The following is a 72,089-nucleotide window of genomic DNA, read 5'->3' as shown; positions in this document are numbered from 1 at the left end:
TGACTAGTCCAAACCATTTAAATGAGGCAACCCAGACAGAGTCTAACGAGACTGCAGATTGCTTCTTTGATATGTCTGGCATTTCACATAACAAATAGCTGCTCCTCTGAGCATGGTCTCAGGTATACTGCTCTGATTAGATTGTCCCAGAGTCAAGAATCAGTTCATAGTCCACAAAGTGGGGGAAAGACAGAGTGAACTGGTTTGTCTGCCTCCCTTATCCTTGATCAGACTTTGGTTTCTTCTGGCCAACAGTGTTTTATGAACTATTCAATCTGATATGACTGTAACTTTCTCGGGTCTGTTGTCGTTTGAATGCACCAGGGTGGATGATGGAGGTTTTGCATAAGACTTGATAATTTCAGACTTGTCTGCAATATGCCTTGCATTTTCCATTGATAAAATTCTGTCTCCGTTGTTCTGAGTGGCTGAGAGAGTTTGTGAATAGGAATGCGAGGGAAAGTCAAGTTCCACCTTTCGCATTATCCAAGTTCCACATTGCAGCATCCGATTCATTGATCACCTCCTGAAAATTTGACGTTACTGGTTATGTCACAGACCGGACGGGACTGTTCCGCCCGTTTGGGACAGGATGGAAGGAAGAGAAGGCTCCTGTGTTGCAGGACACTGTGGCTTATAGGACACAGTGCTGAAGAATATGAATGGAGGAGAATGGAGAGATGATAATTAATAAATTGATATTACAATGTGAACACATCGGCTGGAGATGTTGGGATCCTGGGAACAGTACAGCACGGGAACAAGCCCTTTGACTCACTACTTCTGCGCTGAATAACAACTCGAATGAGATTGAACTCTGATGACTGTATCTGACCCATCTCCCTTCATTCACTTCATATTCATGAGCTTTGGCTTAATACTTACCGTTATGGGAAGCTAGAGGATATAACTCAAAAGATGACAAACCAGTACCATCAGCGCCCATGTTGAAGTAAATATTTTAGGAGGGAAGTGGAAACACTTATGGATTAAACAAAAAGGTGAAGGCTCATTTACAGACGTCCCCGGAAGGAATCAAGAAGGCTGGTGAGTTCGCCAAACTAGAATCAATCTGGGTGCTGAAAGGGAATCCAGATGTAGAGGTAGGGATGACAGAGAAACCAGCAAACTGTACAGATATAGACTTAGTCATGACTCATTAACAGGGTCAGGAGTTAGCAAAGCTAGAAAGAGGCGAGGATTCTGAAGCGTTTGGGAAATATCCAGGGATACAGGCACGGAATCGGATTGTACTTAATAATGGTATTTTTTTGTGCCAGAATGTGAAGGAAACCAGGTGATGTATTGTCACCATTACATTTGTGTGTATCAAGGAGCAGTTGAAGAATCTGTGTTGGAGGTCGAAATTGAGAGAAGATGTACAATGTTATTGTAAGAACTGTCTGATTTGTAATTTATTTGTTATTGAAGTTCATCATTAAAAAAAAACCATTTCCATAAGATGTATTTCAGACATTGTACATATATACCAAATAATCATATATATCACAAATCTCCACAAAGTATTTATCTGCACGGTGCATCCGAAAAGGAAACAGCAATATGAATGGACAGTGCACCCCGCATACAATCTCTTCTCCCTCCGGCCGTCTGGGAAAAGGCTCCGAAGCATTCGGGCTCTCACGACCAGACTATATAACAGTTTCTTCCGCCAAGCTGTCAGACTCCTCAATAACCGAAGCCTGGATTGACACCTTTCCCTACTGTCCTGTTTATTATTTATTGTAATGCTGTTTTTGTGCACTTTATCCAGTCCAGTGTAGGTCTGTAATCTAGTATAGCTTTCTCGGTGATTTTTTTTTATTACGTAGTTCAATCTAGTTTTTTGTACTGTGTCATGTAAACCATGGTCCTGAAAAACGTTGTCTCATTTTTTCTATGCACTGTACCAGCAGTTATGGTCGAAATGACAATAAAAGTTGACTTGACTTGACCTGACTTGACTTGATTTAAGGTATACACTTATAGAAAAGAGTGGAAAGAAAAAAAAAATAAGCAAAAGGAACGAACTATGTACAAGTAGGGCGTCATTGTTTTTTTTTACAACAGATTCATTGATTTGTGAGAATAAAATCAGGACTATGAGGCATTATATAGTTAAGCCATTTTTCCCAGTATGAATCAAATTGTTCCAGCTTATGATTAACAGATGCTGTTCTTTTCTCCATTTTGTAAATGTCCATTGTAATTTCTATCCATGCATTTAAAGTTGGGCTCTCCTGTGATAATCATTTCCTAGCAAGTGTCTTTTTAACCAGCCACCAACAGTATGTTCATTAAATATTTATCTCTTTTCAACCATTCTTCCGCTATGTACAGAAAATATATGATCTTACTCTCTAAGGGTAATTCACATTTAAAGATGTCTTGTAGGGCATCGTGTATCCTCCTCCAGTAGTCTTTGATAACGGGGCAGTGCCAAAAAATATGATAATGATTTGCATTTTGATTTTCACAATTTCTTCAGCAAACAGGGAGGTGACTATCATAATGGTATTTCTGAGATGGTGTAATAAAATATCGTATCAAGTTTTTCCATCCGAACTCCCTCCATTTCTGTGAACTGGTACACTTCCATTGATACCTCCATATTGTTGTCCATTCTTCCTCAGATATAATTATCCCTCCTTCCTTCTCCCATGTTGTTTTAATGTATGAAGTCAAATGTGTTTTGAGATTTAACATCCCATTATACATACTTGAAATTATTCTACTACCATTATCTGAATTATATGCTGTTCTAAAGAGTTCAATCAAGCATGCAATTGCCTTGGCTACATTTTTAAGCGTCTTATTAACATTGTCGCATCCGTAAATACCGATAAAAATCTTGTTTTTTCTAAAAAGTGCTTCTCATTAAGCATTTCAAAACTGAACAGTGTTCCTTCTTTCATTATGTTGCAAAGAACTGTTATTCCTTTAGCGTCCAGTCCTTAAATCTAGCATACAGTTTATTCGGTGTAAAATCCAAGTCATAGGCACACCAGATAAGAATTGCAATATCTCCCTCTAGATTATATTCTTTTATAGTAGTTTTCCATATTTCAACAGTCAATTTCACCCATGGGTTAGCAATAGTATTTACGTACCTTTGCAGGTTGTTATCAGCCAAAATTGTTTGTATGGGGATGGGAGGTACCCGCTCCTCCATGGTTTTCCACTGAGCGTCAGATGATGGGTTGCACCAACATATCACAGCTCTCAACTGTGCTGCAAAATAATAACCTCTAAGCGAAGGCAAGCCCCATCCCCTCTTTTCCTTTGCTAATTGCAAAGTTTTTAGACGAATACTAGGCCGTTTGCCCTGCCAAATATACCTTGATAGCGTCTTGTTCCATTCATTGAACTGATTTTGATTAATCTCTATTTGTAGGGTCTGAAAGAGATATAACAGTCTCGGCAGTATATTCATTTGAATAGACTCAATCCTTGAACTGAGACTGAGAAAAGGAATCAGGCTCCATCTTGCCACATCTTCCTTATTTTTCTTTTTTTATATAAAGGCTGATAGTTACATTCTGATCATTTTGCCAAATCTTTTGGCATAATGATGGCTAAATATTTAAAAGACTTGTAAGGGGTATCGAATTTTACTTTCTCTTGGTGGGCGATAGTAATATGAAAGTGATTGGATTTTATCTATGTCGATCTAACCCAGATAAATCGGCTCGAGAAGCAGTTTTAAGACACGTCCCGTAGAATGACCACGTGTTGATTTGCAGGTTTATTTTGTTGGATATTCGCATCCATCCCCTGGAGGACTGAAATATATCCTCGAGATAGTGGATGCGGTCACCAAGTGGATAGAGGCTTCCACAACTAGACAATGAAAAGTGTTGACGTCACAGCCAGGATTTCCCCGTCTTTACCCGTTGGGGACTCCAGAATCAGATCACGGTCCCCGCTACACTGTACAGGTGATACAATATCTAATGAAACTGTTTGGGGGTAAAACACAGTTGGTATCGCTTATCGACCGCAATACAGTGCAATTGCTGAATGGATGAACACAACTTTAATGACAATTTTAGTTAGAATGAAAGTGTTAGAATCCTTGTTCCATATCCCCTATCGACCAGAATGCAGTGCGATTGTTGAACGGATGAACTGGACTTTAACAACAATGTTGTCCAAAATGACTAAACGGCTCATGGGTCACTGTCTTACTCTATGTTCTTATGATAGTGTTCACCACAAAAGCATTCTCTCCTGCATTTATACGTTTTAAGTTGACAATTGGGAGAAAAAAATGAGTGTGTTTGTATACTTTCTTGGCTAGATTTATCACAGGCCGAGTATGATGGCACTGAAAAGGACGAATGCAAGCAGCAATTAATTAACTCTATTAAGGAGGCCTATTATGATGCCGCCCATAGTACGTGACGGAAGAAGCGGCAGAGCGAAGCTTGTTCAGAGGTTCGAGCAAAACCGCGGGCGTTTAAAATAGGACTGAAGGCTATGATGTCACTACATCATCCGAGACCCTTTCCACCTTCCACCTTTGTCGGCACAGAGCCAGTCCAGCAGTATATCGAATTCAGACTGCTCCAAGCAAGTTGGGTTGGTATCATATTAATAAACTCAAACCCTTTAGAAATAGTCATTGTCCTTAGTAGCTGAGTTCCAGAAAATATATTGTCAATGGGATGCTCTGGACCGAGATGAGTGATCCTCTTAGATTTATGTTTCAGGCAATCGACGGTGATGGGGATGAAGGAGCAGTTGCCCCCTCAGTGACATGGGCAACTACTTGCAGTTTGCTCCCGTAGGATGAGGATAGGTCACATCTTTGCACTCGCCCGAGCTATGTTGGAGTCAATGGAAGAGAGAAACAGATGGGAGAACGTGTTTGTTGTGTGGTCTTCTGGAAATAAAGTGTGGGATAATTGATATGATATGAACGGATTTTAACAAGGCGTTAAGCTTAGTCATGGTAGGATCATCCATAATGGCAGACGGTTTCGTATCCATGGAAAATTAGCTGCTAGGTTCAGAAATGACGCCCACAGAAGGCAGGGGATAGTTGTGGATGGAGCGTTTTCTCTTTGGATGTTGGTGACAGTTGTCCTGAAGAGATCTGCCTGAGACCCAGGCTTCTTTTTGTGTTTTTATGTGGAAGGATGGTTTATTGTATTTCCAGTGATGTGGAGGTTGGTGGGATTATAGACAGTATAGAAGTTTGTCACAGATTACAACAGGACATTGACAGGATGCAGAGCAGCGCTGAGTAGTTACAGATGGAGTTCAACCCCGAAGGTTACGGAGTGATCTATTTTGGGAGGACGAATTTGAAGGGAGAGGTGATACTTTCTTGAGTCAATCGAGGGCCGCACATTAGTACGAGTTCAGCAAAGGAAACGGAGTGATGAAACTCTCTCCAATCAGTCGAGGGCCGCTCATTGCTACGTGTATCACAACCGGCACGGAGCGGTGCTCTGCAGTAGGAAGTGTGATTGACAGGTGAGCTTGACCACATCAGCTGCTCTGCACACACTCATAGTGACGCTCGGAAGGCAATATACCCTACAGTAAATCCGGAGCAAAAAATACAACTTCGTGGAAAATGACAGAACGGCCTGAAAACCTGCGGATTGTCCATAGATTTTACTTATAATATTTACTGAAACAGAGAATGGATGGAAAATTAGCGGTAGAATAGTGGCAGGTTTGAGAATATCTTTAAGGTTAAGTAGACTGCATGGCACGTCATGGGTATGAGGTCACGTCATTCACTGGCAGAGATCAGGTTCCTGCCAAACGGCCCATGTGTGCGCTGGAAAACATTGCTCTTCAAACTGTCCACAGCCCTCGCTAATCTCCCGAAGACACTCTTCCTGTTTGACGTCAGGTCTCTGGAATATCACTGTGTATCTTTTACAGTGTTTGCAGGAATACCTGCAGTGTATTTTATTTTATGTCAGCTGTAACTGTGATTTCCAACACACAAAAAGACCGAAATGACTGGACCGAACGAAAGAAAAGAACAAATGAATGTTCCCCTTTAATAAGGAAGTGTTGTTCATTTCACCCGCCAGAACACACTTTTTCAGTCAATTTCAGAAGCGAACGTGCACGGTCAAATATTACAAAACAAATCAACTTCAAGATGAATGCCTGTTTTAAAGCGATAATGATATAAATAATGCCATTTAAATAGCTGAAGCCAGGTATCATGCAAAATAACATGGAAAAAAGCACATTATATTTTGTTTTACAGTAATGGACTTTATTGAGGAGTCAAATTCATGACACGGGGAAAAAGTGAGGATAAATAGTTAAAGTGTTTGTAGAGTTGGTTGTCACTAATGTCTGTGACGTATTAGCCACGCTAATTGCCTCAGTGGAATTGTTCTCTGCTCAATAAAAGTCTGTTAACCGATCACCAGTCCATCTGAGCAGCTGAAACGCTCCGTATAACTGAACGCTGCTTCTGACGGAATATGGGATATTCGACAATTTACCACATCGCGGCCATTTTCTATCCCACACTTGTAGCGGTCGGTGTCCTCGGTAAGTTGCTGGAGCTGGTTACATTATGTCTGGTGCCGTCGTTAATCTGCTGCGGTATCTGCACTGCTACTACCCACAGATGCTACTTTCGGCTGAAAATGGAGGACTCAGGCATCTAATGGTTTTATTTCTATTGTCCGTACTTTGATCGCAGAGTTTTCTTCTTTTCTCAATTAAGTTGGTCCCGATATTGTCACTGTTTCATAATTTCACCTCGTTAGGCTTTCGGAAGTGATGATGGTCTCTGCTTTTCTGCACTCTATCAGTGCAGACACTTCGACTTGTAACAACGTGGCAGTTTATTTAAATGACGGTCCAGTCTATTTTCGGCACGTAGGTCTGTTCTTGAAATGATAACTTGTGCTTTGTATCATTTGATTCCACTTTGTCACGGCTGCAAACAATCCATTCAGATCTTTCACCACTAGTAATGGAAATGGTTTTGCTAACAGGAGTAATCGAGTGCCCACCGGTACGTGAGTCCTGGAACTCGGATGCCTTGTTCAAAACTGTCGGAAGTTCGCCAATCCACTGACACTCACATCCGTCATTGTCCTCCAGCCGGAGTGCAGCGACCGAGACCGCACACACTGGATTTCCTCTTTCCACTTCCCAATAGACCATACCCTGCATAGCATCGGTAGAATGGGGGCATTCAGGGAGTTGACCATATTTCTATTTTGGTTCCACATTTCTTGTAGTTAACTTAACGGCGATTGTGATCCTTTCTCGGGGAAAATGCGGACTCTCCAAATGCATCATCCGTTACCTGGTTGGAATGGCAACAGCGGATCTGCTGGTTGTCATCGTTGCTGCTTTAGTAGAACAGACCAACAATATCTACATTTATTCTAGATCCCTGCTCATCACTCCTGTCTGCGCTCTGACACTTGTATTTCGGGTCGTGACGATGGACTGTTCTGTTTGGTTCACGGTCAGTTTTACCTTCGATCGCTACATCGCCATATGTTGCCGAAAGCTGCGGGAGCGATATTGCACCGAGAGAACAGCAACGGTGGTTATCGTGACCGTGGTTATAGTGAGCTGCGGGAGAGGTGTCCCGTTTTACTTTGCCCTTGAACCTTACGTCATCATTGACAACATGCCCTGGCGGTGCACCGCCACATATGAATACGCTAATTCACCCGTGTGGAGAGGGTACCGATTACTGAACAGTATTTTAACACCATTGCTACCAATCGGCTTAATCCTGGTGTTTAACGGGTTAACCGTAAGACATATCGTTGTGGCAAATAGAGTCCGCAGAAAGCTTCGGTACAGGAGCGACGATCACAAAGATGCCGAGGTAGAAAAACGCAGAAAATCGATTATTTTGTTGTTTTCTATATCAGCTAATTTCATATTATTTTGGATGCCCTATGTTGCCCATTCCCTGAAATGGCAAGTGCAAAACTATTATTACCAGGACAGATATTTTAATTCCCCGGTATACATTCTACAACAATTTGGGTTCATGTTACAAATTCTCAGCATGTGCACCAATACTTGTATCTATACACTGACACAGAGGAAATTCAGAGAAGAGCTGAGGAATGGAATGAAGTATGTGTTGACATTAAATGGCCATCTGTGCAGATAACGCCCGTGTCCAATTGCAATTCTGCAGAGTTTTCAAATAAAGCCGATTTACAATGAACAGTTTTGACAAGTATGTCATAAATTCGAACAATCATATGCCTGGCCATCCGGAAATTGCAGAATTGGCAAAAGATTGCTGACTTCATACAGTTCAGGTAGTTAGCAATACAAACGCTCAATGCTGCTGGCGTGATTGTTACACTGATTGAAGTATGTTCCGAACTATCACAGACATTTGACTGTCACAAGGGCAGGGATGGCTTCAGAACTTTCCGTGATTTAGTTGTTTCAAAATGGACAGGGTCGGGTAACATAGTTTTAAGGGGGCGCAAAAGGAAACCACGGATAGTATCGCAGCTGCAGAAAGGGAGGACAACGTGGAGCGTTTGCTTTTTAATAGATAGTGTGACTAACACACAAACATGAAGCTGATCACTCCGTTTGGAGTATTCTATACAGCCGCCCACCAGATCAACCAAATAATTGCAAAGGGAACGGTAAAGATCCGATCGGGAAGCCGATATTTGACATCGGCCTTGTTATTGGCACGAGTAACTGAAACTTCCAAAATATTCCCTGGCACCTCCCCATGATAAAAGGTATGGCATAATTTCTCAGTTGTGTCCAGGAAGGATTCATCTCACTATATGAAGACAGGTGGACTGGCGAACAGTCCATACCGGATCTAATATTAGAAAAGGAAACGGATCAGGTGACAGATCTCTCGGTGGGTCAGCATTTCAGAGCAAGAGGGCAAATCTGCCCTCTATTTAACTTGCACATGGATAGGACCAGGGAGCAGTGAATGTGTTTAATTGGGGGGCTGCGGTGTATGGTGCTGCCTGTCAGGAACATGGGAACGTACATTAGGAAATGATGTACTCTGGGAAATGTGCAACAGATATGTGGAGATTGTTTAGGGAGCACTGACATGGGGTTCAGTAAGGGTTTGTCTCAATGACACAGGGCAAGGATGATAACATAAAGTAACCTTAGGTGGCAATAAAGTTGGAACAACTCGTCAAGAGGAAGAAAGAAAGGTACTTAAGGTTTCGGGAAAAAGGATCTGGCAGGGTTATGGAAGGTCACAATGCACACTGAAGAGAATTTAATAATGGGTTTAGAACATTTAGAAAGGGATTTGAGAAATCCTTGGCGAGTTGCACTGTGAAGAACAGGAGGAGACTGGAGACAGTGTGGACAGATCAAAGGCAAAAGAGGAAAACTTGTGTCTGGAACCCAAGTTCCTCACTGGATACATTAATGAATGTGAGCACAGGGTCAAAAGGTAGATATGCCAGAAGATGCTGACGCTGAGAAAGAGGATGCGCTGGAAACTTGGAAAACATTATGATAGATTATCCCCGGTGCCGGAATGTGTACAGTTCAGCTGATCTGGGAAGGGAAACGAAGACATTGCTGAGATTCCGGACAGGAAATTTTTGTTTTCTTTGACCACGGAAGTAGAACTAGAAGATTAGAAGGTGGCAAATGTTATGCAAATCGCTGCAATGCATTCATATCTTCAAAATATTTCAGAAAGCGACATGCTCTTAGTTGTTCAATGGGTAACAAACATCTGTAATTGCAATCATAAACACTTTAATGAGGCCTTTCGACTCCAAGGCAAAGAGGCGCAGAAGGTAACGTATCGTCCACGAGTTAATATTCAACACAATTAGAACATGACGTCTCCAAACCTCCAACGACTTGCAGGATTACTGACCTGCAATTTCTGACCAAGGATAGGATTCGGATCAAATGACCCTTTGTTGTATAGTATCGAGGCTAATCATCCATTTTACCTACTAGCACCTCTGAAGCAACAGATCTGTTCACCGTACTGAGACCACTGTCACACCCACCTCCAAATCGGAACTACAGTCTTCATTTGTTTTCTGTATTCTTTCAAACTTATTTACATCTTTCCTGCAGGTAGATGAGCCCAACAGCACACAATATTCCAAATGAGACAACAATGAAGTCTTAAACAGCATCAACATAACATCCTCACTCCTGTCCTCAGTACATTGGCCTATGAAGTCAAATGGAGTCAAAAGTTTCGTTTTTGTTTGCGACTCGGACCGTGGCCATCCAGAACTTCCAAAGCAAAAGGCCTCAACACGTATTCTAAAGAACTTAGGAGAGTGAGATGTGGGGAGCTGAGGTGAGCATACATCAGCACTTCAGAGATTTTCGGAAAGATATGCAGCCTTCGAATTTTACGTCAGTTCCTGCAAATCACTCTCATCCGTGTATTTCTCGAGTCATCTCTTAAACATTAACATCGGTATCTCAATTACCATTTGTGTTGTCAGCACTGTCTACACTCTGACCACCCTCTGGGTGAAGAAGTCTCCCCTCATGTTTCCATTAAACATTTCACATTTCACCCTTCACCCAAGAACTCCAGTGGTATTCTCGCCCAACGTCAGTGGAGAAAGCCCACTTGCGTTTACACTCTCTATTCGCCTCATAATGTTGTATACCTCTATCAAATCTCCCCTTAGTCTTCTACTCGCTCGGAGTAACCTTTCCTTTTAATTCAAAACATTCAGTCCCGGCAATGGCCGTGTAACTTGTTTTTCCTGCATTCTTTCAATCTTATTTGCATCTTTCCTGCAGGTAGTTGAGCCCAAGCATAAACAATATTCCAAATTAAGCCCCAATAAAGCCTTAAACGACAGCAACGTAACATCCAAACTCTTGTACTCTGTACTTTGGTTTAGGAAGGCCAATGTGCGAAAAGTTCACGACGCTCTCTAACTGTGCCGCAAATTTCATTGAATTAAGGACCTGCATTCCCTGATTCCTTTGTTCTATCGTACTCCTCAGAGCCCTATTTCTCATTGTGCCAGACCGACCCTGGCTTGCCCTCCCAAAGGGCAACATCTAACAGTTGTGTGCGTTAAATTCGATCTGACAGTTTTCAACACATATTCCCTGCTGGTCCAGATCCTGACTCATGCTCCGGTACTCTTTCCGCCGTCGACTACACCCGTAATGTTGTTGTCATCGGCAAACTTGCTAATCGAGTTGATGGCATTATTATCCAGATCGTTGATATAGATTACAAATAACAACGGACGCAGGAAGGATCACAATTTACTTCCTCATTGTGAAAGCCAAGCGACTGACCCATCCCGAGCATCCTCCCATCTAAAACCTTTCAAGTTCCTTCCATCCACTGCCTTGCCGTCAATACCATTGCTGGTCACTACCTCGTAAAGCTTTGTACGTTTCGTTAGACATGACCTACTACTCACTGGCCCATCCTGACTATCGCTAATGTTCCTGTTTGTCCATATACTTCCCTTCATACCCCATGACCAGATTTAACACCGAGGACAATTCCTCCTTACGTAGAATTTGACGAGTCCCTTCTCGGCAAAACTATCACTATCATCCTGTGGCTGTCACTGATAGTTATGGCCTATAGTTAAATGATCCTGCAATATTATCAGGCGCATTGAGAGTAGTCTGGAAACGAAGGTGTCGTAGCTTTAAATAAATAATCGACTGGACTTAAATAGTGAGATGCGGTACAGTATTTAGAGCACAGAACATAGAATATTACGGCATTGTACAACCCTTCGTCTCACGAGGTTGTGACATACTTTCAACTAATTCAGAATGACACATCCCCACTGTAAGTGAATCAGAAGTAGAAACAAATTTAATATCACAGGCATACGTCGTGAAATTTGTTAACTTCACGGTAGCGGTACAATTAATCTCCCTCCCGGTGGTAACACTGTGTCGAGGGCATGTCCTGTTGGTGGGCAACTTTAGTGATGGACGCCACTGTTACAAAAATCATCCCTGTAATAATGATAAGTGATGTACAGAGAATCTGCACTTATCAGCAAGTATATTTTATTATTTCAACTATAAAACACGAAGGTTCAGTCGCCATCTTCACTCCACGACACTCCATGAGCAGTCAATGAACAGAAAAGTCATTACCCGGGAACCGATTCGAGGCAGGCCAGAGAGAGGGACTCGGGAGAAAGAGACGGGGACAGAGACTGGTGAGGTAGCGAGAGAAAGACGAGGGCAGAGGAAGACCCTAGGGAGGGGGCCGGGGAGGTCGAGGTATCTGGTGTGGAGAGAGATCAGTGTTTCGACAGTGACATTAGATGTGGAGTGAAATCGGAGTCGGGAGCTTGGTGTCGGTAAAAAGCGGGAGAGAGATAGCCAGGAGAGAGAAACGCGACGGAGAGGGGGACGGAGCAGAGACCGGAGGTCGATAGATTGACTGGATGAGAAACAGACTGGCGGAGTTAAAGTCCAGAGGAGGGCGAAGGGTTGGGGCAGGTAGAGAGAGAGAGACAGAGAGAGAGAGAGGCAAGGAAAGAGAGGCCGAGGTTACGGAGAGATCAGATAGAGAGAATGTGAGAGACGGGTGGGGGGAGAAAGAGACTGGGGAATGTAGAGAGATGGCGGCGAGTGTCTGAGAATAGAAGGACGGTGTGGGGGGGGGGGAGAAGAGAGATGCAGCCGAGATTCTAGGAGAGGAGAACTGCAGAGGGAGAGGGAAACTGAGCGAGACAGAGTGGGGCGGGGTAAAGGGAGAATTCTATGACGGAGCTAGTGTAGAGAGATGAGGAGGAGACTTGGGAAGAAATGACTGAGGGGAGAGTCTGGGAGAGAGACCGGTGAAGTAGAGAGAGATCGACGGGGACGGGGCAGGGGAAGTCGAGAGTTCTGGGGTGAGGAGAGATATTTGGGAATCGGGGTTTGGAGGGAGATTGGAAGAGAACTCAGAAGGAGAGATTCCGAGACGCGGCTGTGTGATGGGTAGAGTAGGTGTGTCGGCATCTAAAGAGAGAAACTCGTGGGAGGGAGAGAAACCAGGTTTGGGGAGTCAATGGAGAGAGAGAGAGAGAGAGAGAGAGAGAGAGAGAGAGAGAGAGAGAGAGAGAGAGAGGCGGGTTTAGGTACTGCTGGCCAGAGGAGTTGGGGAGATGGGATGGGGTGAGTACAGGGTGACGGGAGATTATAAGAGCTTGGGGAGGGAAACAGACACTGTGGTTGAGAGAGAGAGAGAAAGAGAGAGAGAGAGAGAGAGAGAGAGAGAGAGAGAGAGAGAGAGAGAGAGAGAGAGAGAGAGAGAGAGAGAGAGAGAGACAGAGAGAGAGAGAGAGACAGAGAGAGAGAGATAGAGAGAGAGAGAGACTTGATGAGGTATAGAAGTGTGAGTCAGAGTATATTGACAATAAATACACTAAGCGATTTTGACTTTCCTGCCTGCGGGGTATTCTGGGATTACAGCGCTTACATTCTATAGTCCCTCTGAAACAAGCAACCCGTGCCATCTCTCTGACCTCTCCCACCCCGCCTGCTTGACCCGAGTCCTTCCCACACCGTATCCGCGATCTCACTTTCTTCAACCTGTCTTCGCGATATTCATCCTCCCTCCCCGTCTCTGTGACCACAAAACCCTGCTGTTGTAACGAAAGCGCAGAGTGTATGATGAAACTCTCATACAGAGTCCTGTTTGTAACGGAACACTCTGGGCAATTTACAGCGTTGGAGGCAGGAACCGAACCCACCCGAGAAGAAAAATACGGAGACTCAAAAGCCGGCGCGGAGACAGCGCCTAGTACGCACAAGAGGTCCAATCGACCATGGTGGTTCAACTCTGCTTTGCTTCAGGATTTAAATTTTGTTAATTTCATTAAAGAACAAATTGTATTTTTCTTTTCAACTAACTCAACGGAAGAAATTTCCAGTGGAGCATTATGGGATACCTTTAAACTATACAGCCGTGGGCAATTTTTTTTCTACTTTGCAGGAAGAAAGCAGAGGGTAGCAGTGGAAGGAAAGTATTCTGCCTGGAGGTCGGTGACTGGTGGAGTGCCGCAAGGATCTGTCCTGGGATGCCTGCTGTTTGTGGTTATTATAAATGACCTGGATGGAAGGAAGTTTGCAGATAACACGAAGATTGGAGGAGTTGTGCGTGGAGCTGTAGGTTATCGAAGGTTACAGGATGAAAAATTGTTTGAAAAGCGGCAGATGGAGTTCAATCCGGGGAAGTGTGAGGTGATGTATTTTGGAAGGACAAACCAGAAGGCTGAGTGCAGGGTTATTGGTCGGTTACTTAAGAGTCTGGATGAACAGAGGGACTTTGGGGTTGAAATCCATATATTCCTCAATGTCGCTGCACAGGTTGATAGGATGGATAAGAAGGCCTTTCGGATCATAGCGGGATTGAGTTCAAGAGTAGTGAGGGCATGTTGTAAATCTACAAACCTCTGGCGAGAGCACACTTACAGTATTGTGTTCAGTTCTGGTCATCTCATTATAGGAAGGATGTGGAAGCTATGGAGACAGTACAGAGAAGATTTACCAGGATGTTGTCTGGATTTGAAATCAAGTCTTATGAGACAAGTTTAGCAGAGCTGGGACTTTTCACTTTGGTGCGTAGAAGAATGAGAGGGGACTTGCTAGAGGTTTACAAGATTAGGACAGGTATAGATCAGATGGATATTCAGTACCTGTTCCCCAGGGCACGAATAGCAAACACCAGCGGGCATATGTACAAGTTTAAAGGAGGGAAGCTTAGTGGAGATATCGGGGGTAAGTTTATTACACAGAGGGTTGTGAGTGCCTGGATTGACTTGCCAGGGATGTTGGCGGAGGCTAAAACATTAGGGGTATTTAAGAGCCCCTTGGACAGGCACATGGATGTAAGAAATATAGATTACGGGGTAATGTGTGTTTAGTACATTTTAAGGAACATATGGGTCGGCACAACATCGAGGGCTGAAGGGCTTGTACTGTGCTGTAGTATTCGAGCGTCTAGTGTCTAGAAGTCCCACTCATAGCAGAAAATTCAAAGGTTAATTTGTTATCAAAACATGTATCCATATACACCTCTGATTTTTTCTCCTCCAGACAGCCATGAAGCAGAGAAAGAACATGAACGCCGTTCAGAGAGAAACATAAAATTCCCCCCCCCCCACACACACACACACAAACATAAATGGAATGGCAAGCCGATCGTCAACCTCAAAAAACTCCTCTCCCCGCACAAAACGCAACAACATCGACAACCCTCCCCGCAAAAATAAAACCTAACGCCGCAGAAATGTGGAGGAATTGGTGTCACCAGGGTAGAGGAGGCCGCCTCGAATTAGGCGACCCCAGGGGATTCACAGGTGAAGTGTCACCTCACCTGGAAGGATGTTTGGACAAAGGAGAGAGTCAGGCCCTTTCACTGTGACACCCCGAACTCAAAGCTAAATCCATCCAACCAAGTCTGGGCGAGGTTTTATGACCAATAAACTTAATTTCTTTCTGCTCTCAGCTGTCCAAAAGATTCACTGACTTTTAGATGAAGGGGTATCTATGGTCCACATGTTAAGGTTGTTGAGTTTACCAAGAAACAAAGGCTGCAGAGACGAGAGGTTTTCTGTTGACTAATACACTGTGTGTGGACCCCGCTGACAATTCTGGTGTTGTGACCCGAATCGAGACAAACACCAAGCTGCCCACTCTACCAACAACACGGCACAGCCGGACACATAACAGTGGACATTACATCCCACAACACTGGATTCAGTGATGAAACCCATGATTAATGTTGTTGTCCCACTGAAATAATAAGAATCGTCCATTCCGGTGTTTTTGAATCCGAGCTCTCTCTCACAGGTGACGTCACCCACAAACGGCCGTCAACAGAGGATTCTGGACCTGAGCTATCCCATTGGTGCGAAGTGATGTCAATCACTGGTGACACCCAATAGCGGATGGAGAGCATCCAAGAGGGCGGTAGCCCCGCTGAATCCGTCTTCCGATCCCTCAGCGAGCACCCCGTCAAAGCGGAGCCAACCCCAATGTAAATGTCCCTCTTTTTGATTTATTTCCATTTCCCTCCGAGGGAATTTACGGCGCTTGTGAATTGTCTCCTGCGGCCGGATTTTGATGTATCGCTGAGAGGTTGGAGGAAACTGCTCGGCCCATCGGCCTGAATCAGCTCCCAGGGGAGTTAGGGATCCCGACAGAAGACGGAGGGGAAGGGGATATTATTGAAAAGATACCAGTGGTGTGAAAAGGAGCAAACACGATATTTGTCCCTGTGGGAATTGGAGGGGTTTAGCTTTGGAAATGTCTGAGACCATGGTGGTGGTGAGCTGGTGGACAAACACAGAAAGACTGTTTAACTCCGGGTCGGGCCAATGGTCTGGGAAAAGTGGGGATAGGAGTGGTGTTGGGGGGTAATGATGGACTGGCCCGGGATCTTATTGAATAAAAGTACAGGCTGGAAGGGCCGACTGGCTTGCTCCTGTTCCTGTTGTCTCTGTGTTTAAGGAGATGGAATAACCAAATCCTTCCTTGGTCTGCAAGATGTTTCACTGTGTGTTGTAAGGACCGGTGGTTGGAGCCCAGTTTTTTCCCAAACTGTATCAACAATCTGACCGAGTGACCAAATCCAACATTTCTAAGTCTGTTGTAGACACGAAAGTATAGTTATATACTGATAATGACACAAAAGTATATTAAGATATTGTTAAGGACATAAAACTTATATCTCTACATTGTTAATGAGATTTCTAAGTCTGCAATTGATACATAATATATATAATATCATTGCATACAACCTGTATTTAAAAACATAAAACACATTTCGATATTGCTAATGACGGAGAATCGTATTATTTGTGTTCCGTGTGTTATCTGAATGTGCTTGCCTGTGATGCTGCCACAGGTCAGTGTTTCTCTGTACCTGCACCTTCCCGTACTTGTGCACTTCGTTATGAATTCCACAGGACCCCACAAAACTCAGTGAGATTTGATTATCATCTTGTCATCTCAGTGGGAGAAATGTAAAGAGACAGTACACTGATAAATACAAGAAACTGAACATTGTTGATGAGTAGAGGGATCCTGGAGTCCAAGTTCACCGCTCCCTGAAAGGGACTTCTCAGATCGACAGAGTGGTTAAGAATGCAAATGGCATGTTTACCTTTACAATCAAGGCGTTGATTTCAAATGTCAGGAGGTTATGTTAAAGCTCGAGTTTGGCCACTTCTGGAGTATTTCATACAGTTCTAGTAACCTCATTCTCGGAAGAATGACGAGGTTTTGGAGCGATTGCAGACGAGCTTTACCAGGAAATTTCCTGGATTACAAGGCGTGCATAATGTCAAAGGGCATATGCCAAAGTGTACATTCATCTTTTTCATTTTAGGATAATTTATATCATAGTATGTACTGTTAATTCAGTAACTGTCTATTTCTGTAGGACCATCAGTGATTGTCGTTGATGTGTTCTTCCACCAAGTTCTATCAGCTCATTCCGTGCTATATTGTTCATAATGTACCTGTATCTTATCAATAATTATATATCAACAATCTTTCTCCTACTCTCACCTCATTGTGAAGTATTCTGCCTTACTGAGTTATTTCCGCGCTCAGTGCTTGTCACCTAGAACTAGAAGAGGATTTATTGAATGCAGCATGAGGTAGGGTAAAGGCAGCCATTTCAAATTTTAGTTTCAACGGTATGAAATGGCCGCTGTGTTAATTTTATATAAATACACTTTACAGGACAATGTCAGGGTAGCAGTTTGTCACCTGAAGTTTAATTGAAGTTGGATAACGCAACAAGACAATGTCTGAAAGACAAGAGTAAATAAATAAGACAGTAACTTCAAATGAAAATTGCGAGTTTTGGAATGGCTGAGCCGAAGCCCTAACATTAATCCATAGGACAGCCTGTATCCCACCACATCAATAATACATATCAGCTATCATGTTCAACCTCTGCACAGCATTTATCCCACCACCTCAATGATATATATTAACCACCTTGTTCAACCCATGTCCAACCTGTATCCAACCACCTCAATATGTATCAAGCATCTTGTTCAACCTCTGTCCAGTCTGTATGCCCTCACTTCAATGATATATATCAACCATCTTGATCAAACTCTGTCCAGTCTGTATGCCCTCACTTAACTGATATATATATATATATCAAACTTCTTGTCAATTTCTGATCAGTCTTTATCACATCAATAATTACAATTTTAGTTTCAACGTTACAAAATGGCGAAGTGTTAACCATGACAGCATTTAATGTGAGTCTGTTATTGCATTTTTTTTGTCATTTTTGGAGAGCCACTGTTGCCAGGGTAACAGCCCATGGGACTTGCAGGGAGTGGTGCACATTTTTATCGCTCTCTGGTCACGGTCCCTCAGTGAGAGACAGCGGCCTCGGTAGCAGATGTATCAGACTGATAGTGGGGTGGGGAGGATTTTGTGAATGTAACGACTGTATTAACTCTGTGTTGGAATGAAGACGAAACTAATGAATGTGGGCATTACATTTTGCAACTTTGTTCAGGCCGTCACAAACATCCTGTAATCAGTCAATAATTGTGCATCATTTAAAGTAAAAGGAGAAAAAGCTGGAAACGTTCAGCCTATCGGGCAGCAATTTGCACAGTCCCAGTCCTGATACCGGGTCTTCCACAGTTTCTCTTTCCATAAATCTAATCTGATGAAACGAGTTTCCAGCACTATTATTTCAATTTTATATTAAAATCATTTTATTCCTGTGAGCCTACAGGAAATGTGATGACCAGTTGTACTGGGCAAGACCTGATTTAACAAAAAGATCATGATAAATTGAATTCGGTTTAGTTGCAGGGAACAATGTGAAACGTATCCCCGGTATCTGGTGACTCACGCCCAGGTTTTCCAGCCCGATCATTGGTCCAGTCAAATGACCATCAGGTTCCCATTCTGCCATAAGTTGACGCAGTGTTAGTTTTTGAACCCTGATTGGCCGAAACACTGCATCATATTACTGGTAGCAAGGAGTCCTGGGAGAGTTGCTGTTTGGACTGTAATCATTGAAACTACTACTGTCGCCTCATTGTGAATTATTTTGCCTCACTATCGGTGTTTATTAACTAGAAATATCAGAGGATGTATTGAATGCAGCCTGAGGTAAGGTAAAGGCAAACATTGCAATTTTAGTTTCAACGTTATAAAACTGTTGTGTGTTAAGGATTTGATAGGATTGAGAAAGGATTTGATAGGATTGAGGCAGGAAATATGTTCCAGATGTTGGGAGAGTCCAGTACCAGAGGGCATGGATTGAGAATAAGAGGTCAGTTATTTAAAACAGAGTTGAGGAAGAGCTTCTTCTCCCAGAGAGTTGTGGAGGTGTGGAATGCACTGCCTCGGAAGACGGTGGAGGCCAATTCTATGGATGCTTTCAAGAAGGAGCTGGATAGATATCTGATGGATAGAGGAATCAAGGGATATGGGGACAAGGCAGGGACTGGGTATTGATAGTGAATGATCAGCCCCATGATCTCAGAATGGCGGTGCAGACTCGAGGGGCCGAATGGTCTACTTCTGCACCTATTGTCTATTGTCTAATTTATATCTCTTTACGGGAGAATGTCAGTGTAGCACTCTGTCAACTGAACTTTAATTGCCGTTGTGTAACGCAACAAGACAATGATCCAAAAGACAAGAGTAAATCAATAAGAGAATTATTTCAAAAGAAAATTAGAATGGCCTAGTCATAGTCCTAACGTTAAGCCCTTAGGAATGTTGCGGAATGGCCTGAAGCAGCAGTTCCGTCGAGGAATCCTACCAACACCCCAGAGTTGAAGCGGTTTTGTAAGGCGGAATGACATAATATTCTTCCAAGCCGATGTGCAGGAAGATCAACAGTTAACGGGAGCATTTGGTTGAACTTATTGCTGTACGGGGGATTGGGGCCGCGGCGGGGGTGGGGGGGTCACACCAGTTAATGAAAGCCAAGGTTCTCAGACTTATTTTGAACAAGTACATGCAATATTGAATGATGTTAATATTGTCATAACGAGACTCACAGCGTTTAAAATTGACTCTGTTGTTTACATTTTCGGTCATTTTTGGAGAGCCGCTTTCTGCATTGCCAGGATAACAGCCCATGTGACCGGTACGGAGTGGTAAACATTTTTATTGCGCTCTAGTCACCGTTGCTCAATGAGAGTTAGTGGCGTCAGGAGCAGATGTAACAGACTGATAATGGGGTGGGGATGATGCTGTGAGCATTGACTGTGTGTACTGAATTATTCCTGTGTTGGAATGAAGAGAAAACTAATGATGATCCTTTATCCCATCTGCTTTCATCTGCTCATTCTCCGCGCATTTTGTTTAACCTCTCTCCGGCTTGTAGCCCACCACCTCAATGATATATATCAACCATCATGTTCAGCCCTTGTCCATTCTGTATCCCACCACCCCAATGACAGTCTGTGTCGCATCAGTAATTGCAATTTTAGTTTCAACATTGCAAAATGGCAAAGTGTTAATCTTGACAACATTTAAAGTGACTCTGTTATTTCATTTTATTTTTGTCATTTTTGGAGAGCCACTTTCTCTGTTGCCAGGGTAACAGCCCATGTGACTTGCAGGGAGTGGTGCTCATTTTTATCTCTCTCTGGTCACGGTCCCTCAGTGAGAGACAACGGCCTCGGGAGCAGATGTAACAGACGGATAGTGTGGTGGGGAGGATGTTGTAAACATTGACTCTATCGACGGATTTATCCCTCTGTTGGAATGAAGACAAAACTAATGAATGTGGGCATTACATTTGTGCAACTTTGTTCAGGCCGTCACAATCGTCTTGTAATCAGTCAATAGTTGTGCATCATTTAAAGTAAAAAGAGAAAAAGCTGGAACCGTTCAGCTGATCGGCCAGCAACTTGGACAGTTCCAGTTCAGATATTGGCCCTTCCACATTTTCATTTTCCACAAATCTAATCTGAATAAACGAGTTTCCAGCACTATTATTTCAATTTTATATTGAAAGCATTTTATTCCTGATAGCCGACAGGAAATATGATGGCCAATTGTGCTGGGCAAGACCTCATTTAACAATAAAATAGTAATAAATTGTGTTCAGTTTAGCTGCAGGAGACAATGTGAAACGTATCCCCGGTATCTGGTGACTCACGCCCAGGTTTTCCAGCCCGATCATTGGTCCAGTCAGATGATCATCAGTTTCCCGTTCTGCCTTAGGTTGATGGAGTGTTAGTTTCTGAACTCAGATTGGCCAAAACACTGCATCATTATACCGGTAACAAAGGAGTCCCAGAGTTGAGGTCTGGGCTCTAATCCTTAGTACTTATACAGATGGGACACGATGTTCCTCCTTCCAAATGAATCAGAAGTCTCGGGCATCTGGACATTGGTTGTGGGTATATCCCTGAATACACCACTTTCTGTGAGATGTGGGGACGATGTGCGAAGTTTCTGGCGTCGGTAAGGGACAGGTTCAGCTGTGTGACCCTATGAGGTTGGGTTGTGGGATATCATAGTTTTAGGTGAAGTAAAATGGACCCGGGAGTCAACCTCCCCAGGTTTATGTGGTGTTGAGCGAGTATTTCTGGTCAGGGTGTTTATTGTTCAAATCGTGTTTGTAAATTCCTCCTCACTGTCACACGTCTGCCAGGCAGTGGCAATCTAACAGAAACTCAAGATGCTGGAGATCTGCAGTAAAAACTGAAAAGTTTGAAGTAATTCTGACGAACGGTGTGAACCAGAATCGTCAAATGTGTTCTTCTCCCCACAGCTGTTCCTTAACTGCTGTGTGTTCCTGGTAATTCCAGTTTCCTTTTATTACATTCACCCTGGACTGGCTTATATTTCCTGAAATGGACCTGATTTAAGCTGGGAATGGAAATAGTTCGTGCTGTGATAGTAGTACAGTAAACAAACCACAACTTTTCGCACTAAATTGTTCTGGTATCAATTTGCCTGTTGTTCCTGGGAATCTGTTCAGTGCAGTTGTTGCTAATGAGGTTCACATGAATAATCTCAGGAATGATCGGCTTTATGTATGAGGGAGCATTTGATTGTTCTGGACCTGTGCTCAATGGAGTTCAGAGGGACGGTGGGGGTGGTGGAGGGATGTATGGCTAAGTAAACCTACCGAATGCTGAAAAGCCTGGATACAGTGGACACGGAGATGATGTTTCCATTAGACAGAGAGTCTGTGATCTGAGAGCACACTCAGAATAAAGACGCCTACTTTTAAAATTGTGATTACAGACAGACAGACATATTTTATTGATCCTGAGGGAAATTGGGTTTCGTTACAGCCGCACTAACCAAGATTAGAGTCGAAATATAGCAAAATAAAAGCAGAAATAATTAAATAATAGTAAGTAAATTATGCCAGGGGAAATAAGTCCAGGACCAGCCTATTGGCTTAGAGTGTCTGAGACTCCGAGGGAGGAGTTGTAACGTTTGATAGCCAGAGGCAGGAATGACTTCCTATGACGCTCAGTGTTACATCTCGGTGGAATGAGTCTCTGGCTGAATGTACTCCTGTGCCTAACCAGTACATTATGGAGTGGATGGGAGGCATTGTTCAGGATGGCATGCAACTTGGACAGCATCATCTTTTCAGACACCACTGTCAGGAAGTCCAGTCCCACCCCCACAACATCACTGGCCTTACGAATGAGTTTGCTGATTCGGTTGGTGTCTGCTACCCTCAGCCTGCTGCCCCAGCATACAATAGCAAACATGATAGCACTGGCCACCACAGACTCGTAGAACATCCTCAGCATCGTCCGGCAGATGTCAAAGGACCTCAGACACCTCAGGAAATAGAGACGGCTCAGACCCTTCTTGTAGACAGCCTCAGTGTTCTTTGACCAGTCCAGTTTATTGTCAATTCGTATCCCCAGGTACTTATAATCCTCCGCTATGTCCACGCTACCCTTTGGATGGACACAGGGGTCACTGGTGGCTTGGCCCTCCTCAGGTCCTACACCAGCTCCTATTTTTTTCACATTAAGCTGCAGATGATTCTGCTCACACCATGAGACAAAGTTTCCCACCGTAGCCTTGTACTCAGCTTCAGCTCCTTTGCTGACAAATCCAACTACGGCAGTAGTTGAAGTCTGAGGTGTAGATGGTGAAAATAAGGGAGACAGGACCCTCTGTCTGACACACAGTGTTGCAAGCGCAAGTACTGTGGTCTGCCAGTCAGGTAATCAATAATCCGTGACACCAGGGAAGCATCCAGCTGCACCACTGTCAGCTTCTCACCCAGCAGAGCAGGGCGGACGGTGTTGAACGCATTGGAGAAGTCAAAAAACATGACCCTCACAGTGCTCGCCGGCTTGTCCAGATGGGTGTATACACGGTTCAGTAGGTAGACGGTGGCATCCTTAACTCCTAGTCGGGGCTGGTAGGCGATCTGGAGGGGGTCTAAGTGTGGCCCAACCATAGGCCGGAGCTGCTCTAGAACAAGCCTCTCCAGGGTCTTCCATGTTGTGGGATGTCAATGCCACAGGTCTGTAGTCATAGGAGCCACTGGGGCGCGGAGTCTTCGGTACAGGGACGAGGCAGGGCGTCTTCCACAGCACATGAACTCTCTGGAGACTCAGGCTCAGTTTGAAGACATGGTGAAGTACCCCACATAGCTGGGGGGGGGCACAGGCTTTGAGCACCCTGGGGCTGACACCATCCGGGCCTGCAGCCTTGCTTGAGGAAAATCTCTTCAGCCAAAGGATGGCTGCTGTGTGGAAACTGTTGCCCCAGAGGGTGGTGGAGGCTGACCTTTGCGTAGATTTATGGCAGATATTAATACGTCCGTGTTTGCTCAGCAGCTTCAGGGTTGCAGGGTGATGGCAGGAATATGGTGTTAGAATAAAAATCATGTTTGAATGGTGGAGCAGACTCGATGGGCAGAATCATCGAATTCTCCTCCTACATCTTGTGTCGGACCATAACTGAACGATGACTCCTTCGTATCCCATATCAGGCATTGGGAAGTGCGAGGGGAAATTTCAGATTTGTTCTTTGAGATCGTTATATTTGTCTTCAATATTTAAACTTCGATAAACGGAAATAGTTTTTTTCTCATTTGTATTGTTAATGTGCTTTATTATCTCTCTAGTTAAAGTTAGACATGCGGTGAGAGATTTATTGGAAGAAAAACCGCAAATGGAAGGAAACCACGACTGAAAAGGAAGGGATAGCAACAAGTGAACCAGCCCGAGGACTGAGAGCATCAACTGGACAGAACCCTCCGGACTCAGAGATACCATTGATTCGGTCAGCCGAAATTCTGGTGAGTCTCATTTAGTCAAACACTGGTCCTTTAGACATTACATATCTATACAATGGAAGGTAGGAAATAGTTGGAATGAGACTGAATGTGCCAGTTATTCCTCTGTCAGACCCAGCTGCAATCACTCCAAGTCTGGTAATGTGTTGTCAGCAGCCCAGCTCTTTAAAGCCACTCACATTCCCTCAGTGTTTGCTCCTTTCAAACTTTTGCGTGTTTTGAAGTAGTTTTTGGTCAGTTCTGAGTGGGGAGCGGGAATGTCAGCGGTTTGTTTATACTTACAGTCTTTCAGAAATGTAATTGCTTGAACTTAATTTGTGCCGACTGACTAACCATATCCTGTACCTTCTGAACCAAATTATCGATCTACACGACAGGTAGGAATAGGTGTCACCCCGGGAACATCACTAAGCGCGGAACTCAAGTCCAAGAAACAGCTTCTCACCGTCAGCTTCTGCTTCCTAACAACCACGTGTTTGCAGACTCTGGGGCCCTGTAACAAACTCAATGTTAACAGCAAGATTAGACAGTATCTAATATAAAGAGGAACTTGTGCTTCCTGGGGTCAGGTCTGGCACATGTGACGCTTGCAAGGAAAACCTCAAGGAGGGCGATCAGCGGGAAAGGAAGAATGGACGAGGGTGTCGCGTAGGGAGCGGAAGTGTGGGATTGGGGGGTAAGGGAAAGATATGTTTGTTGCTACTATCCCGTTTGAGATGGCGAAAGTTACGGAGAATTGGGTGCTGGACACAGAACCTGGTGGTGTGGTAGATGAGGACCAGAGGAAACATCTCCCTTGTGGAGCCACGGGTGGATGGGCTGAGGGCAGACGGAAGATGGGCGGAGGAAATGCGGTTTAGGGCAGCATTGCTGGGGAAGAAAGGAAGAAGGAGGTCATCTCATTAGTTCTGGAATGAAAAGCCTCATCCTGAGAGCAGATGCGGCGGGGACAGAGGAACTGAGAGAAGGGATGGAATAGGTATAGTGCAGGTAGCTGAGAGAATCAATGGGTTTATACAAGATGTCAGTGGATATACGACCTCCAGAGATGAAGAAAGATAGTTCGAGAAAAGGGTTCGGCGAGTCAGTAAATGGACTAAGTAAACTTGAGAGCAGGCGCAAGAAGAAGCACCAATGCATTCGGCAGTGTTGTGTCAGAGGAGTAGGAAAGCGATACCGGTGCAGGCTTGGAACAAGGATTATTCCACATTCCCGGCAGTGGGTAGCGGTTAGGTCGAAGGTACATTGTGCTTATTGTAAATGTTATTGTGTAAGGGAGTGACATGACTTCACTTCTTTGTGCTTTGTTTAGATTGTACCTGTATTAAGGTGTAAAATCCCGCTCCCCATACTAACACTGGTTATCCAGACCAAAGAACAAACTGCCGCAGGAACTCAGTGGGTCAGGCAGCATCTGTGGAGGGAAATAGACCGTCAACATTCCGGGCCGAGACCCTCCCTCTGGAGGTGAGGGGTGGGGATGGGGCAAGAGCCGGGGAGTAAGAGGTGGATCCAGGTGAGGGGGGAGGTGGGAACGTGGAAATAGTGACAAGGGTAGGGGTGTGAGTGGTTGGGGCAACACGAGGCTGCAGAAGATGGAATTTAATTCCATAGAGGATTAACAAAGTGGTTAGAGACTATTGGTTATAGAGATTCGCCAGACTGATCCCTGGAGTGGTGGGTATCGGCAAAGTGAAAATTATTTGGGATTTGATGAGATTTTACCTGGAATATGGTGTAATATCCTGCTCCCCATACTAACACGGGTTATACAGACCAAAGAACAAACTGCCGCAGGAACTCAGTGGGTCGTGCAGCATCTGTGGAGGGAAATGGACCGTCAACATTTCGGGCCGAGACCCTCCCTCTGGACTGAGAGTGGACGGGAAATAGTCAGAGAAAAGAGGTGAGGGGTTGATATAAGGGTGGGCTGGGGAGGGAGAGGTTGATCATGGTGTGGGGGAGGCCGTGGGATAGAAGTGGCGACAGTGGTTGGGAACTGAGTGGTGGGGTCAGAACAGAGCTGCAAATGATGGTGCCAAGATGAGGCCACCCTCGCGGTGGACGGTCAGCTCGTTAACTTCCGGCTGGGTTCCCTCACCTCATGGTATGAATATCGATTTCTCAATTTGGTGATCAACATTTCCAATTTCCACACTTACCCTATTCCCCAGTCTGACCTTTTACTGCTTCTCACCTGCCCACTACTTCTTTGTGGAACCCCTCTTACTTATCTTCAGTCCAAAACGAGGGTCTTGGCCCGGAATGTCCACAGTTTGCACATTTCTATGAATGCTATCTGACCTGATGCCTGCCTGCTGCATTTTGAGGAAATTATTTTCATAGAGTATTGACAAAGAGGTTAGGGAGTATTTGCTACAGAGAGTGCGATAAAAATTCAGCAGACTAATTCCGAGGCTGTTGGAATTCTTAAATGAAGAGCGATCAAATTCGAAAACTCTTCCATTTAGGGAATCGAGGACTGACAAGTGAACACACTGAAATACCAAACATCTTTTACGAGTGAACTGAGGATCCGAGTCTCTGAGACAGGTGACGACTGTTCGAGACTGTGATGAGGAAATGTCTCCACTTGGAGGGTGGTAAATGTTTGTAAGTCCCCAGCACAGAGGGCGGTGAAGACTCAATGACCGTCTTTACATAAAACAGTGGCCGGCAGATGTGTGGAGCCGAAGGGATCGAGGAAATGAAGATCGGGCAGAAACATATGGCTGAGATGGAAGAACAGCCTCCATTTGTTGATGGTTAGACGGGCTGAATGGACCCTGCTGGTGTTTCTGACTTGATGTTTCAGTGTTCCTGTACTTTAAGGCCGGAGGATTGTGAATAGAAATTAGTGTTTATAAACATAGACTGATTTACATCAAACCTGCACAGTTCCGTTCTGTGGATAAATTCTATGTGAGCCCGGCATGGGGATGAGTTCTTGACTCTATGACCAGGGAAAGTGGAAAGGGGAAGTGTACAGAGCAAAGCGTTGAAATGTATCTGCTGTCAATATGAAATACTGTGGAAAATGCAGCATATGGGTCGGGCGATCAGCGGAGTCACCGGTTCAGTAAGGAGAACCCCCACAAGTCACCTGATCCCGTTTCCCGCTCCCATTTTACCACAGATCTGCAGCATCTGCGGGTTTTTATCCCCCCGTGTATGTGTAGATTCATTTTCCGTCCGTTCAGACAAGGCAGTGAGATCCCGATCTGTCACGTTCACTCATTGAAGGCTTTTTTTTTCTTGACTCCACTCCACTGTTATGACCTGCTAAGCGTAGCCAATGTTTCCCGATGTGTGATCGTATTTCTGAGAGAATTAAGCTTTTTGCAATCATCTGGGCTTCTGAAAAATTTGTAAATTTCTGTTAAGCCTCCCTCTAGAAGTTCAGAAATAGCAATCTAGGCCGAATACTATTTCCACACGATTAAAACGGGCGATCGGTTTATTAGTTTTCTGTTGTATTTTTGTACTACTTATTTAATTATATCTATATATATACTTATTGCATTTCATTGTGTCCGATATTGTTATGTATTGCATTCTGGTGCTGCCGCAGATTCATTTAAATGCATTTATCAGAAAATGAAGTTTCCCTCCTGAATTTCCAAAGGAAGACTCCAGCTGTCTTATAATTCCGCACAATTAAAATGGGGAAACAGTTTATTATTTTTGTCATGTACCGAGGTTCAGTGGAAGTCTTGTAATCGGTAAAATCCAGGCAGGTCAATACAGTATATTGAGGTGAAATCGGGTAAATCGATAACAGCGTAACAAATTATTGTGGTTAGAGAGAAAGTGCGGTGCAGGTATATATGTGGTGCAAAGTCACATCGAGGTACATTGTGGGGTCAGGAATCCATCTCGTCACACTGGGAACATTCAGTTCGCTTATAACAGCAGAATGGACACGGTCCTATGTTTCTGTTCTATTTTATCTTCGACCCGATGGGAGGTGAGAAGTGAGAATGTCCAGGTCTGTGCGGATCTTTGATTATGTTGCCTGCTTTACTGAGGCTGCGGGTAGGACAGAGAGGGTTCATGAAGGGGAGACTTGTTTCTCTGATCTGCTCAGCTGTGTCACAGTTCTCTGCTGTCTTCAGTCCAGCAGGTATCTCATCAGCTCAGTGCTATACTGATATCAACAACGTTTCTTCCAACAGTTGTCTTCATTGTGAAGTATTTTCTTCCGCCTTGTACCTCATTGAGTTTTCCAGGAATTGCTTTTTGTTGGCTAAAACTACCAGAGGTTTAACTGAATCAACACGCGGGGTAAATAGAGCCATTAAAATTTCAGTGTTTCTGTTACAAAATGGCTGCTTTGTTAATCTTTGTCACAATGTAACTCATAGCGGATGATGTGGATTTTGTTATTTCCTCTCTCAATTATCTTTTGGCGAGTTACTTCCTCCGTTTCCACGGTAACAACTGGCCAGAACTGCAACAGGAGTTGCACAATTTTATCGCTCTTTGGTCACTGCCTCTCAGCATCCTGTCAGTGGCCTCTGGAGCAAATGCAACAGAGTGACAGTGGGAGGAAAGGAGGCTGTGAGCATTGACTGTGTGGAATGTATTACACCAGGGTCAGAGTGGACTGAGAACTAACATATTAATGGTTGTGGCGATGGCATTTTCATCACACGGCCGAACAGTTTGGGGTGACACAAACATTTCTACAATCAGATTGTATCTGTGTGTTCAATAGAGAGGAAATACTACTGTTGCAGGGAACTTAAAGCAAGAAGAAGAAAATGCAGGATACGCCCAGCAGGTCGACAGCACCTTGAGCAGCCCCAATTATGAAACTGGGTCTTCCACTATTTCTACTTTCACAGATGTAGCTGAGATCCCAGCATTTTCTATTGCATAATTTTACATTATGAACATTTTGTTCCTGCCACACTGTGGAAAAAATGGCAGCTAACACAGCGATGACACAGGGATCAAATGTGCTCGGTTTAGCTGCTGTGGACAGGCTGAAGGACATCCTCATCCTCTGTACCGACCGGGGAACCAGCCTGAGCACCGGCACCGGCAGAGGGTCATTAGGTTCCAATTCACGATAGTTTGTGAATTGGAAATGTCCAGGAACACCACAGCAAATCGCTGGCACCAAACATCGCAGAGTTGTGTGTTATTATATTGGGACGAAGTCTCTGAGAAAATGGAATGGGCTGTTTGGGGCTTCAGTCCACTTGGTAATTATACAGGTGTTTATTGGGAACTTCTCAGTCTGCAGTGAAGCCGAGGATCCGCGAGATTGGACATTGGTTGTACGGATATCACCGACTACAACACGTTTTATCTGTCAAGCCGACTCGATGACAGGAAGCAGAGAGTGAAGACTGAAGATTGATTTATTGAATGGAGGTTTGTGACGAGTGGCATGCAAGTGATAGCACTGAGGCCTCTATAATTCATTGGTCAGGACATTAACGAATGTGAATGTGCATGGCATCGTCAGCAAGTTTGATATAAAATTCGGAAGTATGCTTGATATTACAACAGGATACAATGAATTTAAAGAGATCTTGATCAGTTATAGAGTTGGGATGTGGAATGGCAACTGTTTTTCAAATTGGACGAGTGACTGATGGTGCATGATGGACAGTCAGTCCATGGTGGGACTGAAATAGTGAATGGTGGGACACCGAGTGTGTGGAACAGAGAAACCGGGGAGTACAATTGTACGTTTTCCTGAAAGTTCAGCAAAGAAGGCTTTAACCATGCTGGCCTTCATCAGTTGTGGCATTGAGCTTTGGGTTATGGGCATTATATTGTGGTTACATAAATTACTGGTGAGGCTATTACAGGCCTATTCATAGCCAGAGGTTTGGCCAAGCTGGATCTTTATTCCGCTGAGCACAGGAGAATGAGGTGGTATTGTAGAAGTTTATAAAATCAGGAAGGGACATAGATAATTTGGTTGGTCGTGGTATATTCTCTCGGATTCAAGATCCAAGTTATTTAATGTCATTCCAGTACACAAGTGAAAAGGAGAATAACATACTCTGGATCTGACGCAGGAACAATAGAACAAACACAGGAAGATAAAGAGCACAATTATAAAAACACACACTACATATGATAGCTTTAAACATTGAACGTATGTCCATGAAATGATAATAGGAAGAGGAGTGTCTGGACATATGGTGACTGACAGGAAAATTTAAAATAGTGGTGATGGGGGTGTGGAGCGGTGAGTTATTGGGTGGAGGTGTTGATTTCCTTCACTGTTTGAGAAAATAACTATTTTTGAGTCTACTGGACCTGGAGGTGATGCCACGTAGCCTTTCCTGTTGGGAGTGGGTCAAAGAGTCCATGCGCAAGACCGGGTGGGACTGTTGCCGGCCTCTTTCCCGCATGCACTGCACATAGTCCATTCTTTGCAGCCTTTTTAGAAAGTAGAGATGTTGGGGAGTGAGCATTGTGGAATGTGTTCTGGGACCATGAGGGGTTGTGTGAGATGTGCACGCCCAGGAGTTTGAAACTGCTTCCGGTTTCCACAGCTGCTGATGTAAAGACGTGTGTGAGGGGTGCAAGTTCTCCTGAAATGGACAACCATCTCCTTTGTCTCGTTGACGTTGAAGAAGAGGCTAGCCAGTAGTCATTTGCTTCTGAAGGTATAGATTTGAAGACACATGAGTGAACTGTTGAAGATGGCCGTGAAGTCATCAATGAGCTGGTGTCCACACTGACGGAGTACATGGACTGGGATGTTTTCTGGCCCGGCTGCCTCACAGGGGTTGAATCTCTGAACAGTCCTCTCATCTGCTGTTGTTACATTGTGTGGCTGTTCTCCTCGGAGAGTGTAGCTTTCGTGACTTGCTCGAGTTTCGAGCCTCGAAGCATTGTTTAGAGCGCACGGGAGGGGAACGTGACTCATGCAGTCAGCGCCATTTTTCCCAACGTAGTCTGTAATGCCGTTGACGCCCAGTCAAATATACCAAGGATTCTTCCCCAGGGTTGGGGAGTCCGAAGCCAAAGGCCACAGATACAATGGAGCGGAGAGACCAGAGACACCTGAGAGGCCATCTCAAAACACAGTGCGAGTGAGTATCTGGAACGATCTGCGCAGTGTTTGCATCGTTGGTTCTCTGCCTCTGGTTCAGTTTTCTCACCATGTTTGGAAATTCCCACTCATTTTCAGCTGTCTGTGACTCAAGTTGTAGGAGACCTGAAATCAAATCAGAAAATGTTTGAAGCCATTCCGACACAGCGAGTTGGAGCTGAAACATTAACTTTGTTTCACTTCACAGATATTCCTTATCTATTGACTGTTTCTCGCATTTTCATTTATTTTTAGAACATTACATTGGAATGATTTACGTCTCCTGGGAAATGGAATTGTATAGGACACACAACGTAATCATTCCCTTACAGAAACAGGGCTTTCAGACAATCTAGTCAGTGTCATTCTCCGCCTAGGCCCATATACGTGCACCCAGACCATAGCCCTCAATACCTCCCTTATCCATGTACCCATAGAAAATTCTCTTAAATTTTGCAATTTAACCTGAATTTGCATTCGTGAATTCTGATCGAAATAGTTCCTCCTCAGATTCCCCCTTAATATTCCACTTTTTGCCCTAAATCCATGACCTCACCAAACCTGAGGGGCAAAAAACTACATGAGTTCACGCTATCTATACCATCATAGTTTGTATACCTCAAGCAGGGGTATCCTTTGTAAACCTCTGGCAGGGGTTCGCAGTCTGGGAGCCACGGGCACCACGGTTAATGGTAGGGGTCTGTGGCATAAAACAAGTTTCATCACAATCTCTTGTGCTTCACAGATTTCTAACTTGTTCAATCTACCCCTGTGACTCAGCTCCTTAAATACTAACAACATCCGTGACTGCCAGGCCTCCTGCCTTCTCTACACTTGCCTGCCAAGAGCTATTTAGAGTAAGCTGGTCCATCTCTGACACATCCGTGCGCTTTCCTGATCTCTCCATCTCCAGAGACAGGTTGTTAACCAACATCTTTTATAAACTTACTGATTCCCGTGATAATCTCGACGATAACTCTTCCCAGCCTATCACCTGTAAATTTTCTCAGTTTCATTGCTCCCCCGGCATCTGTTCACAGGATCCGGCAGTCCTCCCCCCACTATTGATGCAGGCCTCAGTCACATTTACCGTACTTCCGTGCTCACCCCATCTTCCTACCACCGTAACAGTGATAGAGTTGCTCTTGTCCTTACCTACCGCCCCTTCAGCCTCTGCAACTTCCACCATCTCCAAAGAGATCTTACAGCTAAACATATTTTCAACTTCCTCGCCCACCCCAACCTCTTCTTTCAACAGGGATCACTCCCTCCATAATTCCCTTGTTCATTCATCCCTCCTCACTAATCTCCCTCCATCCACTTATCCCTACAAGTGGCCTAAGTGCTACAACTACCCGTACACCTCCTCCCTCCCCTCCATTCAGACACAAAACAGTCCTTCCAGCTGAAGCGACACTTCACCTGCGAATCTGCTGGTGTCATCTATTTTGTCGAGTGCCCCCGATGCGGCCTCGTTTACATTGGTGAGAACAGCCATAAATTGGGAGACCATTTTGCCGAGCATCCCTGTATCATCTGGCACAAGGGAGACTTTGCAGCGGCCAAACATTTTAATTCTGATCCCCATTCCGACGTCCCGGTCAATGGCCTCTTGTTGTGTCAAGATGAGACCGCCCTCAGGGTGGCGGATCAACATCTTATAATCCATCTGGGTCCCCTCCAACCTGATTGTATGAATAATGAATTCTCCTTCCAGTAAACAAAGCCCACCTCTCCCCCCCCCCCCCATTCTGAACTTTCATTTCTCTCTGGGTCCCCTCATTCCCTTTCTCCTATTGACAACGCTCTGATTCTTTCCTCTCCAGCCCTTGAACTGACCATCACTTGACTTCACCTATCACCTTCCAGCTCCCCACTTTATCCCCACCCCCCCCCCCGACATTTGTATTCAGATCACTTCCCCCTCCTGCTCAGGAATGAAAAAGGCTCGTGGTCCAAACTGTGGACAGTTTACTCTTTTCCATAGCCACTGTCTGCTGTGGTGAATTTCTCCAGAATTTTGTCTGTGTTACTCTGGATTTCCAGCGTTTGCAAGCTTTCTCGTGTTTAAGTGTGGCAATTACCGTAAGAATTATTTGGGCTTTGTTAAGATTGTACCTGGAATATGATGTAAAATCCCGCTCCCCATACTAACACGGGTTATACAGACAACAGAACAAACTGCCGGAGGAACTCAGTGGGTTGGGCAGCATCTGTGGAGGGAAATGGTCCGTCAGCATTTCGGGCCGAGCCCCTCCCACTGGACTGAGAGTGGACGGAAATAGTCAGAGAAAAGAGGTGAGGGGTGGGGAGGGGGCAAGAGTTGGGGAGTGAGAGGTGTATCCAGGTGAGGGGGGAGGTGGGAAGGTGGAAATAGTGATAGGCGTGGGAGGTGAGTGATTGGGACAACACGGGGCTGCAGAAATGGAATCAAATTCTGTGGAAGATTATCTAACAAGTAAGAGAGAGTTTGTTTTAGAGATTCACCAGATTGATTCCTGGAGGACGTTGAAGTCTCAGTGATCGTCTTCACATAAAACAGAGGCCGGCAGTTGTGTGGAGACCGAAGGGATCGAGGAAATGAGGATAGGGTATAAACATTTTGCTGAGATGGGAGAGCAGCCGCCATCTTGTTGATGGTTTGATGGGCTGAATGGCCACCTCCTCCTGTTTCTCACTTGATGTTTCAGTGTTCCTGTCCAGTGAGGCTCCGGGGGAATGTGAATAGAAATTAGTGTTTATAAACGGAAAAGTGATTTCAATGAAACCTGCACAATTCTTCGGGTGGGAATTCAGTGTCGGACCGGGATGAGAATTGATCCAGTAACTCTGAGAACCGGGTGGTGGAGCGATGGGGACGGCGAAGATGCAGAGGGAGATATTAAAAATGTAGCTGGGCTAAATATGAAATAATAGGTAAAATGCGGCCTGTAGATCGGGCAGTGTGTGAGGGGCGAGGAGCAGAGTCACCGGTTCAGACGGGAAACCCTCCACCCGTCACGTGATCCAGGTTCTCACTCCCATTTCAAACGCAGATCTGCAGCATCTGAGGGTTTCGCTTCCGAAGCCCCGCCCCCACTCTCACAGTCTCCGGATGGGCGGGGGTTTTCGTTCCGTTCTCTGTTGAAGCGGATCGTCGTCTGGGAGCCGGAGGACCGATCGCTTTCTGCGGGAACAATTGATCAAGTTCTCATCGGTGGGTATTGATAACCGGTCACTACGGGTAAACGTGACCTACATTTTCCCATCGGTGAGTACGGAAGTCGATCCCGGGGGAAGTTGGGCACCTGATGATGGGCAGGGAGTCCCGTTAACATCCTCGAACCGGTGGTCTCGTCCCGCTTCCAGGACACAACCTGTCGTGGTCGGTCCAGGTTATGGGACCTTTACACCGAACCGCCTGAGATGAGCTGCCGTTCAGCTCCTGGTGTTCTGCGTCCCGGGAGCGGGATGAGGTGGTGATGCCGAGACTGAACCCATCCATTAAGATGTACCTGGTGAACTTTACCTCCATCACCCGGCCCGGTATCGGATCCAAACTTCACCTGGATCGACGCCTGGGGTCGATAATTGCTTTACATATTTGCAGCACACTGGAAGCGGCCGTTCGGCCTGTTGTGTTCTTGCAGACCGCAAGGGTTAACCAGAGTAATCGCACCCTCGGGACACTCCTCCACGTGTATGAGTAGTTTCATCTTTCCCCTTTCAGACAGGACAGTGAGATCCAGATCTCCAACGTCCTCTCGGGGGACTGGGAAGTTTATTTCCATCTTCTTTCCATTACCACAACTTGCCGAAATGCTGACAGTGTTTCCCGATATCTGGCCCTATTAATGAGAGAATTAAGTCTTGTTCATTTATCTGGGTTTCTCGGAAAAGTGTCCACTCCCTCCAAAATTTCCAAAGGAGCAACCCAGGCTGTCTAATATTTCCACACGATTGAAATGTGGAATGTTTTCCATGTACAGAGGTGGAGTAAAAATCATGTCTTTGGTATCATCCACACAAATCAATACATTGCAGCAGTACATTGAGGTAAAACAAATCATTCTGGTTACAGAGATAGTGCAGTGCAGGTAGATATGTGGTGCAAGGTCACATCGATTTAGACTGAGGTCAGGAGTCCACTCATCACGCTGTTCGCTTCTAACAGCAGAATGGACACCGTCCTTGAGCCCGGTGGCATGTTTCTGTTTTATTTTATCTTCGCCCCGATGGGAGGGTGAGAAGTGAGAATGTTCAGGGTTGTGGGGATCTTTCCTTATGTTGTCTGTTTTACTGAGGCAGTGGGAAGTATAGACAGAGTCCATGGAGGGGAGGTTGGTTTCTATTACGTACTCAGCTCAATCACTGTTCTCCGCTATTTCATTCAATTAAAGGAAGAGCAGTATCCATATGAAGATGTGAAGTATCGAATGGGATACTTTCTGCGGTGAATTGATAAAGTGTGTCGAGTAGAAAATGACATATACCAAAATTCTTATTGTTTGTTCTGGCTTTGTTATATTGGAATCTGTTATCTACCAGTGTGTACTATTATTATCTATTATCTGTGTATTGCGGGAGGAACATCAGAGACCGCCCTTGATCCCATTCTCCCATCTGGCTCCATCTGCTCATCACCTGCCGATCTGGTTCAACCTCTGTCCAGCCTCTGTCCCACCAAGTCAGTGTTATATATCAGCCATCTTGTTCAACCTCTGCCCAGTCTGTATCCCACCACCTCAATGATATATATCAAACATCTTGTCAAACCTCTGTCCAATCTGTATCCCATCACCTCAGTGATATATATCAACCATCTTGTTAATCCTCTGCCCAGCCTGTATCCCACCACCTCAATGATAAATATCAACCATCTTGTTCAACGTCTGTCCAGTCTGTATGCCATCACCTCAATAATATATATCAACCATCTTGTTTAACCTCTGCCCAGACTGTTCCTATTGCTACAATGATATATTTCTGCAAACTCTCTTTTAAACTTTGTCTTCACAATCAAGTTTTGCTTTCCATCTTTTCCAGAATTGTTTTTTTGACAGTTAGGACTACCAGTGGTTTAACTGAACACAGCACGTGGCAGGGTAAAAAGCAGTCATTTCTATTTTAGTTTCACCTTTACAAAATGGCTACAGTGTTAACCTTTGCCATAATGTAACCCATAGCATCTGAAGTTGTGTTTGTTATTTCATTTTTTGTTTATTTTCGGTGAACCATTTCCTCCGTTTCCAGGGTAACGGCCCGTCAGAGCTGCAGCAAGTGTTGCACTTTTTATCGCTCTGTGGTCACCGCCTCTCAGCGTAGAGACAGTGACCTCAGGAGCAAATGTAACAGAGTGATTGATAGTGGGAGAAAAGGATGCTGTGATCATTGACCGTACGAAATGTGTTACACCAGGGTCAGAATGAACTCAGAACTAACAGAGTGGTTGGGGTGGGATGGTATTTACAGTTTAGGATGGCAATCAGTTACTATCTGTGCATTAAAATGAAGAGGGAGAAAATACTACAGTTGCAGGAAATTTAAAGTAAGGAGGAGAAAATACTGGAAACGCTCAGCAGATCAGCAGCATCTTGGACAGTCTCAGTTCTGGAACTGGGTCTTCCACCATTTTTCCTTTCAGAGATGTATTCTGATGTACTGAGTTCTCAGCATTTTCTACTGTATAATTTTACATTTTGTTCCTGCTACACTGCAGGAAACGTGGCAGCCAGCTGTGCTGGGCAAGATTCCACACAGCAGGAAGATTGTGATCAAATGTGTTCGGTTTAGCTGCTGGGATCAGGCTGAAGTGTATCCGCATCCTCTATACAGACCGGGGAACCAGCCTGAGCACCGGCCCCGGCAGCATTAGGTTCCAATTCCAACTCAGTTTGTGAATCGGAAATGGCAGGAACTCCACGGCAAATCACCGGCACCAAAGCGTCTTTGTATGGGTGATGATATTGGGCTGGTGACTCTGAGGATATGGAACTGGCAGTATACAGGCTTCAGTCCAGGTTGGTATTTCAACAGCTGGGATCGGAATTTTCTGTCTGCAGTGAAGCTGAAATCCCGGGATGTTGGACTTTGGCTAACGGAAGATCACCGTCTAAATTGCCCACTAGGACATCATCAGTCAAGTAATTTGGAGATTATTTAAGAGTTAGCTAGGGAGTTAGGTGAAGTTGGGCAGTGACTTTGTTCATTTGTTAAAGTCTGTAACAAGATTCCGCATGGCAGCTGATCGGGAAGGTTCGGTCACGTGGGAGTCACGGGGAGCTGGCGAGGTGGATTCACACTGAGCTCGAGAACAGGAAGCAGAGGGAGATGATTGAAAATGGTTTTATCGAATGGAGGCATGTGACCGGTGGGATGTGTGTGTCAGTGTCGAGACCTCTGTAATTAATTCATGCCATTGATTTATATATGAATGTACATGGCACGGTGAGCAGGTTTGAATTGAATTAAATTGAATTGATTTCCTAAATCCTTCACATACATGTGGAGTAGAAATCTTTACGTTACGTCTCGATCAAAATGTGCAATGAAAGTAATTTATAATATATTGAACAGTCCATATAATACAGAGTACACTCAATTGAGCGTGAGTTAACTAGTCTGATGGCCTGGTGGAGGAAGCTGTTCCGGAGCCTTTTGGTCCTGACTTTTATGCTGCAGTACCGTTTCCCGGATGGTAGCAGCTGGAATAGATTGTGGTTGGGGTGACTCTGGTCCCCAGTGATCCGTCGGGCCCTTTTTACACACCTGTCCTTTTAAAGGTCCTGAATCATGGGAAGTTCACAACTGCAGATACGCCGGGCTCTCCGCACCACTCTCTGCAGAGTCCTGCAATTGAGTGAAGTAAAGTTCCCATACCAGATAGTGATGAAGCCAGTCAGGATGCTCTCAGTTATGCCCCTGTAGAAAGTTCTTAGGATTTGGGGGCCGATACCGAACTTCCTCAACCGTCTGAGGTGAAAGACGTGTTCTTGTGCCTTTTTCACCGCACAGCTGATGTGAACAGACCACGTGAGATCCTCGGTGATGTGGATGCCGAGGAACTTAAAACTGTTCACTCTCTCAACCCCAGATCCATTGATGTCAATAGGGGTTAGTCTGTCTCCATTCCTCCTGTAATTCACAACTAGCTCCTTTGTTTTTGCGACATTGAGAGGAAGGTTGTTACTTTGCCACCACTGTGTCAGAGAGATGACCTCTTCCCTGTAGGCCACCTCGTTATTGCTTGAGAGGAGGCCAATCTATGCGGTGTCATCGACAAACTTAATTAGCAGATGAGAGCTGTGGGTGGCGACACAGTCATGTGCAGACAGGGAGACTAAATTCGGGAGACCGGCTTATCAGGCAACAGGTGACAATGAATTTCAAAGACATCTTGGTCAGTTATGGAGATGGGCTGAGCAATGCCAAATGGTTTTCAACTTGGACAAGTGAGCGATGGTGCATTTTGGACAGTCAAACTAGGTGAGACTGGTGTAGTGAATGGGAACACAACAAGTGTTGCGGAACAGAGCAACCTGGGAGTACAAGAGTACAGTCACTGAAACTGGACGTGCAAGTATAGAGGGTGGAAAAGAAGGATTTAGTCATGCTGGCCTTCATCAGTTAGGGCATTGAGTTCCGGATTATGGGCATTATATTGTTGGTGTGGCGACACAGAGTATTCTGTACAGTTGTGTTGACCCTGCTGCAGGAAAGATACTATCAAGTTGGATTGGGTGCAGACGAGATTGCTGAAGATGCTGCCTGGACTAGAGGGCCGAGTCATAGGAAGAGGTTGGCCGAGTTGGATCTTTATTCCAGAGGAGAATGAGGGTGACATTGTAGGAGTTGATGAAATCAAGTGGCATAGATAATATGGTTAGTCGTGTTATTATCCCCAAGGTTCAGGATTCAAGATTGTTTACAAATGTAAAGGAGAACAAAATAATTGTTATTCTGGATCCAAAGCAAGTCCTTGTAAATTTCCTCTGTGCTCCCTCTATCGTTTCCTGTGGTGAGGTGACCAGAACTGAACACAGTACTCCCAAGTGGGGTCTAATCAAGGTCTTATATTTCTGTAACATTACCTCATGCCCTTGAACTCAATTCCATGGTTGATAAATGTCAACACAATATGCTTTCTTATCAACACTGTCAACGTGTGCAGCAGCTTTGAGTGTTCAATCGACACGAACCCCAAGATCTCACTGATCCTCCAGATTGACAGGAGTATTACCATCAATATTATATTATCTTGAAATTTGACCGAAAAGAACCACTTCACGCTTATCTGTATTGAAATTCTTCTGCCACTTCTCTGCCCAGTTCTGTATCCTATCGATGTTGACATCTGACAACCCTGCAGACGATCCACAACACTCCCAACTTTTGTGTCTTCAGCAAACTTACTAACCCATCCTTCAACTTCCTCATCCGGGTCAGTTGTAAAAATCACAAAGAGAAGGGGTCACAGAACAGACCCAACGGAACACTATCGGTCATCATCATCCACGCAGAATACAAAATATCTGCAACCGCCCTTTGCCTTCTGTCGGCATGCCAATTCTGGATCCACAAAGCAAGGTCTCCTTGGATCCCATCCCTCATTATTTTCTAAATGAGCTTTCCATGGGGAACCTTAGCTAACCTCTTACTGAAATGCATAGACAGTACTTCCACTGCTCTACCTTCATCAGTGTGTTTTGTTACATTTCAAAAAATTCAATCAGGATCATAAGGTGTGACCTGCCTTCGACAAAGCCGTGCTGACTACCCCTAATCTGATTATGTCTCTCCAAATGCTTACTGGTCTATAATTTTCTCAGTTATCTACTCCCTTTCTTAAACAAGCGAACGACATTTGCAAACTTCCAATCCTCTGGCACACCTCCCCACCTCATTGATGATGTGAAGATCGTCGTCAGGGGATTAGCAATCTCCTCCCTCGATTCATACAGTAGCATGGAGTATATCTCGTTCAGTCCCAGCGACTTATCTAACTTAAAACCTTTCAAAGGATCCAGCGCATGCTCTTTCTTAAAGTCCATACACTCATGTGTTTCAGTCTGCTGTAAGTCATCCCCACAATTGCCAGGGTCCTTTTCACTGGTGAAAACTGAAGCAAAATACTCAGTATCTCAGAATAATCAAATGATCGGCAGGTTGAGAAACATCTGTTGAGAATGTAGCGGTGAAATGTAACCAAGCTAATTTGCCATTGCTGGCGACCCCCCACAGGTTTGTTCTACTTACATGACGTGCCCTCAAATCCAATAATGATTGTTACAAATGTCAGTGATAAGTATTCGATCCTTTATTAGAAATCAGTAAACATACAATCTTGAAGCGATGAAACTGATCTGTACCCAAGTTTAAGTTCAGCGTATTTGAGTGGATAATAACAAAATATATGACATCCGTCAGTCCCCAGCTGGGTAGTGTAGCAGGCCTCCGTTAGTCTCCATAGACATGGATTTGCACCTTGGGAAGTTTCCAGGGCACAAGCCTGGGCAAGGTATTTTTCTTATGGAAGACCGGCAGTTGCCCAAGCTGTAAATCTCTCCTCTCCACGCCACCGATGTTGTCCAAAGGAAGGGCATTAGGGCTGTGTACTGCATGGAACAAAGCACAAATATATAACTGACTCCCTTTGCGTGTACTACACCCCTACTGATGCAACTAGTTACCATAAAAACATCATAAATACACAACGCAGGATGCAATGCTGATAGAGAACAGATACATGGCTCCTACACACAAGTTCAGCTCTGATACAGGGTCTGCCACCTGAAATATTAACATACTCTCTGTCTTGTTGAATAACTCCAGCATCTTATTTTACTTATTTTAATGATTTTTCCCAACTTGTTGTTCTGGATGTATGGCATGTTGACATTGTGTTTACCAAGGTGTTTAACTAACTATCTGAGAATAGCCAGGTGATATGCTCAAAGAAATATTAACCGAGTTTTGGTGCTAATAATGGCCTTAAAAGTCCTGCCGGAAAAAAAAACTATAGTGGTTCAGGACAAAATGTTTCGATGCTATAGGTAATATTGCATTGTTCAGGATGTCACTCTGTAGACTCAAATCCTATATTGCTGTAGGTGTCAATGCCAGACGATGTTAACCTGAAAGGAGACAGTGAGAATCAGGAGTGACTGAGAAATCTGTATAATCCAGTGACGAGAGGAATCGTCAGCATCGTCTCATCATCAGCAGAAATGTTTCAGCTCACACTGTTGTAACACTTGTCCATTACTCACCACAGCGCCACCAGTGGTAGGAGGACCAAAGCAATGGGCGCTGTCTGCTCAATCTGCCTTGCCATTCCGTAGAAGCAACAGTCCTGGTCCGGGACACAAGATTGGTTCCAAAAAGGGAATTGCCTGCAATGCAGAGAGTAGATACCCTGGAGAATCCTGGTCCAGTGTACAATCCATGGAGAGATCGGAAATGGACATTGTGTGACTGTGGGTGAATGGGCACAGGTGGATCCGGCCATGTCAAGGCTTCAGTAGATCGGCCCAAGGTGTTTGGAAGTGTTCGCATCCGTTTAAAAACAATACAGTATTCTCCTGTAATTAATGTCTGACCCTCCTGTTGTTGTTTTGTTTTGTTACAGAACAGTAAAAACTGATCACACCTGTCCCCAAAATGCATCAAGGTTCGAGCAGTGGAGGAGCTCCAGTGACGTCAGCATCAGGAAAGGACACGGGTATGTTGGCGAATTATTTAAATTTATAAATACTCTGCGGATTCTGCGTCTGAGTTTAATGCAATATAGGCAATTCACAAAGTATTTGTGAAAACTGAGCAGGGAGATTAGAGAGAGAAAAAGAGAGTTAACATCTCTGGGGGAAACTCAGTCACACATGGAAGGAATACAGTTACCGTCTGCTCCTGCTCCTCTAACAGATTGTGATGCACATTAAAATAGCGAGTTACACCAGGAGACAAGACATTCTGCAGATGCTGAAAGTTTTGGGCAACAAAAAGACACACAAAATATTGGCAGAATTCAGCAGGTTAGGTAGCATCCATGGACAGGAATAAACGGTCAACATTTCAGATCAGGACCACAAGGAATAGAAAGTAATGTGACAATATCTAGAATTTCTGTCTCCTCATTTCCAGTCCGATGAAGGGCCTTGGCCCGAAACATTAATTGTTTATTCTCCTCCATAGACGCTGCCTGACCTGCTGAGTACCTGCAGCATTTTGTGAGAAATCCCAGAGATTTGCTGAGGAAGGGGTTGACCAGGCAGGCAGACAGTAACCCAGATCAAAGCGGTGGTGATGGACAATACCAGGAGAGTGATGGTGATGGGTTACTATATTCTCAGCAATCAGCAGAGTCCTTTCCAAACAGAGAGGTGTATTCCTGGGGTCACGAAAGAGCAGACTTCAACAGATGGAACTATACTACCTCCTGCACCCCGGCGACCCCTACCCTCTGACCCAAACCTGTTCTCTCCCATATATATATCTCGGACTGTGTTTTGTTTTTTTAAAAAAAATATTGAGTTTTCAAATGATTACAGAAAGAAAAAAATATCTACCCTTTCCCCCTCCCCTTAACCCCTCCCCCCTAACATCCCTATAGAAGAAAAGAAAAAGAAAAAGAAGAAAAAAGAAAAAAAAAGAAAGAAAGAATGCCTGGATATTGGAAGATCCCACATGCTCCACGGAGTTCATAATAACTTTAGTATATATATTTATTTATTTCCCCAAATAACCAATGTTTTTTATCTTCGGAGCACCTATATAGTTAATCCTGTCTTTTGTAAATAAGGGCGCCAAATGTTCAAAAATGTTTCATATTTATCTCTTAAATTATATGTAATTTTTTCAAGTGGAATACAGCTGGAAATTTCATTCTTCCGACGATCTATACTTAAGTATGAATCCGATTTCCAAGTAACTGCAATAGCCTTTTTGGCTACTGACAGTGCAATTTTTATGAATTCTTGATATTTATTCAATTTGGGTTTTGGTTTTAACCCGTCAATATCGCCGAATAAAAATAATATAGGGTTATGTGGAAGTTGTGTTCCAATAATTTTTTTTCCAGTAAAACTCTTAAATTTGTCCAAAAAGTTGAATTTTAGAACAAGACCAGGTAGAATGTAAAAAAGTACCAATTTCTTGGTTACATCGGAAACACTGAGCTGATAAATTTGGGTTTAATTAATTTATTTTTTTTGTGGTGTAATATATAATTGATGTAAAAATTACATTGCACTAATCTTAACCAGACACTTATTGTATTTGTCATACTATCAAAACATAGTCTTGACCAATTTGTTTCTTCAATTTTAATATTCAAGTCACTTTCCCATTTTTGTCTTGACTTATGGATTCCTTGTTTAATTGCCTGTTTTTGAATCAAACTATACATACGAAAAATATTTTTTTTAGTTTTTCCTTTTTGAACTAAAGTTTCTATTTCATTAGATTTCGGCAATAACGTTGTTTGACCCAATTTTTCTCTTAAAAATGCCCTTAATTGGAAGTAACAAAAAAGAGTGTTGTTTGATATTTTATATCTATTCTTTAATTGATCAAATGACATTAATATACCTCCTTCAAAACAATCTCCTATTTATCTAACCCTTTCTGAAAACAATTATATAAAAGTTGATTATCCTTTGTAAAAGGAATAAGTCTATTTTGAATTAAAGATCTCTTTGCTAATAAAGATTTCTTTATCTCATCATCAACATTTATCTTATTCCAGCAATCAATCAAATGTTTTCATATAGGAGATTCTTTCTTTTCCCGTATCCATTTAGATTCCCATTTATATATAATATCTTCTGGTGTATTTGCTCCTATTTTAGCTAGTTCTATTCTAATCCATGCCGGTCTATCTTTCTCAAAAAAAGATGCAATAAATCTAAGTTGATTTGCTTTATAATAATTCTTAAAATTTGGAAGTTGTAACCCTCCTAGATCGAATTTCCATGTCAATTTTTCCAAAGATATTCTTGACATCATACCTTTCCAAAGGAACCTCCTCACATATTTATTTAACTCTTGAAAAAACTTCTGGGGTAATTGTATTGGTAGTGATTGGAACAACTACTGTAATCTAGGGAATATATTCATTTTTATGGTATTTACTCTACCTACTAATGTTATTAGTAATGTCATCCATTTATCAAGATTTCTTGAATTTTTATCAATAATGGTAAATAATTTAATTTATATAAGTTCTTTATATCATTATCAACTCTTATACCTAAATATTTTATACCATTTATCGGCCATCTAAATTGATTTATTAATCGACATTGACTATAATTTCCTTTAGTAAGAGGTAAAATTTCACTTTTATCCCAATTTATTTTGTAGCCTTGTAGCGGTGTGCTACACGCAGCACTACAATAACGACACGGAGTCGGTAAACTTTCCCATATTCTTCTAATCTAGAGGATAATTTACGCAACGAGTACAATGGGTTTGTTAAATAAAACAGAACATCATCAGCAAATAAGTTAATCTTGTATTCCTCCTGGTTAACTCGGAAACCCTTAATATCTGGGTCCATTCTAATTAATTCAGCTAATGGCTCTATCGCCAACACAAATAAAGCAGGTGATAATGGACAACCTTGCCTCGTTGACCTTGTTAACTGAAATGGTGTTGAAAATTGACCATTTGTCACTACTTTAGCTTTGGGATTAGTATTGAAGGTTTTAATCCATTTTATAAAGGACATTCCTAATCCATATTTTTCCAATACCTTAAATAAAAAAATCCCATTCCAATCTATCAAATGCTTTCTCTGCATCTAAAGCAACTGCCACACTCATTTCCTCCCACTTTTGAGCCAAATGAATTATGCTAAATAACTGAGTTACATTATCTGCCTATTGTCTATTTTTAACAAATCCTGTTTGATCCATATGTATTAATTTTGGTAAGCATTTAGATAATCTGTTAGTTAAGATTTTTGCTATTATTTTATAGTCAGTGTTTAACAAAGAAATAGGTCTATATGATGTTGGCTTTCAAAGATCTCTATATTTTTTTGGCAATACTATTAAAATAGCTGTCGAAAAAGATTCTGGAAGTTTATGCATTCTTTCCGCTTGGTGTATTAACTCCATAAAAGCAGGAATTAATAAATCTTTAAATTTTTAATAAAATTGAGGTGGAAAACCATCCTTTCCTGGGGATTTATTACTTTGAAATGATCGTAGAGCTTCTTCGACCTCTTTTAATGCAAAAGGCACATCAAATCGCTTCTGTTTTTCTGAACTCAATTTTGGAAGAGTTATTTGTGATAAAAACCTTTCTATCTTGACATTATCATGTTTTGGTTCTGACTTACACAGCTCAAAATAAAAATTCTTAAAAGTTTCATTAATTTCTAATGGTTTATAAGAAATTTTATTTACTCTTGTTCGAATTGCATTCATCATTTTAGAAGTCTGGTCTGTTTTTAACTGCCAAGCAAGAAACTTATGTGATCTTTCACCTAGTTCATAATATCTCTGTTTAGTTCTCATAATTGCGTTTTCTGTTCCATATGCCTGAAGTGTATTATATTGTAACTTCTTGTTAACAAGTTGTCTTCATTTTTCTTCTGTCATATATCTTTGAGATTCTTTTTCTAATTTTGTAATCTCTTTTTCCAATTGATCTATTTCTATCATATATTCCTTCTTAGTTTTAGAAGTATAACATTATCTGATCTCTCCAATATGCCTTCTTTGATTCCTCTTTATCTATCATTATCAATGTCATTATCAAAGGAGAATGATCTGACAATATTCTTGCTTTATATTCCATATTTTTCACTCTGTCTTGAATATTCATTGTTAGTAGGAAAAAATCTATCCTTGAATAAGTTTTATGTCTATTTTAATAAAATGAATAATCTCTTACTTTTGGACTAATACTTCTCCATATTTCAATCTTTTATCAATGATAAAGTTAATTTTGCTACTTTTGATTTTGTGACAACCTTTGTTGATCTATCGAAAACTGGATCTAGACAAAAGTTAAAATCTCCGCCTATTAATATTTTGTCATGTGCGTTAGCTAAATTCAAAAAGACCTCGTATAAATTTTACATCATTTTCATTTGGTGCATAAATATTCATAAGAGTCCATATTTCTGAAAAAAAATGGCAATGTATAATTACATATCTCCTCGTCAAATCAATTAATACATTTTGTATTTTAATTGGTAATTTTTTATTATCCAAAATTGCAACTCCTCTCGCCTTTGAGTTAAATGAAGCTGCAATAACATTTCCAACCCAATCTCTTTTTAATTTCTGATGTCCTTTCTCTATTAAGTGTGCTTCTTGTAAAAAAGCTATATATATTTTCATTTTTTTAATGTGTGTTAAGATTATTTTTCTTTTCACCGGTCCATTAAGCCCATTAACATTAAAACATTAAAAATATAGTAAATTAGTCATTATTTTTAATTGGGTTACTCCAATCTATAATAATACCTAATCTTTCAACTTTCGTGGAACCTTGGGGAATCTTTTTAAAATTCTCCATGCTGCTATGTGTGTCCCCACCAAACATCCAGGCAAAAAAAGATAGAAGAAAAATAGAATATAAAGAAAAAAACAAAATTCCCCCCTACAAATGTTGTGGGTAAAAAAGAACACAACATTACCCCTATCTGTTGTACGGGTCATGGCAATCTCCATGATTACACACGTCAATCCCGTAGCAATCGATCCAAAGCTCCTCCAGCTCCCCCGCGACATAGAAAAGTATATACTTAAGAAGAAAAAAAAATCACTGGGTTAAATTCCTTTTTTCTCTTCAGAAGGTTATAACTTATATCAGGATAGAAAAGAACTGCTTTCCCTTCTATCATCAATGTCCCTTTACTCTTTCTGGCACAGTGGGCAGCCTTTATCTTGGTATCTTAAGCATTTTATCAAATTTGATTGCGGATTTTGATCAGCTTGAGGTCTTGATCTTAAGGCTCTATGAGTCCTTTCAATTTCATTTAGACTTTCTTCCATTTCCAAGTTTTCAGGGGTCCATTTTTGAAAAAAAACTATTGGATCTTCTCCTTCTATATCTTCTTTAAGTCCAACAATCTTAATATTGTTTCGTCTACTAAAATTTTCTAGCTTATCCACTTTTTCCAACAATGGTTTTCTTTCTGATGTCCAGGCAGAGATATTATTTTCCGTTTTGTTCATTCTTTCAACCACGTCTTCGGTTGTGGCTTCCAAGTCTGTAATTCTCTTTCCATTTTCCTGTCTTTTTATCATTTTATCAAACATAATCTCCATATTTACCTTTTTCTGATTTCTTTTAATGCGTTTATTTTTTCTAATTTACGCATTATTTGCATCAAAGTTTTTTCTATATTTCCAGAAAAACTTTTACCTCCATCTTCGTCTGATTTATCCAGAGAATCTGAATCTGCCGCAGATTCACTTTCACTTCCGGTTTCAATCGTAACTGGGATTTGTATTTCAGGTTGTTCGCGTTTGCGCATGTTCCTTCCTTCACGTTTGCGCAGTTCTTGTTGGACTTTTTCTTTGGAAATGGTCGATGTGGCCGCAGTTTCCTGGTCTGTATCACCGCAGGTAAAATGTACCTGAGCCGCGGTTCTCTGGCAGCAGCGGGCCTTGATTCTGTTCCAACTTGCGTTGTCTTCACGGTAGTAGTTTTCTTCATCTTCTGTTTGTGAGACACAGTTTGAAACAATCCGGAGTAGTTTATAAGTAACTTTTAGAAAGTATTTACTAACTTTTCTTCACGTAAGCATTAATTTACTGATTTTTTACGGGAGAGCTGGTTTCCCGCGTCTTGATACTACGTCATCACGTGTCCCCTCCCCCCCTCCCCCGGACTGTGTTTTGTTGTGATCTTTAGGTTGCAGAGAGAAAGTTACCACCCAGTATGGTGTTGAAATTTCTTTAATGCTCCCCATTTTCCCCACAGGTCCGACCTCAGTGATCACCAAGCTCCTGGCAAGTTGTAACGATTCCCAGCTGCTGCGGTTGACGGAATTCTACAGGGACAGGCTGGAGCAGGCGATGGAAGGAGGGGTGCACGGAGTGAGCCTGGCGTTAATGGCCAAGAATCAGTTCAGTGTACAGGAACATCGGGTGAGTGAGAGAGAGAATGAGTTTGAATTTTTGCAAATCACAGGACTGATGGGTGCCGGAACTCTGACTCATCAGATATTATATTAGATAAAGGAACAACTGGGAAATAAATGCTCTACATACAATCCCAGACATGTGAATCTGAACCAGTGATAGAAAGGGGTGAAAAGACCCCGCGGAATGGTGGGTGGCTGCTCAATGTTCAGAGTGAGTTGAGTTGTGTGGGCTTACAGTATTAAATTGAAATATTACAGGAAGTTTTGGTTTGGGAAGAACGTGCAGCGTGATGGCAGGATGACATTGAAAACTGGGACATCATCTGTGGGTGTTACAAGAGCTTGAATGTGTTCTGTTCTGAGTGGAGATGATAGTGTTTCAATCCGTAACTGCAGACAGTGTGGATCGGGGAATACTGCCATGTTGTAATGTGTAATCACTGAATAAACCTCCATTGGAAAAGGCAAAGGAAAGGCATCAGGTGTCAGCCGGTAATCCGCTGTCATGTTGGACCCTGGCGGACTGAGGAGATGAATCACATCATCTTTTCTGAAACTTCCCAGAGACTGTTCACGCTGATACAAAAACCCTCCTGACTTCTTTCTTCATCTGTGATCGTTATTTTCTGATTTCTGTTTTACACGGTCAAATCCGGTGAGGAATTATTTATGGATTTGGAGCCACGTTAACAAAGCGGTCACAGACCAGCCAGGATCTCATTGACTGGTGGACCAGGTTCACGGTGAATGTCCCTCTGTGTGCTCTGCACTCAGAATGTACAGTCCATGTCCAGACAGGATCAGCACCCGTCCGGGTGATCCCGTTACAGAGCACATCATTTACTTCTCATTCTCTGTGTGAATCTGTCAGTCCCCAATATGTTCACCGTTACTCTTTACAGAAAATCTCTGATCTCGCTGATAAGGGAGAGCGGGCGGACAGTTCTAAACTCCTCCTGAGCCTGGTGATGGAGAAAGGCTCCCGCGCCCGGAGGGTGATGTGGGAAACCTTTGTGAAAATGAGGATTGGTGTTCCAGAGATGGACAAAATACTGAAGGAAATACAGGAACATGGTGAGATAATATCAGCGATTAATTCAAATTTGGATTGAATACCGTACATGTTACAATTTGACAAAAATGATTTCCTCAATTTGTTTAAATTCAAACAGGTTGTGATCCTTCCCATCAACCAATTCCCGCTCAACATTTACTAAAGGTTCTCAGTGAGCTGGAAGGTAAGTGACCATGCATTGAACATTGAAGAGTATAACACAGGAACAGGCCATTAGGCAAATAATATTCTGCCAAAACAGCTAAGAAATAAATCAAACACACCCAAACTCTAATCTCTCCTTCCTTCACCGTGTCTATCTGCCTCCATCTTCCTTACATCCATGTGCCTGTCCAAACGTCTCTTAGAAGTCTCTAAAAATTTATCTCTACCACCTTTCCAGGCAGTGTGTTCCAGGCATCCACGACTCTCTGATTTAAAAAAAAAACTACCCTCACATCCCCCTTAATCCAACCCCCGCTCACCTTCACTGCACACCCTCTAGTAACAGATATTTCAAACCCAGGAGACTGATTCTCTCTGCCCTCTCTAACTAAGTCTCATAATTTCGGATAGTTGTCAGAGCTCCCTCAATCTCTGATGACCCAGAGAAAACATTCCAATTTTATCCAGGCTCTCATGATAGCACATGCCCTCTGAACCGGCAGCATCCTGGTAAACCTCTTCTGCCCCCTCTCTAAAGCCTCAACATCCCTCCGGTAGTGCGGTGATCGGAACGGTACGCAATGGCCCAGATGAGGCTGAAGCAGAGTTCATCAAGTCGAATCTTGTCCTCTGTTTCCACCAACGGTTGTAATTTGCGTCGGGCGGTTCAGTTGTTGAGCCACAAGGAAATGAGCAGGTAAATGTTGACACTGTGACAGAGAACACAGTGAGACACAGGGAAACGTGTTTGCTAGAGGGAGAGTTTTCAAAGGACATTTTGAGGAAAGAGGCAGAGAGCTGGCGAGTTTGAGGAAAGTGGTCACAGCACTCTGAGTCCTGCAACTACAGATCCCCACCGGAGTCTGAGTGGAGAAGTGGTGATCTGGAGAATGGAAAAATAATCTTATATTTCTTCACACCAAAAAGTCAAAACCTTCTCTTGCCAACCACTGCCCCTTCCTGAACAGCCTCATCCTGAACCATTTTCCAAACTCCCCCAGTTCCCGCAGATGATCTTTTCTCAGAGTTGGGCGTCCACTGAAGTTCCAGTCACAGAATAGTAATAATAGCATCACTTTAATTAGAAAAGCAGGGAACATCCCAACTGGTCTGTTCAACCACAGAGCAGCAGATGAACCCGCTGTGTTCACATCTGCACTCACTAGTGCAAACACTGCTACAGTGTTAGAGAGGGTGAGACTGGGGGACGTATTCCTCAGCTCAGTCCACAGAAGCTGAGATTCCTGTCTGCCGGTGTTGTGTGATGGACACTGTGGAAGGATGAGAGATGGGAATTAGGACAGGGAAACCGAGGGTTCTGGGATTGCGGCAAGGAAGGTGCAAAGGACTGGAAATATCTATAAATAATATTGCAATTAGTTAAATTGTGACCATCTGGATGGGAAGCTGACTACATCCATAAGCCCATCATGTCTGTGAAAATGGAGCCCGGGCCAGTGCATGAGCTCAAGAGATTGTAAGACATCTTCAGCGCAGACTGAGTTGGATTACTCAACTGCACATTTAACAGAGGAGAGAGCGTAGGAAAGACAAATATCACAAAACTTATTAATATTGCATCAGACCATGTCCTATCTGATTATTCGAAGCTCTCAACAGAAATATAAGGAATCTCGGCCAGAACCTTGGTTTAGGGTCTCTCATTTACAGGAACAAATCCCAAAGATGATAATTTAAACTCGGGACCAGAGATAGACGAATCAGGAAATTTACAGACTACTCATGCCTCTGTCACTTCTGTCAATGCTGTTCCAGTCCACATCTGCTCAATGAAACCCCACACTTTCCCAGCAACATGGATTTGGTAAATCACTACAAGCTTGTTCGTCACTATTCCTCATGTTGTTTGTCAAGGGAACAGGCACAGCAGTGAAATTCTCACACCCTTTTCTGAATATGAAGCAGAAACACTTCCCGATTATTGAAGAACATCATTTCTACCACTATCACATTCTCTAAAGTAAATATGTCCACAATCAATGTTTTCCTACGCTCCCTATCACAACCGAGTACATTGAATGGAGACCCCACACTCCCCTGACAGGGTCCTGACACACTGTGAGACCTCACACACCCCTGACAGGGTCCTGACACACAGTGAGACCCCACACACCCCTGACAGGGTCCTGACACACTGTGAGACCTCACACACCCCTGACAGGGTCCTGACACACAGTGAGACCCCACACACCCCTGACAGGATCCTGACACACTGTGAGACCCCACACACCCCTGACAGGGTCCTGACACACTGTGAGACTCCACACACCCCTGACAGGATCCTGACACACTGTGAGACCCCACACACCACTGACAGGGTCCTGACACACTGTGAGACCCCACACACCCCTGACAAGGTCCTGACACACTGTGAGATACCACACACCCCTGACAGGGTCCTGACTCACTGTGAGACCCCACACACCCCTGACTGGGTCCTGACACACTGTGAGACCCCACACACCCCTGACAGGGTCCTGACACACTGTGAGATCCCACACACCCCTGACAGGGTCCTGACTCACTGTGAGACCCCACACACCCCTGACAGGGTCCTGACTCACTGTGAGACCCCACACACCCCTGACAGGGTCCTGACTCAGTGTGAGACCCCACACACCCCTGACAGGGTCCTGACACACTGTGAGACCCCACACACACCTGACAGGGTCCTGACTCACTGTGAGACCCCACACCCCCCTGACAGGATCCTGACACACTGTGAGACCCCACACACCCCTGACAGGGTCCTGACTCACTGTGAGACCCCACACACACCTGACAGGGTCCTGACACACTGTGTAACCCCACAGACACCTGACAGGTTTCTGACACATTGTGAGATGAGAAAATCTGTAGTATCGGGAATTCTAACCATCAGACACAAAATGCTTGAGGAACTCAGTGGCCAGACATCAGCTATGGGAAAGAGTAAAGAGTCGACGTTTTGCAAAGGATCTCGGCCCGTAACATCGACTGTATACACATTTCCATGGTTGCTGCGTGAACTGTTGAATTCTTACAGCAGCTTGTGTATGTCTCTACTCACGTTTGGATTTATAACATCCAATGTATCAAATATTTATTTACACCCCTAACTCCACGTGACACCACTTTCAATCATTTAAAATCCATGGGGTCATATCCATGTTCCTCAGTTGACTACTCACTGCCCTGTCTTTCGCTGTGAAATTCCTTCTCTGATCTGTCCTTCCAGATTGTAACACTTCTGTGTGTCTATTTCTGATTCTGTTTGGCAACGTGCTGCACAGAATCCCCGTCTTTAGGCTCCAGAGATAAATTTGTGGTCCATTAGGTGTTCGATAATGTCTTTAATTTTCCCCATTTTCCTTCACAGATCTGAGAGTGATCACCGAGCTCCTGGCAAGCTGGGACGATTCCCAGCTGCTGCGGTTGATGGACTTCTACCGGGACAGGCTGGAGCAGGCGATGGAAGGAGGGGTGCACGGAGTGAGCCTGGCGTTAACGGCCGAGAATCAGTTCAGCGGAGAGGAACATCGGGTGAGTGGGAGAGAGAATGGGTTTGAATTTTCACACGTCACAGGACTGATGGGTGTCATAACTCTCACTCATCGGATCATAAAGCTTAAAACAAATCAGAAATAAAGAAATTCTTAAAAATGTGAATCTCAAGCGATGGTTGAAAAAGTTGTAAATACCCCTGCTGGTGGCTCAATGTTCAGAGCGAGGGGAGTAGGCAACAGTTCTATGATGTTGCAATTAACGAGCTTAAATGGAAGTACGGCAGGAATCTTTATTTTGGGAAGAGTGTACAGAGTGACGGCAGGATTCACTGAGAACCGGGGCATTACGACTGGATGCCACAGGAGCTCGAGTGTGTTCTGTTCCCGCTGGAGATCATTCTGTGACAATCTGTAACTGCAAACAGTGTGGATCGGGGAATACTGCCATGTTGTAATGTGTAATCACTGAATAAACCTCCACTGGAAAAGGCAAAGGAAAGGCATCAGGTGCCAGCGGGAAATCCGCTGTCATGTTGGGCACTGGCGGACTGAGGAGATGAATCACATCATCTTTTCTGCAAATTCCCAGAGACTGTTCACGCTGATACAAAAACCCTCCTGACTTCTTTCTTCATCTGTGATCGTTATTTTCTGATTTTGTTTTACACCGTCAAATCCGGTGAGGAAATATTTATGGATTTGGAGCCACATCAATGAAGCGGTCACAGACCAGCCAGGATCTCATTGACTGGTGGACCAGGTTCATGGTGAATGTCCCTCCGTGTGCTCTGCACTCAGAATGTACAGTCCATGTCCAGACAGGATCAGCACCCGTCCGGGTGATCCCGTTACAGAGCACATCATTTAATTCCCATTCTCTGTGTGAATCTGTCAGTCCCCAATATGTTCACTGTTACTCTTCACAGAAAATCTCTGATCTCGCTGATAAGGGAGAGCGGGCGGACAGTTCTAAACTCCTCCTGAGCCTGGTGATGGAGAAAGGCTCCCGCGCCCGGAGGGTGATGTGGGAAACCTTTGTGAAAATGAGGATTGGTGTCCCAAAGTTGGACAAAATACTGAAGGAAATCCAGATTTATGGTGAGATAATATCAGAGATTAATTTAAATTTGGATTTAATACAGCACACTTTAAAATGCTACGAAAATGATTTCCCTCAATTTGTTGATATTTAAACAGGTTGTGATCCTTCCCATCGACCAATTCCCGCTCAACTTTTACTAAAGGTTCTCAGTGAGCTGAAAGGTAAGTGAACATGCATTGAACACTGAAGAGTATAACACAGGAACAGGCCATTACACAAATAATATTGTGCCGAAACAGCTAAGAAATAAATCAAACAAACCTGAAGACTAATCTCTCCTTCCTTCACCATGTCCACATGCTTCCATCTTCCTTACATCCATGTGACTGTCCAAAAGTCCTTTAAAAGCTTCTAATAATTTGCCTCGACCACCTTACCAGGCAGTGCATTCCAGGCAGCCACGATTGTCTAATTTAAAAAATAAGCTGTCCTTCACATCCCCCTTCATTCTACACCCTCTCACCTTCAATATGTTCCCTCTGGTAATAGACATTTCAACCGTGGGAAACGGATTCTCTCTGTCCACTCTATCTAAGCCTCTCGTAATCTTGTGAACCTGTGTCAGAGCTCCTCTCAGCCTCCGATGAACCAGAGCAAACAACCTAATTTCATCCAGCCTCTCATGATAGCACATGCCTTCTAAACCAGGCAGCATCCTGGTAAACCTCTTCTGCTCCGTCTCTAAAGCCACAACATCCCTCCGGTAGTGGGGCGATCGGAACGGTATGCAGTGGCCCAGATGAGGCTGAAGCAAATTTCATTAAGTTGAAACTTGACCTCTGTTTCCACCAACGGTTGTAATTTGCGTTGGGCGGTTCAGTTGATGAGCCAACAGGATCTGACCTGGTAAATGTTGACACTGTGACAGAGAACACAGTGAGACACAGGGAAACGTGTTTGCTAGAGGGAGAGTTTTCAAAGGACATTTTGAGGAAAGAGGCAGAGCGCTGGCGAGTTTGAGGAAGGTGGTCACACCGCTCTGGGGCCTGCAACTACAGATCCCCACCGGAGTCTGAGTGGAGAAGAGGCGATCTGGAGAATGGAAAAATAATCTTATATTTCTTCACACCAATAAGTCAAAACCTTATCTTGCCAGGCACTGCCCCCTCCTGAACAGACTCATCCTGAACCATTTTCTAAACTCCCCCAGTTCCCGCAGATGATTTTTTCTTAGAGTTGGGCGTCACTGAAGTTCCAGTCACAGAATAGTAATAATAGCATCACTTTACTTAGAAAAGCAGGGAACATCCCAACTGGTCTGTTCAACCACAGAGCAGCTCTTACCAGAAATACAAGGAATCTTGGCCAGAACCCTGGTTCAGTCTCTCTCATTTACAATAACAAATCCCAAAGATGATAATTTAAATATGGGAGCAGAGATGTTCGAATCAGGAAGTTTGCAAACTACTGACGTTTCTGGGACCTCTGTAAATATTGCTCCAGTCCAGACCCGGTCAATGAAACCCCTCAGTGTCCCTGAACACGGGTTTAGAAAATCGCGACAAGCTTGATCATCATTGTCCTTCATCCTGTTTGCAGAGGGAACAGACACGACAGAGAAATTCCCAAACCCATTTCTGAATATGAAACTGATACACTCCCTGATTATTGAAGAACATCATTTCTGCCACTGTCACATTCTCAAAAGTGAATATATCCAGGATCAGTGTATTCCTACGCTCCCTATGACAGCCCAACACATTGAATAGTCACCACACACACTACTGACAGGGTCCTGTCACACTGAGAAACCACACAACTCTGGCAGGGTCCTGACACACCATGAGACCACACACAACTCTGAGAGGCTCCTGAAACACTTTGAGACACCACACACCCCTGACAGGGTCCTGACACACAGTGAGACACCACACACCCCTGACAGTGTCCTAACACACTGTGAGACTCCACACACTCCTGACAGGGTCCTGACACACTGTGAGACTCCACACACTCCTGACAGGGTCCTGACACACTGTGAGATCCCACACACCACTGACAGGGTCCTGACACACCATGAGACCCCACACAACTCTGGCAGGGTCCTGACACACCATGAGACCACACACAACTCTGAGAGGCTCCTGAAACACTTTGAGACACCACACACCCCTGACAGGGTCCTAACGCACTGTGAGACTCCACACACTCCTGACAGGGTCCTGACACACTGTGAGATCCCACACACCACTGACAGGGTCCTGACATACTGTGAGACCCCACACAACCCTGACAGGGTCCTGACACACTGTGAGACCCCACACACTCCTGACAGGGTCCTGACACACTGTGAGACCCCACACACCCCTGACAGGGTCCTGACATACTGTGAGACCCCACACACCCCTGACAGGGTCCTGACACACTGTGAGACCCCACACATCCCTGACAGGGTCCTGACACACTGTGAGACCCCACACACTCCTGACAGGGTCCTGACACACTGTGAGACCCCACACACCCCGGACAAGGTCCTGACACACTGCGAGACCCCACTCACCCCTGACAGGGTCCTGACACACTGTGAGACCCCACACATCCCTAACAGGGTCCTGACACACTGTGAGACCACACACATCCCTGCCAGGTTCCTGACACACTGTGAGACCCCACACACCCCTGACAGGTTCTTGTCACACTGTGAGACCCCACACACCCCTGACAGGGTCTTGTCACACTGTGAGACCCCACACATCCCTGACAGGGTCTTGTCACACTGTGAGACCCCACACACCCCTGACAGGGTCCTGAGATACTGTGAGACACCACACAACCCGACAGGGTCCTGACACACAGTGAGACGCCACACACCCCTGACAGGGTCCTGACACACTGTGAGACCCCACACATCCCTGCCAGGTTCCTGACACACTGTGAGACCCCACACACCCCTGACAGGGTCTTGTCACACTGTGAGAACCCACATACCCCTGGCAGGGTCCTGACACACTGTGAGACCCCACACACCCCTGACAGGGTCCTGAGATACTGTGAGACACCACACAACCCGACAGGGTCCTGACACACTGTGAGACCCCACACACCCCTGACAGGGTCCTGAGATACAGTGGGACACCACACAACCCTGGCAGGGACCTGACACACTGTGAGACCTCACACATCCCTGACAGGGTCCTGACACACTGTGAGACCCCACACACCCCTGACAGGGTCCTGACACACTGCGAGACCCCACACACCCCTGACAGGGTCCTGACACGCTGTGAGACCCCACACATCCCTGACAGGGTCCTGACACACTCTGAGACCCCACACACCCCTGGCAGGGACCTGACACTCTGTGATGCCCCACAAACTCATTTTAGGTTCCTGACACACAGTGCGAGGCCACGCACCCTGCCAGGGTCCGGATGCACTGTGAGATCCCACACACCCCTGGCCATGTCTTGACACACTGTGAGACACCACACACACCTGACAGGGTCCTGACACACTGTGAGACCCCACACACCCCTGGCAGGGACCTGACACACCGTGATGCCCCACAAACTCATTTTAGGTTCCTGACACACAGTGCGAGGCCACGCACGCCTGCCAGGGTCCGGATGCACTGTGACATCCCACACACCCCTGGCCATGTCTTGACACACTGTGAGACACCACACACACCTGACAGGGTCCTGACACACTGTGAGACCCCACACACTCCTGGCAGCATCCTGACAAACTGTGAGACACCACACATGCCTGACAGGGTCCTGAAACACTGAGACCCCACACACCGCTGGTACTGTCCTGACAGGATGTGAGACCACACACTCCTAACCGGATACTGACACATGCTGAGACCCTCACACCCCTAAACAGGTTGACACACTACGAGACTCCACATATTTCTGACAGGGTCCTGACACACCGTGAAACACCACACATGCCGGTTAGGGCGCTGACAACCTTTACGACCCCACACTCCCTTGACAGTGTCCTGATACACTGTGGGACCCCATATGCCCCTGACAGGATACTGACACACTGTGAGACCCCACACATCTGACAGGGTCCTGACACACTGTGAGACCCCACACCCCTGACAGGGTCCTGACACACTGTGAGACCCCACACCCCTGACAGGATACTGACACACTAAGACCCCACACACCTGACAGGATACTGACACACTGTGAGACCCCACACCCCTGACAGGATACTGACACACTGAGACCCCACACACCTGACAGGGTCCTGACACACTCTGAGACCCCACACACCCCTGGCAGGGACCTGACACACTGTGATGCCCCACAAACTCATTTTAGGTTCCTGACACACAGTGCGAGGCCACGCACGCCTGCCAGGATCCGGATGCACTGTGAGATCCCACACACCCCTGGCCATGTCTTGACACACTGTGAGACACCACACACACCTGACAGGGTCCTGACACACTGTGAGACCCCACACACCCCTGGCAGGGACCTGACACACCGTGATGCCCCACAAACTCATTTTAGGTTCCTGACACACAGTGAGAAGCCACACATGCCTGCCAGGGTCCGGACGCACTGTGAGACCCCACACACCCCTGGCCGTGTCCTAACATACTGTGAGACACCACACACCCCTGACAGGTTCCTGACACACTGTGAGACCCCACACATCCCTGACAGGATCCTGACACACTGTGAGACACCACACACCCTTGTCAGGATCCTGACACACTGTGAGACCCCACACACTCCTGACAGGATCCTGACACACTGTGAGACCCCACACACCCCTGACAGGGTCCTGGCACACTGTCAGACGCGACACTCCCCTGACAGGTTCGTGATACACCATGAGATGCCACACACGCCAGATAGGGTCCTGATACTCTGGAATTTAGAAGGATGCGAGGGGATCTGATTGAAATATATAAGATTTTTAAGCGATTGTACACACTAGAGGCAGGAAACATGGTCCTGATGTTGGGGGAGTCCAGAACAAGAGGCCACAGCTAACAATAAGGGGTAGGTCATTTAGAATGGAATTCAGGAAAAACTTTTCACCCAGAGAGTTGTGGATCTATGGAATGCTCTGCTTCAGAAGGCAGTGGAGACCAATTCTCCAGATGGTTTCAAGAAACAGTTAGATAGAGTTGTTAAAGATTGCGGAGTCAAGGGATATGGGGAGAAGGCAGGAACGGGGTACTGATTGTGGCTGATCAGCCATGATCACATTGAATGGCGGTGCTGGCTCAAAAGGCTGAATTGCCTGCACCTGCACCTATCGTCTATTATCAATTGACAAACCGTGAGACCCCACACTCCTGGCAGGATCCTGACAAACTGTGAGACACCACACATGCCTGACAGGGTCCTGAAACACTGAGACCCCACACACCGCTGGTACTGTCCTGACAGGATGTGAGACCACACACTCCTAACCGGATACTGACACATGCTGAGACCCTCACACCCCTAAACAGGTTGACACACTACGAGACCCCACATATTTCTGACAGGGTCCTGACACACCGTGAAACACCACACATGCCGGTTAGGGCGCTGACAACCTTTACGACCCCACACTCCCTTGACAGTGTCCTGATACACTGTGGGACCCCATATGCCCCTGACAGGATACTGACACACTGTGAGACCCCACACCCCTGACAGGATACTGACACACTGAGACCCCACACACCTGACAGGATACTGACACACTGTGAGACCCCACACCCCTGACAGGATACTGACACACTGAGACCCCACACACCTGACAGGGTCCTGACACACTGTGCTCTCCCCATACATCCCTGGCAGAGGCCGGACACAGTGCATAACCCCACACACCCGACAGGTTTCGAACACAGTTTGAGATCCGACGCACCCCACCCACCCACCCACAGTTCATGTTCTGATCAGCAAATCTGCTGCTTTGTATTTTGATTCAGTGATGGTGGAAGGGGAGGGTGAGCTGTATTTCCCCGACCTGTTCCTTTGACAGAATGACCACCACCTTCTTCTCTATCTCCATACGCCACATCAACACAAGGGATTAAAAGATACTTCCTTAGGAGCAATGATATCTGTGGCAGTAGTGAGATGTTGTCCAGTACGGGACAGTTGGGGGTCAGTAAACTACCAGCGAAATACTCACCTTCACAGCACAGTTAATGTGGAAATGTGATGATCTGGTGTTTATCTGGAACAGGCCTCTCTGTCCAGTCAGAGGTCTGTTAATCAAATTTACTTTACTGTACGAACAACCATTGATGAATCCATCAATGCAACAGCTCTGAGCTAACTCTTGTGTGCTTAAATACTGAGTTCTGAGCTGAGGCATCTAACAGTTTGTCCACTGTCTGTTCCCATGGAAGATGTCCAACAGAAACACAAGGAGACTCTGCGGGCACAAACTGAAACACTGAGAGTGAACACGATCCTGATGAGGGAGAAGGTGAAGGTTTTCCAGCTGGTTGATCGATACGCTGAGCTCACGGTCATTTCTACTGTTCGAGACCGGCTAATGGTGGAACATGAGCTGCTGGCAAGAGGCAGAGACCACGAGGAGTGGAGAGAAAAACATCTCTGCGGAGAGCTGGAGAAACTCCAGATGGATCAGTTGTTCCAGAGCAGCTTTTCCCAAACTAACTCCAAATCTGGGAGTTCAGCAGCAGTGGCCGGAGTCCCAGGGATCGGGAAAACAACAATGGTACAAAAGATTGTTCATGACTGGGCCACAGGGAAAATATACCAACAGTTCCAGTTTGTCTTCAGTTTCAAATTCCGCGATTTAAACACCATTAACTGCAGAATAAACCTGAAGGAACTGATCCTGAATCAGTATCCTTACTTTGGGAATATCCTGAGAGAGGTCTGGAAGAACCCAGAGGGATCGCTGTTTATATTCGATGGTTTGGATGAATTCAATGACCAAATTAATTTTTCTGACAGTCGGAGAGACACGGAAACTCGGTGCACGTGCACAGATCCTGAATACAAGTGCAAGGTGTCTGACATTCTGTACAGTTTAATCCAGCACAAGCTGCTCCCAGGGTGTTCAATGCTGGTGACCACCCGTCCCACTGCGTTACATTTATTGGAAAAGGCTGAGATCGGTACCGAAGCTGAAATCCTGGGATTTTCAGGTGAGGAACGGAAGGAATATTTCATCAAACATTTTGAAGATCAGACGGTGGCGGAAGCTGTTTACAAACACGTGGAGGAGAATGAGATCCTGTACACCATGAGCTACAACCCCTCCTACTGCTGGATCCTCGCTCTGGCACTGGGCCCCTTTTTCACACAAAGAGTCAGGGACCCACAGCGAGTTCCCAAGACCATTACCCAACTGTACTCCTACTACATTTACAACATCCTGAAAAACCATGGCCGTGAGATTGAGAACCCCCGTGATGTGTTACTCAGAGTTGGTCAGTTGGCCTTCAGAGGAGTGTCCGAGAGGAAGATTGTGTTTACAGATGGAGATTTGATCAACTACAATCTGCAGCCTTCCCAGTTCCTGTCCGGGTTCCTGATGGAGCTTTTGGAGAGAGAGGATTCTGCCCGGAGCGTGGTGTACACATTCCCACACCTCACCATCCAAGAGTTTGTAGCTGCAGTCGCACAATTCCTGATCCCAGATGGCAGAGATATCATGAAACTCCTCACTGAAGCCCACTGTGTGAAGGATGGGCGATTTGAGGTATTTCTCCGTTTTGTTGCTGGTCTCTCCAACCCAGTGACAGCTCGGGGCCTGGAGGAGTTTCTGGGTCCATTTCCCAATGAAACAACCTGCCGGGTGATTGACTGGGTGAAGGAGGAGGTTAAACGCCAGAGTGGAAACACAGAGAGTAAAGCTGGTAATAGGAGCCTCCTGAACACATTGCACTACCTGTTTGAGTTTCATAATCGTGGACTGGCTCAGGCCGCACTGGAATCTATGGAAACACTTTCATTCTGTGGAATGACACTGACCCCGATTGACTGCGCGGTCCTGTCTCATGTCATCGGACTCTGTGATACAATAAAACACCTCGACCTGGAGTACTGCCTCATTCAAAGTGAAGGAAGCCAGCGACTGGGACCCGGGCTGCACAAGTGCCAGGATTTGAGGTAACGACTTATCTCTCACTCTGATCTGTGAAACTGTTCCATTTTGCTCTTTCAATGTCAAGGGATTTGGTTAAAACTATAGTAAATGAGCTTCTGAAGAATTGTGACAAATGCCCTTGTGATTGGCCACTAATTCCCCAAGTACAGGAGGTTACTGTGATTCCTTGTGAAGGGCTGTTAGAGACTTTGTCAGTTCAGAGAACACCGGCCTTTGGTTTAATGATAATAAATCACAGGAATGGCCGTGTTTTTCTCAGCCTGTGACACGTCCATTGACAATGTTCCTTCTCACTGCTACTGACACCCAGACCGACACTGACTGCAGCAGGTGGGTCAGAGCTTCACACCCCCTTCCCGGTGAGGGACAAGAGACCGTCAGCAGACTGCCCCAGTGAGAAGTAAAGAAATACCATTGTGAGATTGTCCTCCCCTGCCCTTCCCCGTGTGTGACTATCACCATCAGTCCACCTGTGTGACTGTGCTCACTACCAGATACCCCGACACCATGGGCACATCTTCTCTCCCGACTGTGGCCCTCAGTTCAAACCCACCTCTTCCTTGCAATCTTTTTCTGCATCCTCTCGTCTTGTAGGATTAACTTTTCCCATCCTCCTTCCTCCTGTGGGATCTCTCTTCCCATCGAGTTTTCCTCAGGTGCGGGCTCTTCCACCATTCCCATCGACAGTCTCCCAATCATAAATTTTCCTCACTGTGGGACTTTCTTCCATCATTCATCCCTGCCCCTTCTGATGCTCTCAGGCCAATAACACTTTTCTAACTGCCAGAAATGAGACAGAATATGTGTATTTTACAGGGTCACAACAACAGATTAAATTACTGATATTCGGTGAATACCCTGGAGCTGGGCAGAGAGGGACGTTGACAGTGATGGGAACACCGATCAGTGATTTACTGAAGGGTATCGTGGTTCCTGAAATACCTGATTGAGAGTAATTCCCTCAGACCCTCATCAATTCATCCATTTGTTCAGCAATCTGTCTGTTTGTGTTTAGACTTGCGGGGAATGAACTGGGAGATTCAGGAGTGAAACTGGTTTCTGCGGCTCTGAGGAACCCGGAGTGTAAAATACGGAAACTGGGGTAAGTACCAGTCTGTGGGAGATTGTGTTTACAGTCACTGGGTGTCTGACACTGAACATTAATGTGATCAGTAATTGAGATACAGGTAAACTCTGGGAATTTGTACTACCTCCTCTCTCAGTGTCCTTCACTTTCTCTCATCTCCAGGTTGGACAATGTCGATCTTACAGTTTCTGGCGCTGAGAATCTTGCCTCCGCTCTCGGAACAAACCGATCACTGATGGATTTGAACATGGATCGTAATAAACTGGGAGATACAGGAGTGAAACTGGTGTCTGTGGCTCTGAGGAACCCGGAGTGTAAAATACAGAAACTGGGGTAAATACCAGACTGTGGGAGATTGTATTTACAGTCACTGGGTGTCTGACACTGAACATTAATGTTATCAGTAATTGTGTTACTGATAAACACTGGGGATTTGTACCGTCTCGTATCTCACTGTGTACTTCACCCTCACTCTCTGTCATCTGCAGGCTGAGAGATATCAGTCTCTCAGATTCTGGTGTCGAGGATCTCGTCTCCGCTCTCAGAACAAACCCATCACTGACGGAGCTGGATCTGAGTGAAAATAAACTGGGAGATTCAGGAGTGAAACTGGTTTCTGCGGCTCTGAGGAACCCGGAGTGTAAAATACAGAAACTGCTGTAAGTACCAGACTGTGGGAGATTGTGTTTACAGTCACTGGGTGTCTGACACTGAACACTAATGTGATCAGTAATTGTGTTACTGATAAACACTGGGGATTTGTACCATCTCCTGTCTCTCTGTGTCCTTCTCCCTCACTCTCTCTCATCTCCAGGCTGTACAATGTCGGTCTCAGGGATTCTGGCGCCGAGGATCTCGCTTCCGCTCTCATTACAAACCCATCACTGACGGAGCTGGACCTGGGATTAAACTCACTGACAGACCGATCTGTCCCCGCTCTCCGCCGCCTCATATTGACCCTCCCGAGTCTGGAGCGGATCTGGTGAGTGTTTGTGTTAATGTTCAATGTGATGAAATATCAGCGGATCCGCGGGTTTTCTGGTGATATTTGTCTGTGAGTGTTGTTGAAACATTAACCCCGGTCCCCTGTTACTGACACTGTTGTGTAATCAGTTTATTTCATCTTTATTCTCCCATCTGTTTCAGGCTGCACTGGAATCGGTTCAGTCCAACAGGAGAGAGGGAACTGAGATCACTGCAGGAACCCAGACCAGGACTGAGAGTGGAGTTGTGAAGATCTGAATGTGTGAACAGCCCTGCTCGCTGGATGAGGACATGTTGGCCGATTTCCTGCAATACACGTTTACTTTCTAACTGTTCTAACAGATCCTGGCTTCAGCCGAGCTCTCTGTGATCTCAGAGGCGGTGCCGCAGTGACATGATTCCGCGTCCTATCCAGTTCACACATTCCTTAATTTGCATTTGTCATGATGAAATCAATAAACCGCTGTAACTTCCTGCATTCCTGAGTCTCACTAGAGGAGACCTGGAGTTACTGCTGCCCCCCGCATTCGGTGAACTGCAATAATGGTTCTGAGCTCCTCACACTGGTACAGCAGCGTCTCAGAGATTAGGCGCCCACAGACAGTTAATGCCTGTAATGTCTGTAATTCTGTAATGTCAGACGTGATTTCACTGGGTTCCCAAGTACGAATGGGATGCGGGATGGAATACCGGCATTCAGCACAGGGTGAAGCTCCAACCGCATCGTCCCATCACACGCTCCCGGGGTCAGACACAGAGTGAAGCTCCCTCCACACCGTCCCATCACACCACAGGGAACCACACACACATTGAAACACACACACACACACACACACACACATACAGAGGGAACCACACACTCACAATGAAGTGGTACAGCTGCGCCTCAGTTCCAGGCTGAGATTGTCCAGTCCCCTGGATCTCTTCAGTCCCCATCCCCATCAAGGCTGACCACCGCTTCCTCGCACCCGAGATACACCCACTCTCCGGACCCCAACCTTAATGAGCACTCTCCTGGCTTTGCAGACAAAATCAACAAAAGAGACTGGAAGCTCATATACGGTATACTATCAGACTTGCGTCCACAACGGTCAGAAATAGCAGAGGGTCAGACACAGAGTGTATGCCCCTCCGCAGGGCCACATCACGCTCTCCACGGATCAGATAAACAGTGAAGATCCCTCTGCAATGTCGCATCACACAGTCTCTGTGTCAGACGCAGAGTGAAGCTCCCTCCGCATCGTACCATCACACAATCTCTGTGTCAGACAGAGAGTGTGGTTTACTCCACATCGTTCCATCAGAACCCTCCAGGGTCAGACACTGAGTGAAGCTCCTTTTATATCCTCCCATTACATACACCTGGGGGTCAGAAACACAGTAAATCTCCCTCTCCACCATCCCATCACACACTCCCGGGTTCTGAGACAGTGAAGTTCCCTCCGCACCATCCCATCGCACACTACCGGTGTCAGACACAGAGTGAACCTACCTACACCTCGTCCCATTACACACTCCCAGCGTCAGACATTGAGAATCTCTGTCCACACCATGAAATCACCCACTACCCGGGTCAGATACCAAGAGAATTCCCTCCACACTGTATAATAACACAATCGCAGGTCAGACATTGAGAAAATCTCCCTCCAGACTGTCCCATCGCACAATTCCTCTGTCAGACACAGAGTGAGGCTCCCTCCACATCACCCATCACACACTCCCGGGGTCAGACACAGAGTGAATCTCCGTCCACATCATCCAAACACACACTCGCAGGGTCAGACACAGCGTGGAGCTGTTCTGAATTAGCTGGGAGAAATCGGGGAAAATCTGCTGTATAAGTTCGTGAGAAACTTTGGAGATGTTTCGAATTGTCTCTTGGACATATAAGTGAGCGGCTGTTTTAGCGTGGAAGCTTCGCTTGGAGTTTTTCTGCCAGTTTGGACTGGGTTCGTTGACGGCTGCTAAATGCCGGGCTCCCAGCTGCAGCTGCTGGCAATTCGCCAGGAGACCGGTTTGCTCCAAACAACGGAGACAAACGCCATTGTTCTCCCATTAACATCGGGACAACGTCCCTCCTCTTTTATTGTCGTGATTCTCGTTCGGTGTTGGAGCCGGAGCATCTGTTGAGAAGTCTTGACTCCTCACGGCCTGAAGTTCTGTAGGACTAACGGAGCCTTTCCTGGCGTTGAAATTTCTGGCGCCGAGCCTGCAAGATACTGTCGAGTACAAACTTTTCCGGCCAGTTACTCCACTCGCTCCAGGACTTTATAACCGGCACATCCGTATATCTCTAGATTTGGACGTAGTGTCAGCATGCCGGTCCGTTCTCCACGGAGTTGCAGGCCTTCGGGGAGTTGGACAAAGGCGGCTGCAACTCCAGCCTTGGACAACGCCTTGTTTTGGTCGGTGAAAGGGGAACGCGAGTGCAATGTATTTTGAATCTAAGAACCGCCCTGCAAAAAATATGTGGCGTCTACGGAGGACTTGTTTGGGAAAGGTGGTATTTTGGCCACAGAGAATGAGTTCGGGAAGGTAGTGTTTTATCTAGAGAATGATGAGTTAGTACACCGGGATCTTAGTTGGGGGGATCACGGTGGAAAACATCCTTTTAAACATGAAGCTGGTGACATTTCCACGCAGCTTAACGGACACGTTTAATCCCCAACGAGGTCCTGCTTCCCGCACTAGACAGCTTGGGACAAGTGCGGTCAGATATAACTGACATCAGACTCAAATTTAAGAGACGCACCCTCCGTAACGTAATCTCTTTCCGGCGTCAGGTGTTCATGCAGCTGGAAATGGAGGACGACGTTGAGGGCCGGTTTACTGTCCGGCCCGAGGGGGTAGACTATCAGGTGTATTGGAACTCTGAGTGCCCACGGTACCATGCGTGCGGGGAGGTGGGGCACTTTCGGAGGGACTGTCCTAGCACTCGAAAACCCAGGGAGTCCACTTCGGGAACTAGTGCCTCAGCTATCTCTGCCCCTGATCCCATCCCTGCTCCTACACCTGTGCCGGCCCCTGCTCCTGCCCTTGACCCTGTCTCTAACCCTGTCCCTGTTCCTACGTCTATTCCAGTCTCTGCTACTACCCCTGTGATTCAGGCGGGTGCTTCTGGGGCTACGTGCAGGAAGGTGGGGCACATTCGGAGGGACTGTCCTAACACCCGAAACCTTAGGATGTCCACTTCGGGCACCAGAGCCCCAGCTACCTCTGCCCCGATCCTATTCCTGTGCCTGCACCTGAGCCGACTCCTGCTTCCTGCTCCTATTCCTACGTCTGTTTCAGTCCCTGCTCCTGCCCCGTGGGTCAGGTGGGGCACTTTCGGAGGGACTGTCCTAACACCCGAATCCCTAGGGTGTCCACTTCGGGCACCAGTGCCCCAGCTACCTCTGCCCCGATCCTATTCCTGTGCCTGCACCTGACCCGACCTGCTTCCTGCTCCTATTCCTACGTCTGTTTCAGTCCTCATCTGCTCTGAACTGGGATCCAGGCACTGGCGCTGTGAGAACCAGCTGCTGGAGGAAAGCCGACTCCGAGCGTTCTTGGTCGCCTGGAGGGAAAGACAGGGTTAATTGTTTTTATGTCGGGAGTACACTGAGACTGAACGGTTTGAGAGAACATTTCCTGACCCAGTGTATCGGAGGGGTCGTGACTGTCACGTGACATCACTGCCCACTACCCGGTCGGAAGGCACGTCACCTGCCAATCAAGGTTTGACCCCTCCTCGCCCATCAATGCACCGTTACGGACCCGCAGGTTTCGTTCACTGTGGACTGTCACTTTAACAGAGCGCTTCAGTGAGGCAGGACTATGATGTTGTTCACTGACCGACTCGCAGCTTGTTTACCTTTAAAACAAGGACGCAGACAGTCACGGTCAGGAGTCGGAAGAAGAGAGAGAGAGAGAGAGAGAGAGAGGAGCGAACCTGGAAAAGGCAGCAGTTCCAGCTTGTCGAGGCTGGGGATTTGGAACTCTGCTAAACCCACAAGGGTGCGGTGATCATCGATCCGGAGCACTTCGGATGTGTGGCTGTCACTCTGCATAATCCAAAGGAGTGGATCTGGGAATGTCCTGTGGGGCCACTCGAAGTTACCCCTTGCCTGGGTGTGTGATGTGGGAACCCCTTGAAGACGGCATCCCTGTGACAGATCACTCTGGTGGTAATTCGTGTGTGGATTTGGAACGGCTCGACGGAGGATCTTCCACCACTGATATTTATTAATTACCACCGTGGAATTCGGCGTGATTGCCTTCTCTCTACGTTTTACCTCTCGTTATCATCGCTGTGTGTATGTTATGCTGTGCTTGCCAAACCATTCCGAGCACGTCTGCCTTTCTTTAGTTCTGGACAGTCACATACAGCGTTAACCTTAGAAATAGTTAAGTGTAAGACTTCCATTAAGATATATCACTTTCCTTCTCACTCTGTTACATGTAATGCTTGGCGAGTGGCGTGGATCCGAGGGGTAGACTGTATTGGAGGGGTCGTGACTTTCACGTGACAAACCTACGCACTACCTGGTCAAGGCACACCACCTGCCAAATACACACCTCACCATTGGCCCCTTTAATTAGCCTTGTACTTGGCCTCGAGCAATTGGCCTTTGTAATCTGCTTAACTCTGCTGGCACGGAGCCTTTGGCCCCTCTATAGATTACCTGGGCTGGACCCTCCATCCCTGTGCACTATAAAGGGTGCCGCGTGTGCTTTCCCTTTGCCATCTCCGAGAGACCACCCTGCTTCACTCCAGGCTGAGAACCGTGGAACGGCGCTGGAGAAATTGTTAGTGAGCTGTGCATTGTAGGATGGGAGCGTTGATTACTCTCTTTAATAACACAGAGCTGTGCCTGCACAGGGTCAAGGGCTGGCGGATATCGTATAGAATTTTCCTTTGTGTGTTTGCGTGTGTGCGCGCGTCCACTTTGTTCCCAGGCGATTTTCCCACGTTCGTTAGTAATTGTCCGTGTGTGTTTTATTGCCGAACCGACTTTCCCCACGACTGCTGTAAATTGTGCGTGTTGCTTCTGTTGCCGTTTTCCCACGTTTGCCTTCTGTAAATAAAATCATTTTCTGTCCAAAGTCCTTGCTTCTGAGACGTATCGAATCTGTTTCCCCACTTACAACACTTGCTCAGCCAATTTACATTTTTTTACGTTCATGCAATATGGGTGTTGTTTAATCGGTTTGGCTTGACCAATATCTACGTCATGTACTGCAACCGCGGTTTGCTTGGGAACATCGGGAAATAAATCCTTAAACTTCAGAATTAATTCTTTCAGCTGTTGTTGCTTTGGCTGCAGATGAGCCAACTTGTTATCAATGTTTTCCAGAACAACCGAGTTCATTAGCCTAACTGGGACCACGTTTGGCTTGTGAAAAGTCTCAGACGAGTCGATTGTTTCATTCTCAGGGTTGCCAGATTCATTTGTTTTGACAACAACACTCACAGACGGTGCCTGCTTGTCAAAATTAGGCTTTATCATATTTATGTGTACCAACTGTGTTAGTTTATGTCAGTCGGGCGTTTTAATAACATAATTCACATCATTAATCTGAGAGACTATTTCATACGGTCTGTTGAATTTCGCCTGAAGTGGATTTGTCAACATTGGAGATAAGGTAAGCACCTTATCTCCCACCTGGTATTTTCTTTTGCAAGCCCGCTTATCAAACCAACACTTCATTTTGTTTTGAGAAATCATTAGGTTTTGTCTCAATAGACTACAGGCTTGATGTAGTTTATTTCTGAACTTCAAAACATAGTCTAACAAGTTAACAGGTACATCCCCATCAATCCACTGTTCCTTTAACAAGGTCAAAGGTCCCCTCACTCTCTGAACAAATACAAGTTCAAATGGACTAAAGCCCAGTGATCTCTGTACCGACTCTCTTACTGCGAACAAAAGCAAATGTATTCCTTCATCCCAGTCTTTTCCATTTTCAACATTTTAATGTCATAATCATTGTTTTGAGGGTAGAATGAAATTTTTCTAAAGCCCCTTGTGATTCTGGATGGTATGCAGATGTTGCAATTTGTTCAGCTCCCTGCTGATAAACTACCTGCTGGAATAATCCAGATGTAAAATCACGTCCTTGATCAGACTGGATTTCTTTAGGCAAACCAGAAAATGTAGAAAACTTGGTAAGAGCCTTCACCACAGTTTTAGCTTTAACATTTCTGAGAGGTATTCCTCTGGGAATCCGGATGCAGTACACATAATAGTTAGTAGATACTGATGGCCAGCTTTAGTCTTTGGCAATGGGTCAACACAATCCACTATAAATTTTGAAAAGGGTTCACCGAAAGCAGGTATAGACCACAGTGGGGCACTGGGGTGACCTGATTAGGTTTAGCCACAACTTGACAAGTGTGACTGGTTCTGCAAAAGCTCATAACATCTTTCCACAGATTAGGCCAGTAGAATTATTTCGTAATCCTGTTTACCGTTTTATTCACTCCAAAATGGCCACCTAAGGGTATACTGTGGGCCAAAGTTAAAATTTCAGCCCTATAAACTTAAGGAACTATAACTTGGTGAACAATTGCCCATTCCTCACTCGCTGGTATAGCAGGTGGCCTCCACTTCCGCATTAACACACCATCCTTGAAATAATACCCTGCTGGCACTTTGATAATCTCATCATCTGAGAGAGCTGTTTCTTTTAAAGCTTCAATCTCAGGGTCTTGGTTCTGTTCTGCTATCAGCTCGTCTACATCGGCAGACAATTTAGCCAAACTTCGAGTTCCTGTGCAGGAAGGAAAAATGTTAAAATCCATCTGTGGGTCGTCAGTGGTTGGGTTAGTTGTTAACTGCACTGCAGGAACAACTTTACCATCTGCCAGTTCATTCCCTAACAGCAAACTAACATCTTCCACCAGTAAACTGGAGCATAATCTGATCTTAACAGGTCCTGAAACGAACCCTGACAGTAAAGTTACCTTGTGCAATGGCACGGAAACCATGTCGCCCCCAATGACTTTAATAAGACTTACCTCACCAGTGTTAGAATCATCACCAAACTTTAGAACACTGTCTGATATAAGTGACTGAGAAGCCCCAGTAACTCAAAAAATGTTCACTGTTACCGGGGTTGACACTTCCTTTACTAATATAAACCCATCTGACATAAAATGATCTAATCCCTTCTTAACTCGGTCAGACCTCTCAGACCTTAACTGAACCTCAACAGCATGTTCAGAACCCAGTGGGTTGATAGCTGCTTCAACATACTGACCACGGGCATTTGGGACTGCCTCCTTTTCCTTTTTCATCTTCAGGACAGAACAGTCAGCCTTCACATGACCAGCTTTCTTACAATAGTAAGAAGTAACCAGAATATTTCTCCTTCAACTGTTTCCCAGACTCCTGCGAAGTGGCAGCATCCTTTTCATCTAAATATGTCTTTATGTCATCAGGGACGCACCTTTTGAATTCTTCAATTAAAGCCAACTCTTTCAAGCTGTTAAAATCATCATTCACATTTTTATATGTGCACCAGCGGTCAAAACACACAATCTTCTCATAAGCAAATTCCATAAAAGTCTGGTTCACGGATTTCCTCAAATTTCTAAACTTTTGCCTGTATGATTCTGGGACCAACTCGTAGCTTTGAGCACAGCCTGTTTCACTATGTCATAATCAGCTGCTTCATCAACTGTCAAAGCAGAATAGGCTTGCTGAACCTCCCCCTTAATTACACTTTGTAAGAGAATAAGCCAAACCTCTTCTGGCCACTTTAAACTCTGAGCAA

General features: G+C 45.0%; 1 protein-coding gene across 1 annotated transcript; it reads left to right on the top strand.

Annotated features, from left to right (window-relative positions):
• The first annotated feature begins 18,989 nt into the window (after positions 1 to 18,989).
• LOC132388854 (NACHT, LRR and PYD domains-containing protein 3-like) lies at positions 18,990 to 64,809 on the top strand. The gene is made up of 15 exons (XM_059961273.1): positions 18,990 to 19,092; positions 24,059 to 24,232; positions 41,899 to 41,991; positions 48,213 to 48,379; positions 49,278 to 49,449; positions 49,548 to 49,613; positions 52,974 to 53,137; positions 54,027 to 54,198; positions 54,298 to 54,363; positions 60,525 to 62,262; positions 63,276 to 63,362; positions 63,510 to 63,680; positions 63,836 to 64,006; positions 64,162 to 64,329; positions 64,494 to 64,809. Exons 3-15 carry the CDS (start codon positions 41,931 to 41,933, stop codon positions 64,579 to 64,581), a joined length of 3,291 nt encoding a protein of 1,096 aa, XP_059817256.1. The 5' UTR covers positions 18,990 to 19,092; positions 24,059 to 24,232; positions 41,899 to 41,930; the 3' UTR covers positions 64,582 to 64,809.
• Positions 64,810 to 72,089: the final 7,280 nt, after the last annotated feature.

The sequence above is a fragment of the Hypanus sabinus genome, unplaced genomic scaffold (assembly GCF_030144855.1).
Source record: "Hypanus sabinus isolate sHypSab1 unplaced genomic scaffold, sHypSab1.hap1 scaffold_429, whole genome shotgun sequence".
NCBI lineage: Eukaryota > Metazoa > Chordata > Chondrichthyes > Myliobatiformes > Dasyatidae > Hypanus > Hypanus sabinus.
The sequence above is the reverse complement of the archived record's forward strand: the minus strand, read 5'-3'. Positions and strand labels throughout refer to the sequence as shown.

Coding starts and splice junctions, on each gene's coding strand:
- LOC132388854 (XM_059961273.1), top strand. CDS start 41,931: ATGCATCAAGGTTCGAGCAGTGGAGGAGCTCCAGTGACGTCAGCATCA. Junction 54,364..60,524: donor GGTTCTCAGTGAGCTGAAAG/GTAAGTGAACAT, acceptor TTCCCATGGAAG/ATGTCCAACAGAAACACAAG. Junction 63,681..63,835: donor TGTAAAATACAGAAACTGGG/GTAAATACCAGA, acceptor TGTCATCTGCAG/GCTGAGAGATATCAGTCTCT.